Here is a 55006-nt window from a genome sequence, read left to right on the forward strand (position 1 = left end):
GCTCTTCAATAATTAGCGCAATATATATGTCGTTAATGATCGATTTGTCATGATCGTCAAAATGTAAAATGCGTTTAGAAAGTACACCATAAAACCATTGAGGTTATGTTATGTTACTGTACCACCAGCTGTGCGCTATCCAGCGCTGTTGAGGCTGCATTCGGAAATATCACCTGGGTACCCCCGTGTATCATCTTATCCTTGTTTAACATTAGGTGAACAACAAGGATACAATGATACACGGAGGCATTCGGGTGATATTTCCGAATGCAACCCGACTGTGCCAAGTCGGACCAAGTATCTGTAATGCCGTAAATAAACCGATAGACCTGCTTTATCAATGTTTTGAAAAATGTTTTATTGTTGAATCTTTTAACCGTTTCTGTGTTTTAAATGTAATATTACTATTAAATCTCTTAAATAATATGTCATGTCTTAAAAATGTTAGATATGTAAAAAAATAATTTTTTTAAATTAAAATTATTTAATAATTAAATGAATAAAACATGTAAAATATATTTTATTAATTGCTGCGACATTAATGTCATTTAAATGTTTTTTAATATTTTAAATGTATAAATCTTTTCTTGTATAAAAAATCTTTTTCCAAAGTTATATTGGCATCTTAAGACATTATTTAAAACAATTTTTAAAATATAAATATCAATCTTATTTTATATTTAAAATTTAAGACATAAATAAGGAGTCAAAAATGATTTTTAAAATTGCTGACGCGCTTTCTCTTTCAAGTATATCAGTTTTGATCTGTTTTAATCTTAGCGTTACAAATACAATAACTTATGCGAAATGATTACAAGAGCTTGAAAATGTATGATTTCATTATTGAAAGTATAATAAAATGAAATATGCAGAGAATACGATTAAAAACTTTATTTTGGTTTGCTTTGTAATTGGGAAAAATATATATATATTTATACATATACATATATATGTTGTATGTACCTGTAGGAACTTTGGGCTACAGATTATGTCAGGGACAGTCATCGTATGGGGTAACATATTAATTTAAAAAAATGTAAAACATGCGAATATGTTACCAATGGAATAAAAAAACATCTTACTGCTATACTAAATCTAACGTTTTTTTTGTTAAATTTACATGTACATATGCATTGGTAACAAATATAAAATGTTGCATGTGTGATACATTCGTCTCAATATACGCAGGCCTGAATTGTGTTCACGCAGTCTGCATTTTTCTGCGTGAAACTCATGTAAGATCACGAAGGTTAAGAAAATAACTGGACAGAGCTTACAGTAAATTTTTGAAAACAATGGATTTTAAAGGAACTGAAGTTATATAAAGAAAGAAAGAGAGAATGAGAAAAAAGAGAATATAAAAGTATATATTCCCATACAGTATAAAAGTTACAGCAACAATGCTGCAACATTGCAGCGATATTGCAGCGTTATTGCAACGATATTGCTGTACGTTCTGTGCTGTATGAGTTATTAAAAAAAGAGAATATTTTATTTTTATGTTTTATCTCGAATAGAGAATCGAATTGATAATGCATATATTTCTTTATGTAACAATATATCTCAACAAACTCTAAATTACAAATAACATACTTGTTAGTTGTAATTTCCCACTAAACAATATAACTGTAATATAATATTGTTATATTAGTTATATTGTTGAGTGGTACACATTACAACACGTAAGTTACATGGTGTTAACTTGGTGTTTGCTAGGATAACATTTATATATGTATATATAACAAAATGAAAGGATTTATATTATATAAACAACCTATATATAATCAAAATGTTGCTATATGATATATATATATATATATATACATATACATATACATATATTCAAATATATGTACTAAATATTTAACATGGAGTACTTAATATTCGTGTCTTGTTTGTTGATTAAATACTCCGTCCAGCAATTTCTTATGCCTACAATGTCTACATGTAAACGAAGAAAAAAACAGAATATAATCCATATCACACTACATGTAAAAAAATGCTCAAGTTATTTCTCTGACTTGAGCGTCCATGTCAAGGTCAATTATGGAAAATGAATCTTACATATAGGGGCGGATTGAATAAGCGGAAAAAAACTACCTATGTGGATATATATTTTGAAATAATTAATCATTTGCGGACAATGTCTAGCAATATAAAAGTCATAGTAAGTCATCGCAAGTCAATTTTATCGGAAATTTGTTATAATAACAACAATCAGAAATTTGTTATAATAACAAAAGTAAACATGTTTTTATAACAAATTTAATCCGTTTATTATAACAAATATTAATTTTACATTGTTCAATTAAATTTATGATTTCTACAATTTTTCTGAAAAATAATTTCTAATAAAAAGTAAACAGAAAGTATCTCTCGATATCTTTCAGAGAGCTGACGGCCAATCCGCCCCCGATCTTACACATGGCACGCGATTAATCGACGTTCTAAAATCGACGCTGAATAACTCTCTTAAATTGTATAAAATTATATACAGCATCGCGTTACATAGTATTGTGCTCCACTCCCACAAAGCGCCACGAAATTATTTATTCTTTCCCGCTCATTTTTCGAGCATTCAAAAATTTTCGACTAGTGTATGTAGTAAAATCTAAAAGAAAAAGAATTATACATAACACACGAGGCTCGTTAACCAATGGCATCGATTATCGCGTCATCGAAATTTTCGTCATCGAAAGAAGACAATTTTCTTCATCTAAAGCTCGAGCAAAGTGCAAGAAAATTCACGAATTCGTTCTGCAAAGAACAGAACGTGATAGCGTGAAACCTCCTTTCAAGATGGGAGATCAGTAAATGCTTGTGATAAATAGGACGACATCATCCATTCACTTCGACAAGGATCTTTCCAATATTACATCAATACGATACACACACGATCCCTTTTCGATTCTCTTCGCATCTCATTTGTCTCTTAATATGAATTATATCCTTGAACCTCCTTCCTTGACTAGATTCGTACTCAGTTATGTTGATATCTCTCGCCTGATGCCATTGTATGCACCAGACATGCAGGGATCTCGGGAGTTAAACGTTGGTCTTTGTTTTGCTATTCTCGGGCTCCGGCGGACAGTGATCAGAGTGTGTTGCCCATGCAGCAAGCTATCGATATTAAAAAAAAAAAAATACAATTCGTTATTATTGATGGTCATTAACGTAAATCGTAAATATGTAAAAATGATACATCATACGTAACTGTGCACTTGACATGACATGTACCTGACATGAACGACTACAATACCACTGATTTCCACAACCGGCGCAAACAAACTGTGCGGGTCGAATTATGCATCCCTGACATTTTGGTGGAGCATTTGGTGAAGGTGGATTGTCCTTCACTATTTGTTTACCATCTCTTCCAATCACTGAGTTCCCTTTCCTATCATCAATTACCGATGTTTCGTCCTCTACATCCTCCTAAAAGTTCAATGAAATAGTTAAATATGCACAAGAGAACGTGTTATTAACAAATTAAAAAAGAAATTTACCACTTGAATTAAATCGTTGGAGTGAGATTGCGCGGGAGTGTTAACAACGGGGGTTATAGTTATCTCTGTGCGAGCCTGGAAAAAATATCTTACATTACCAAAAAAAGATAAATTTACTTCTCGCCTAACTACTTACTTTACCCGAGTTTTTCAAGCTTTTATCTCCTAAAAACTTGTATTATTTATTTTTATAAATTATTTACATTATTTATATGCTCTTATTGCTATTTATTTATATAAATTATATAAAATCAATTACGCTGCTAGATATTCAAATGGTGTAATAATCATATCGTTTAAGAGAAATTGCATTTTATGCTAACGTAAATTATGAAAAAAAGAATAATTAGAAAAAATAAAAAAAAACAAAGAACCTTGGAAGAAGACAGGAGATCATTTATAGAAACCATATTAGAGCCTTGGTATGTCTGCAAAAGGTGTTGAGTCGTGGCGCTTGGCTGCGACATAGACGCTGACGTCGCTGCCGCCACCGCTGCCGCTGCCGCAGCCGCCGGAGAACTCCTTTCTCTTTCAGGCGCAGTGAGTAATCTTGCTAAAGTAGGTGAAAAAGTCGAGGATCTTGGCGTTTGAGCTTTTGTTAGAATTCCGTGGAGCAACGAGCCGGTTGGCTGAGACGTATTCTGGGTAGACGAAGGTGTCACAGGATGAAGCGTCACATCTGGATAATTCTGCGGTACCTTGACGGGTTCACCTAAAAATATAATGTTAGAGCATAGTTATAGTTTGGTGATTATCAAAATCGAATAATTACAAATTGCCTCTCTTTAGCAACAAAAAATATAAATTTAATCAATTAAAAAATTTCAGAAACATATTACCTTGCTGACTCAGTTTAGCAAATTGTACTAGCATGTCTTTATAGTTCATGGGATCGTTCGTGCTTGGATTGCTCTTGCACGATTCTGTGCTAGACGGTCTTGAATCAGCATTATGTCCAGTTTCAACCATGGCGCCGCCAGCACTGAGATTGATATTCACGTTTGAATTTCTTAATCGTCGACCTCTACAAATGAAAATGAGTATTGAAAAAATAAAGTTGTTTTTATAAAAGCACAGATATTTTAATGTTATTTAAGTTAGTATAATCAAATATTGCATATTATTAATGTAGCCTTAATCATTGTAGCATTAATCAGAATGAGAATCTCATTTCCTTATCTAAAATTATATTTGCTATAAAAATATGTTTCAATCGTTTAAAAAAAAGGATTGCGAATAATATTGCAGAATCGATTTTAGTATAAGAAATTATAGTAAGAAATTTGGAAAATGTATAATTTTTCGCATCTTTTATGCATAGCAAATAGAATTAAGGATAGTATACAGAATTGAACGAGCATAAATTAAAATGACAAAAGTTAAATTTATTGTTTATAATGTAATAATATTCATGGAATGTTCAGACTTTACTTAATCTTCCTCACCCATAAAAAGTTACACCCCATAAAATTAGTAAGAGTTAGTAAGAGATAAACAACATGGAAATTAATAACGCAAATGCAATTAATATAAGGATCATCTCATCTTCACTTACAGTAATGTTGATTATGTAACGCAATGACGATTGCGTCATATTGTCATATTTCATAGTAATGAAATAACAGAGGTTCTATAATGCCATAAACAATTATGTCATATTGATAAAACGAAGCTATATTAGTGTCCATATCTTAAATCAATTCTTCGGTTGACAGCGAGAAAAAGTGGAGTCTCAATATGAATTAAAATAAATAATCTCAGTCGATGATGAGATGATTATTAATTGAACGTCCACTAGTTTTTTTAAAAAAAGTGCGTATGCTACAAATAAAGTTAGTAAGTTGAAACGAGTTTATGTAAATTAAACATTATTAAAAGATATAAATAAATTAATAAAATAGATGTTACACTTACAGAGAATTGTGAAGGTAAGATGCAACAATATATATATAACTGTGCAAATATAATGTGCAGAAAAGAAAAGACGGTAATTTGTAAATGTAAGTCGTCATTCAAATGTGGTGCAGATTTTGATTTTGCTCGTTTTTTAAATTGAACATTATTACATTATAAACAATAAATTTAACTTTTGTCATCTTAATTCATGCTCGTCCAATTTTGATCTAGTATGCCATCCTTGATTCTATTTGCTGTGCATAAGAAATTATGTTCAAATTATATTTCTCGGATATTATCGAAAATTATATTGCACCCATATCGCGCTAATGTGACGTAAATTTATTTTTCAAACATTTATGAAAATTATTTTGTTGTGAGTCGTTATTTATATAAATTTTGTGATAAGTAAAACCATATTTTTTCCTTCTCCCATTCTGTCATTTATAATTAATTTACCTCCTTGGTACGGTTTCTGGATGCTTAAGCCTGTGGTCGGCAATAATGGATCTGACATCCACTATTGCACCTTGACGGCCTTCTCCGATCTGTCGACTTTCCGGACTCGACACCTCATTTTGTTTACGATTGCTCTCGCCATTGGTTTTCGGAGGAGTCGCTCGTTGTTGCGAGCTAGCTTTCGGGGTTTTCTCTTTCTTCGAACCCGATGAATCCGAAGATCTCTCGCCTAGATCCTCCTTAGGTTCGAAAGATCTCTCCTTCGATACGGAATTGCTGCCGTTGTTCTCCCATTCGGTCGAACTCACAGATGATCGTGGCGGTAAAGTTTCCGACAACTGACCGTCATTTTCCATGTAGGCTGTCGTTTGTATCTTCCTTTCGAGCCTCAGGTATGCCTCCTCTTTGAGTTTCCTCTTCCTCAAGATCTCATTCCATTCCATTTCTTTGGCATGTGCTAAATTTTCAAGTGTCTGCAGATAAAAATTAATGAAAATGCTTTAAAAAAGAGTGGTTTTACTCTTCATGAGAGATCACAGCTCCAATACTCACCAAAATATCGGCTCGCAATCGATCGGCTTTTGCCACAAGGTCTTCGATAGTTTCGTTGTTGTCGCCCACAATACTCGAAATGTATTCTTCTCGTGTGTAGTTGTCGCGAAATTTCTTCTTGGGAGGATTTCCTGCGTGAGGTGAGACTTGCAGAGTAGACTTCCGTTTTCTAATCTCAATCGGTTCAGACCCTGCTTTAACATGACGCGGCTGCACGGCATCACTCGGAGTCGTTTCACTTTGTCGTGACGTACTCGCAAGCAGCTGTCTACCCTTAGTGTTCGGAGTCTCAGTGTCGCAGCGCGATTCGTCCTTCTTCTTGCGTGGGCGACCCACCGATGCCGAACGGCGACGATCTGGATGTCTTGTCGTCCTCTGCGGTATCCACCTTTCGCTTACTCTCGGTCGTACCCTCCATCGCATGCATCTTGTTTAAACTATATAAACATACAATGATACTTTTATTTAGAATTCTTTATTTAAATCTACTTCAGAATTTTATATCGAAATTCAAGATAGAATTTTAATTATAATTTCAAGTATCGTATAGTATAATATAAAAAATATTTATATATACATCAACGAAAAATCAAAAATACATATATACACACACATATGTGATGTAAGATATATTAAAATATGCGATATACAATATTATGAATAGAAATCTACCCCAAAATTTAACGTAAATTACAGATCCTCTAAAGCGGATTCAATATGTATTTTATGCGTTTAGTACCTATATGTGCATTTTGTATTGCAAATGCTCTTTGTATGACGATCGCACATGAAATTATAAATAGAACTCTTGTCACAAATTTTAAATGCCCAAAGTGGACATCAAGAAGATTAGAAAATTGGAAATCTTGAAATATCAAGATCAAATCGATTGTATCAGGTGATTATTCTTGACAAAATATAACTTGGATCTCGCACCGAGTTTATTATAAATATAGCAATAGAATGAAACGTGACATAGAAATAATATTAGAAACATTATGAGAGGTTTCTTTTTATAAAATGTCTCTGGTCGAGAAGATCAAGTATGCAATATATAATCATTTAGGAAACTGCTTTCTCTAATTTTTTTAACATAAAGTTTATTGAGGACGCAATTTATAATGATATAGAATAGATTAAACGATACTTTTGGTAAATATTTTCTCGCAAATACAAGAAAATGAAATATTTCGCTTTTGTTTACGGTGTTAACACGTTGTCTGGTTAGCGTTTGTTATATGCCTTATCATATACGACACAGTAGAATTTTAATGAGCATAAACGTATAATGATAAAATAATGTATATGATTAAATAGGACTTTTCTCTTTTCTTTATTCTCACAGGTATTGAATAATAGACTTCTTACTTTATATTTAACGATTTACGTCATTCGAAATATAACCAATAACTTATTTTTTTACAAGTATTTAAAAATTTTTAATAGGACTACGGTTTCCAATAATCATCAGGGCGTCACTGAAAAGTTAAGTACCGATAACCACCATAGCAGTTAACAGACCAAACTGTGCAGGAACAAATATTGCGAAAACATCGCGCATTATCTTAGTTATCAATAAATTCGAATGCATTGAGTAATAATCATTGTGATTGTTATATATTTTTCAATTAAATCTACTCGTGTTTTTTCCGAAGAACTCGATTATTTGTTTCCTCTTCTTCCTTTTTTTCTCGACGCGTGGCATATGTTAGTTCATTATTAAAAGATTGTCCCACCTGGACTTTCCAAACCAAAGTGTTCTCCTTGTTCCCATCTTATTCGAAAGAAATTGTGCACCACACACGAATATACGAGCGAACTTCTAAGATCCTCTAGCTAGAAGGCCGAATCCTGCAAAACAACCGTCCGCGAGAAACGATGACATTGATAAACCGATAAACATACACCGCAATAGAAGCGTCGGTCGGTCGACCTTGCCTAGAAAATAGTCGTTCACCGGGGGCCTCAAGGACGACGGCGCGACGTGGTGGTAAAACGCCACGCGCGCGCTATCGTTCCCTCGTAATATCGACGCTTATTAACGCGGTGCGATATACATGTTCTCACACATATATCACGGCGTAAATAAAATCTTCATATCACGACCTGATTAGCCAGCCGCTATAATTAGACGTCGCGCAGCTTAATCGGCACACCGTCAGCGTCCCGATTAATTAACGCGCGTAAGCGTCTTCACCAACTTTGCCATGGATAAGGGACGGGGGTGGGAGTAATCAAAGTGGTCCCCCTACTTCGATGCAATCGACAATTCTACGGAAATTCAGCGAAAGGACACCGAACTTGATGGGAAATAAATCTGGCGTGTCACGCTCATTTATTTATTTATAATCAGGAAAATTTATTTAAAAATTTATGGAAAATTCTTTAAAATATCCTCTTTTTCTCTTGTTTGGGCCAATGACCGCGAGATTTCCAATAAGATTCATATATTATAATTAATTAATCAAGTTGTCTTATTTCAACTTAATTTAATTATTGATAAAATTAAACAAAATTGATTTGTGCAGTAAAATTTAATTGAATTTTACGATTACTTACAAGCGCATGTTCATAACGTATAAAATATTCAATAAACAACGACAATAAATAAATAAGAGAAACAAATATATTTTTCCTGTTTGGAAAGATTGATAACGTTGAGGTGGAAAGAAAGTCTGTTTCTCTTGACGCGATCACTTTCAAAATATTTTTCACAGATATTTATAGCATGCTTTCTTAAAGTAGATATGACCATGATCCATTTGTAACATTGTTCCGGTTCAGTAGAAAGAATAAATTATAGATAGCAAGTCACATAACACACATGTTGCATTAACGATTCTTTCAACATAATTGAATTTTAATTACAAATAAATTTTAATTACATAAAACCGTGTCTTACACATATAAAAAATTACCCTCATTTCTTGATTTATTTTTACTAATTCATCTCATATTATGGTATTTAACGAAGCAATAAAGACACATTAGCGATCTTTCTTTGTTTCCTTTGAAATTATTCAATAAATAAATTTAATTTGCAAGTCTCATCTTAATCTTTCACACATGTATATAAACACATAGTGTGGTATTCATAAACCAATTTTATTTTAAAAAATCCTTCTAAATGTAGTCTTAAAGTTCTATTCAGTGACACGACTAGATCGTACTCAAGACGATCTTAAATGCAAGGTTGCACTACGAATCCCCTAATTATTTATATGAGATTAGATCTTGGCTAATGGGTGCGTTCCGTTTTACGCATGATATGAGCGGTGTATCTCATCCTTGTTATTCCGAATGTTAATACTAGAACCCCAAGGATGCCCCGAGCTCTGTCAATCATTTTAATTTTTTTCTTTTAAAAATATATAGTATAAAATATAGAAAATATGTGAATATAATACAAATAATTCTAATGATAAATAATATAAAAATCAATCTTCATTAAGCGAAAACAAGGAAATTATTAAATTGACACTTTTGACAATTCCAGCAAAATATAGTGTCGGTGGTTCTATAATAGCGTTAAACAAAAAATAAAATAATTATGTGCATCATGCGTAAAACGAACCCATGTCATCACAATATTTGACAACACGCGTCTAACGGATCATTGTATAGTCAGAATGCAGGTACACAGAATGCATTCTTGCTTCCATCCCTCTCTCCTCTCACAATCATTTTCTCGAAGGGAATTGCCGATTCGTCTTCCGTGCCGTGGAACAGACGTCGTTGTTCGCGGGTACAAATTTACGAAGAGCTCGTCGTACAGATTTGTTAAATAAATAAAATAATGGTTATCTCACATTGTGTGACTGTGATATTATCAGACGCGTTTAACATTCCTGATATACATCGGCCGAATACTCAGCACGATGACTCGTCATGCCACGTTGACGTTATCGCAAATATATACCTCGATGTTGAATACGACATCGGCGAGACTACGATGTACACGTCGCATTGTCGTGTCGACGTCACAAGTAAAAAATCACAATATGAATCAATGAATTAGTTTATTAATATGACATTTAAACTCGGTATTAATATCGAATGAAGATGTATAAATAATATATCAATAAATAGTTTTACACTACTCACAAATCCGGAGTGATATCGACAGTGTTACTTTCAAAATAGTCTCCTTTCGAAACAATGACTTTCTTCCAGCGGTCCACCCATTTTCGGAAGCAGTCCTGGAAATCATTTTTTGGGATAGCCAACAGCGTCCTCGTCACATTTAGTTTTAAGTCTTCAACATCTTTAAATCGTTTGCGCTTCAGCTGATTTTTCAACTTAGAAAATAACCAGAAGTCACATGGGGCCACATCTGGACTGTATGGGGGTTGACGAAGTTGGACAATGCCATGTTTAATAAAAAAATCTTGAATTAGATCAGATGAATAAGATGTGTCATCATGGTGTAGCAGCCAATTTCCACTTTTCCACAAATGCGGTCGTTTCTTCTTCATTGCTTCACGCAATCGTTTAAAAACGTTCAAATAATGCTGTGTATTTATTGTGTGATCTTGTGGAGCATATTCGTGGTGTACAATACCTTGATGATCAAAGAAAACAGTGAGTATTGTCTTCATGTTGCTTCGATTCGCTTTCTTGGATCGAGACTCTTCTCTCGTCATCGATTGTGCTTTTTGAGCGACGCCATAAATCCATATTTCATCGCCAGTAATAACTCTTTCGATCAACTCAGGATCTTTTCTGATGAATTCTAGGATTTCTTTGACAACTTCAACTCGAAAATCTTTTTGATTTTGATTGAGCACTCGTGAAACGAGTTTTGCACACACGCGACTCATTTCCAGATCTTCAGTCAAAATTCGAGAAACACTATCACATGTGATTCCAAGGTCGTCTTTTAATTCTTGCACAGTCAAACGACTATTTTCATTGATTGCGACTTGCACACGTTCTATGTTTTTCGCTGTTCTCGACGTTCTGCTGAAAAGTCTGCTGGAAGGAAGATCAGTGTTCACTGAGACACGGCCATCTTCGAACCGTTTAAACCACCGTCTTATTTGTCCGTTACTCATAGAATCATTACCATTAGCTTTATGAATCATGTCGACTGTTTGGGAAAATGTGTAGCCAAGTTTTTGGCAAAATTTAATGCAAATTCTCTGCTCGACTCGCTCGGTCATTATAAATTGCTCGAAATTTTTGACGTTCACACAACTGTGTACTGTTGACAACTAACATTTATTGAGTCATGCTGCTTGGTGGATCTGAAAGCCCCCCCTAAATACCGAATATCTGTTTTCCATAATAGAGAATACCCAAGGACAAAGATATACACAGATCTGTTTCAAAAAAATATCCGACCTCTGCGTATATCTTTTTCCTTTGGCATCCTTCCTCTATTGTGGAAAACGCATTCGATATTTAGGGAGGACTTTGAAGACTCTCATCAAGCGGCATCACCCGACAGGCACAGCTGCTCAGTCGATAACGGTACGCAGTTATGAGTGTCGAAAACTCCAAGTCGCATTTCACAATGATCATACCTGCTCATTCATCTCACCTGATTCAAGATTTTTTGACTAAACACAGCATTGTCCAACTTCACCAATCTCCATACAGTCCAGATGTAGCCTCGTGTAACTTCTAGTTATTTTCTTTTGAAGGGCAAAAGATTTGACGATGTTGAAGAAATAAAACTAAATGCGACGAGGGAGCTGTTGGCTATCACAAAAAATGACTTCCAGGATTGCTTCCGAAAGGGGCTGGAAGATCATCGCTTCGAAAGGAGACTACTTTGAAGGTGACATTGTCCATATCACTCCGGAGTAGCTCTTTCTCATGATAGGCAGAGGTGAGATACTATTGAGATAGACCTCGTACACTCTAAATTTTTGGGAATGAAATTTCATTCCAAGAGAAGTGATAGTTGTGCCAGTCCCGCAGGAGTAAATTTCACTTCTTCAAGAAGTGAATTTCCTAACCTAACAATGGTCAACTTTAATAGTAATTAATATCTCGCTTCGCGAGACAGAGCGATGCTTTTTTCTACCAGATTTGTTCGTTTTGTGCAAAAACTCGTCGAATGAATCTAATTTCATCAAGACTGGATATAGGGAGGATAAACTTTTATCAGAGTCATGGTGGTCAGCGATCCAACATTTTCAAATTCAAGGTTTTTTCTCGGTTTTTCAGATTTCTAAAAGTAGCGACCTTTAAGTTCTTAATATTAAAAAATTATACATACAAAATCTGATTATTCTCGTAAAGTGAAACTCCATCACTTAAATTGTAGCAAAAAATAATGAAACACGAGTACTTTAATGTATTTTTTATTGATAAATAAAATATAAAGTACAAACATTACACGACTAGACACAAAATACTTGGAGTAATTATTTATTTATAAATTATCACATCAATATTAAACTTTAAAGTCTTTTTCTTCGACGAGTTAACACAACTATCGCACGTTAGACAAAATTCCCGGTTTTTTCCCGGTTTTCAACGATTCAAGGTTCGCTGGCCATTCTGAGAATGAAATCTCAGTCTCCTTTCGGAGAATGAAATTATTTACTATTGAATGAAATTATTTACTCCGCACTAGATTGAAAATTGACTCTCGCTTGGAGTAATTCTTCACTCTCTAAGAATGAAAAAGTTCACTCCTGCTAGACCGGTGCAACTACCGTTTTTTTGGAACTTTTAGGAGTGAAATTTCACTCCCAAAGAGTCCATTAATAATTTTCTGATCTAATTTTTTTTTCCCCGATATCAATGTCTTCAACACGAGCGACAAACGGCACGCGAAAAATGGGCCTTAACTCGCACGCAAGAGACCAGATCGAGCTTGATACGAGTCGTAAAGAGAGAGACAGTGAGAAAAGAGATTGGGAGAAGGGATAGATGATGACAGTCGATGGAGAAGGGGTGCTGAAAAGAGAGGGAGAACCGGAGGAAGAGAGAGAGGGAGAGGGAGAGATACGGAGTAGAGTTCGTTGCACCCGCTCGCGTTCACTGCGCTTTATAGATGCGGATATATAGGTTTCGCGGTACCAATTCTGAAAAGAGCGCGAGACTCTTCCTTCGCGTTGGAGAACGCTGTCTTATTAGCGATTAGATAACAACGTCCATTTCTAGGGTAAACCCTTCCACACACACACACATCATTAACTGTTATCTTTCAACTGTGTTCTATTTCAGTTGTAATAATTGTTACAGAGTAAACGCAAAATATATTGCTGGATTAAACATTAAATATAGTTAAAAATGAATATAATTATTTAAAGTAATTATAAAAAACTTGTGTGCGAGAAGCAGCACTAAAAAAAGCTTAACATTTTTACCAAAAGTAATTTTTACCATTAGTCATTAACGATTGAGATGAATTTCACGTCGTTGAAGCCAATTATTCTCGCTAGAGGTAACATAGAGGCAAAGAACAATGCAAAAACCAATCGGGTGTCAAAAGGTTCAGAATTAGTTATCAAGCTGCAACTGTCAACCCAAAAGAACTTCCCTTTCGTTACGCGGTAATCTCTTTTTCTTTTACAATACCCGCTAACAGGTGGTCAGCGCAAACTCGCTTTTACGCACGATGTAATTAATTCACGGATGTCTGCATAATCAGAAGCCGTTTATTCGGGTAACGCGTTTAATGTTTCATAAAATATACCGCGATACATAAACTGCCTCATAGAGGCGCAGGGAAGTGAAATGATGTCAAAGTACAACGATACCGATATCTTCGTGCGAAGCGATGTTAACACTTCGAAGAAGGAGAGAGGGAAAGAAAGTGCGGTAGGAAAAAGAAAGGAAGAAATAAAATGATGCACTGTGAAGAGCCGTGGCGAAAGAATGCCCGCATATTTTTCTTCCTTGGATTATTTTTTGGACAGGTAAATTCACTTTAAGGAGATTTTCAAAGACCCTCTTAAAGCGAACTTATCTGACCAAAAAAAATCTCGAGGAAGATGAAACTCCCTCGTTGTTCGGAAATATAAGATACCCTTCAAGTGCACCCGCAGAAACTTGATAATATCTCAAACGTTCCCACCGTTGGACAAAGCATCATCAGTTTTTCAAAGATCAAATATTCATAAATTCGCAAAAATAGGATCTCCTTATTTCGTAAAATAAATTCCTTATCGTTTGAAAAATTTCAGATAAAGGGCATCTCGTTTTACATCGAGAGAGAGAGAACATCGATTTATTGAAAAGGTCCTTTGTGAAATGCGTTAAGCCTCGAACCGGTCCATTTAATTATCCATTTCTGTCGATATAGATTAACTTTAATCTCGGTTTAATTTACACTTTATTTTTTTTAATTTTTAGAACTAAAGAAAGGTAAAAAATGAATAAAACCAAGAATTAAAGTTGGTAAAAAGACATAAGGCTCGATCGATGCGACAATCGCGAATATCAGTCGTGACCAGCGCGCACACGCGCATCATAAGACGCATTGTACGTGCATGTGCAATGTGCGCGCAAATTGTCGCCTCTATCGTCGCGCGAAGAAACGTTTCGCGTACCGGCCGCGAGTCGCGGTTAACGACCCCGTCCGTTTAAAACAATACCTGTATTTTCGCCGTCGTGCTCTACCTTTCACAACCGGTCGTCTCTCGTACGCGAATATTAACTTTCCTACCTTTCCGTGGTATATAGCGATAGCGAAAGCGAGGGGAGAAAGCGCGACCGTCCGGTGGGCAGCACTTTCTTAGAGTCCTGCGAAAGCACGCAAAACAGGAAAAATGATATTCTGTGAACGGCGAACGGTGAGAAGATCTTCGTTGTAATATTGCATCTTCGATCGCTGCAGATTCTTGTGACTGTGGCGAATTTTTTGACAATGATTCGGGTAGAGCGAAAAGGAAGATGTTAAAAAAGGACTGATTTTTGTCCAAAAGGGGATTAAATAAAGACAATGTTTTTTTAATAGATTTTGACATTCTTATAAATATGCTAATATTAATAAAAAGGGCAGATAAGGAACACTTCGAAAAATTAAGCACAAGGATCCAAATTTCTATGTTTCTGCTCAATTTTCGAAGTGCTCTCCAAACGCCTTTCTTTTACTTATATTTTTTAAGCAAATATCGTCCTTTTTTAACACTCTCCAAAAAAGGACAAATTTTTAGAGTAAGTAGAAAGGTCAAAATCTAAAAAAATATTATACCTTTTAAGTGAAAATCGACCGATAAAATTAAACATACATAATTGAAAAGTGCTATATTTGGTCAAGACGGTTTTTCGGCTTAATAATATTTCTTGTGAATTTACAATTTCCAGTTCAAAATTGATTCAAAATATTATTAGGTACGAAAAACCGCCTCGACCGATTATGGCATTTTTCATTAATGTGTAACTATTTCTTTTACTTATATCTTATTAGCAGAAATCGGCCATTGGCCTTTTTAACATCCTACTTTAAACGAAATGTGAAAGATTCCTTCGAAGAGTTCCCACTCCTCTGGTTTTTGGCCGGAGATTCCAGCTTTTTGAACGAATCTCCGGCTTTCCAGCAACACGGACGAACTTTGGTCAACCGTCCTAAACCCTTTTTTCTTTTAAAAGGGAGTGTTCTGTAGGTATACTCCCATAACGTCGGTCTTTTACATGTACTTCTCCATTTTCCTCCGGTTTTGAAAAGAAATATCCCTAGCGTGACGAGAGGGAAAACCTTTTTTTAAGAAGATCACTACGAGACATTAATTTCCGGTAGAATGATCAGATCTCTGGCAAGAGTATCATCGATTTTTAATGGAACAATAATCGAAAAATAGCAACTACACTCCGGACATAAGCGGACTTAAAAGGGACTAAGTAAATTTATGTTATTTTCTAACTCACGTTCAGCGATCCAATGATAGGCTTCGCAGGCTGAAAATTCAATGAAAAAATATGTTCCACAGCACCGCACAATTTCTTGAAAGTCCAACAAATCGACAGCTCTAACGCACATGGACAAATAAATATATCGAACGTTGCACCGGCGAATTGTGATGCCGGAATAGTCGATTAAAAAACAGTTTCGATTGTTTGTAATTTGCAAACCTATTTGCACGACGTTGATACTTCAGTCACTTTGCGGCCTCCAATTTCTTTGCAAAACAATTTGTTCGACGTGTACACATGTGCGCATTGTACGTACATACATTGGCGTAATTTATATCTTCATTAAAACGTTCCCATGACGTTTCGGGGGCATCGTTCTCGCGTCGCGACCGTGCACCATTATTATTAGACCGTCGTCGATGAAACTGCACCGCACTGTGAGCGGGAAGCGTAAAGTTAACTTGCAGCAGTTATAAGTAGGCCGAAACGATCCGTCGCAACAACCGTTTACGCACAACTGTTCACGCGATCCATCGACAAATATGAGCACAACGAGCGGCGCCTGGCATCGGCGTCTCTCTCGCACACATCAGATCGCGCATTCCCGTAATCTGCAATGAGCACGGAACGCCCGCGCGTCGCGAGATAGAACGGACGGAAGATCCGCGACGAAGAATGCAAGAAAGAACGCACGCACGCACGCACGCACGCACGCACGCAGGCGATCGCTCTCGTCAGTAACACCACGGCCACTTGCACTTTTCACCGAGCGTCTTTCCTCCACCGGCTACGTTCCTTTCCTGCCCTCTCCTTCCGCCCACACTCTACGGCGGATGCAGACTGATCCGGCGATCGGTCGGTCGGTCTCTCGGGAGGGCTCCCTCCAACACCGTTCTCGCAGGTAGCCGGCGAGGGAGGTCACGAAAGGTCGCGCCGCGACGTTACACAACGTCGTTCCATGCTCCGATCTTCGCCGGCGAGACGATTCCCTTGGAAGAAATGGAAGATGTCTCGATTTCCAGTAGGTCTATGAAGGGATGCGACGTTCATGCCGTTCTATTCGATCGACGTCCTCGCGGTGCGCTCGAGCGGCTTACCAGAGTCCGATAACGAAGAGGAAGACGCCACGGAACGCGACGTGCATCGACCACGGCGCGGTATCGGGGTCGAGAGTTCCACGACCGAGCGCAATGGGCCACCTACCTACCTCCTCTCCTTGGCCACGACGACGGCGGTGGCGGCATGCCGCTCTCACTCTCTTCTATTCGCACCGTTCACCTACTACGAGAACGGAGTTCTCGCGCGTTCGCGATTGGCCGGCGTACTGCCGCGTCACGACGAGCGCGTCGCCGAACGTCACCTCGCCGCCAAGCCGGCCGTCTCGGAGTTGCTACTCCTCCCTCGGTGCTTGCAACCTAGCACGAGCGACGAAGCCGACGTAGCCTCGCCTCCTCGATTAGCTTCCAGCTTCGCTTCTTAGCTTCGCGCGCGCCTCGAAATTTCTTAGCTCGACGTCTCCGAGAGATGAATATTGGGGCTCTTTCACTAGACGGACGTCTAGCTTTACGAGGTGTATTTACAGTTTCCCTTCGTAAAAGATCGTCATTTATTTACGTGACTTTCAAATTGTTAATATTACGTATATCATCGGAAATAAACTTAATAAATCTTAAAATGCTGTAAGCTTTCTATCTTCGCTTCTTAGCTTCGTGCGTCTCGAATTCCGTGGATATCTTAAAAATGTATAACGGCGCATAATGCATGATTTTAAAATATTTAGATTAATGCTTTTAAACGTAGTTTCTGCATTTTCCCGATAAATCAAAATATCCTGAGAAATCAACGCATACTTTTCGTGGCCTTGCAATTTTTTTTACCTTTATTAACCTTTATTATTTTTTGTTTCCGTAATTAAGTCTCAAATTAGAATTCTCTCAAAGTATATTTTACTTGTACTTACTACTACTATTAAAGTTGATGAATATTGCCTATGAATATCTAACATCTGACATGTAATAAAACGCCTAATAAAACGCCATTAATAGCATATTATCCTTTAATTACGTTGCAAGCTAAGTCATTAGAATAATGATACTTTTGCAACATTATAAGATCGTAGCAAAACGTTCAAAATTCCTTAAGTTACAAAAATATTCAAGTTTTTTTACTTTTAAAAAATTGATAAATTTTAGAATTTTTTAAAAATTCAAAATGTTTTTGTAGACATAGAAAAAGAAGAAAGAGAGACGTTTAAAGTTTTATGAGTTGTACAGCAGGAAAACAAGTCTACTTAATCGTTTAAAATTTTTCAACTTCATTAATTTATTTCAATATCTATGTATATTTAAATTAATTTTCCCTACCTGGTTTTTTTTACAGATTTATTCATGTATGATGGAAGTTATAAAAGTTTAAAAGCTGCACAAGGACTTTATAAATTACTTTGCATACTAGAAAAGTTTTCTACGGTAATTGTTACCCCACATTACAGTCGTGTTTACTTTTTTATTTCAACGTAATAATTTATTTAACTTGAAACTAATGCTTGGTCTACTTGTGAATTTAATACTAATATATAAACGAGATAAAAATATTTAACGTAGAGTTCAAAAGCTACATGAATAAAAAGACGACATCGGAACATTAAACTCCGCTGTCGTAACGCAAGCGGGATCGTGAAACGCGTTAAACACCATAGTGACCGTAGGTGTTACGTTACGTGGCGATTATTGTGGCGAATTATGCGTGTCCGCGCGTATCAGTGGTTGGAATTACGTTTGTCGCGCCTCCGCTGTTCAAACGCGAGGACAAACGGCGGAAAGTAAAACGCGAGATATAAACGCGAGGAAAAGCGAGGAGAGAGTGTCAGGGACGAGAGAACGATTCTCAGGAAAGAAACAGACTTTCGAGCAGCGTTGGCCCTCGAAGAGAGAGAGAAGGTCGGCGTATTAAACAGTCAGGAATGCATATCCTCGCGAGGAGGCGCACGCGCGATATATGTAAAATATGTGTTTCGCCTTCATCATTGCACAATGCCTATTATGCATGATGGTGACGCACATCTTGGACGCCTTTAATAAGGAACAACGGAAGGGATAGGCATAGGGAATGAATGCGTTTGAAGGCGATTTCCGATATTCCTATCGTATATTAAGTTTCTATTAAGTCGCGCTGATCTCGTCCGGACTTGAAATTCAGAGTTGTTAGCAAAACCGAAAAAAATTCTTCTAACTTTTTCCGATTATTTTTTTAGAAAAATTTCCTGATTAAAATAAAATAAACCTAAAAATAAAAGTTTTTTATTGATTATAATAAAAAATAAATAGAAAATGATATAAAACTATTACAATATTTTTTTAAATGTTTTTTAAAATGAAAAATTTCAATTTTGTGCTTCTGAAAGGAAAGCACTTATCTTTTCATCTATTTTTTGTTCGATATCTTGACTTCTGTCAGATATAATTTTTAATTTATTCATCTTTAATTCATTAAATAGCATTTTTTCAAGTTTCTGTTTTTCTTTATTCATATTGAGTTTTTTTTGCTCTTTTAAAAACAGAGCTGTTAACAAAACAAGCAAAAATTTCTTGATGTTTTCCGATTTTCCCTGACCATTAACAACATCGAAATTGACAAATTTTATTAAAATAATAACCTTTGTAAACGGAAAAGAAGTTTGCTGGAAATAGGAAAATGCTATAAAGCAATTATTAAAGATTGTCGTTCTTTTATTCAGTGCAGTATTTACTTTTCGCATCCCCCTATCTTTAAATTTTGTATTCGTTTATTATTCATTTGATTTATTTATTCGTAGATATTTAACAATAATATACATGTTTATTCGTTGAAAATTAATTGTATGTTTTCCTCCAAAGTAGATAAACTGAAAAAATTTTTTATATTTATGATCATAATTACATGTTATCATAATTATTATCGCTGTAATGTCAGTAATAACTTTATGTATAATTCTATCCACAAATATGTATAGTTGGCATCCGAAAATAACTATAATTATAGTTATTATTATCATAAAAATGGTTGCAAAAATAGTTGATTATTATAATTCAACTATAATTTATAGTCGTTTTTCAGGATAACCATTTAAATATGATTGGCAAAACACACAAAAAATATATTTGATCTTTTTAAAATGGAATTTGCGTTATATAGAAATTAGAATTTTTGCGCATTCAGCGGTGTATCGGGTACGAGATTCAAGGTCATTCGAAAAATTCGATGAAAAAAAGAATTCCCTGCTGAGATTTCGACTTTACTAATTTGGCAGTCAGGGGTGTGTTCTAAAATTTAACTTTGACAACCTTCAAGTATCTTTTATCCTTCAACATTCGATGAACAACAAAGATGAAATGATATTCGGACTGACAGAGTCGAATTTTGGAAAGTAGCCTCAAAGATATTCATGGTATATTCAAATAGACTTCATGGCAGATATTAGGCACAGTTTGCATAAATTAAAATAAAGCGCTTACTCGTAACCCGGAAGATTCTCAATAGTATATGCCTTTCAGAATCATAAATCGAAAATGATTTGCACAAAATCCAAGATGTTCTTCAATCAACATCTCGAAGACGATTACGATATTCCTCGCACATCGTACATCCTATGTTATAACCACGTGTTTGCCTATCTTGCCAACTTTTATTCGCGAAAAACTCAATCCCAAGCGATAAAAGCAAACCATAACATCGACATGCTGTATTTCGCAACAAGGCATTATACGTGAAGAAGAAAAAAGAATTATGTCACACTTGTCGACGTGTTATCTCTGTCGGAGACGGCGCGGAACGTAAAGAGGGAAACCTCGGAGCGCGATCGAAGTCACGCTATTATTATGGACGTTGAATCGGTTACGAGAGAGCCCGAGTCTCGTTGTCGTCGTCGTCGTCGTCGTCGTCTCGACCTAATTCGCAGACACTCGCGCGGAGGAGCGGTCCCGCACGCCCGAGGTGTCCCTGAGCGTCAAGGACGCGTTCTCAAGCGCGTTGGTGAACCACGAGTGCGCTTCGCCACGTCTAGGTTACGCTAGGTTGCAACCCGACTGCCAGTTTAGATCGAGACGTAGATTCAAGTACGAAGATCCCCGCCATGTTACTCAACGACAAAAGACTTATTTATTTTTCCCTCAGCAAATGTACTTCGAATCGCTCAACCAAACTTTGAAGAATCTTCATGAACTAGTTTCAAGTCACGAGGACAAATCCGTAGACACTTTCTGTAAATTTAGCAAATCGTTTTCATAATTTTCATTTAATTTATAGAATCCTGGCTCTTTTCCATAATCTTGGAGATCTTAATACGTTTCAAAAGAAGCCCTGGTGTTTAAATATATAAAAATAGAAATATGAGATTGCAAAAGATATGGGATATCAATTTTTTATTTACATTCAGGTTTTTTTATGAGAAAATTGTTCATAACGGTTTGTATCAATATCAAATTGGATCTTAATTTCCGAGAAAAGTTTAGCGTTCTCTAGAATTGTTTAAAAAATATTCGATTTCCAAAAACTTTTTTATCTTTAAAAACTTTGTTCTTTTTATCTTCATTCTTAAAGAAGTTAAAAAATTCTAATTGAAGTAATTGCCAAATTTTGTTTTTCTTTTTTTTTTTTTCATAAGATCTTGAATTTTCATTAAACTTTGGAACTCAAGTAAATTTTGATCGAAATTAACAAATTATAAATTTTGGTATAAAGAAATTAAAATCTTCATATATATAATTGTTGTAATTGTCTAAACATTATCGAAAAAGTAACTAATAATGGTGTGCCAAGTTATTGCGCCAACCATCAACAGGTCTTTGCAGAAATGCAACTTAAGTTGGCAGAGACTTTTTTGACCTTCGTCATTGACCTTCTCATGATGCAGCGAGTTTCTAAAAAGGTATAACAATAGGGATATTTGATTCGAGGTATCTTAGATGCAGTTTCTCGCGCGTGTTACAATATTATTTCTAAAAGCATCACGATTTCTGTGAAGTTAGAATATTTTATATATATTTTCCAAATTTTAATATTAATTATAATTTTTCAAAATTTTTAACAGAATTTCTAAAATTTTTATACAAAAAAATTTTAGCGATTAAATATATATAGAAATATATTTTTATAAAAATGAAGATGCCTGAAACCAAATATTCCTACTAAGATCTTTTTAGAAACTCACTGCATCACGAGAAGGTCGAATTACGAAGATCAAAAAAGCCTGTCAATTTAAGTTGCATTTCTGCAAAGACCTGTTGATAGTTGGCGCAATTAGGTACTCATTTTCGATAATCTTTACAATATTTTTCAGACAATTAAATTATGACTAAATAAAGATGAACAATATCTTTACGAGTGTAAGTGACATAAAGGTAAAAGAATATAATTGTGATTTCGTTAAATAAACCAAGAGAGCAAAAGTGTGTTGCAGAAACACATGTCGCAATCCTCCACAAGTTATGTGGCTGTTCAACTTTGTGCCCGATCGATCGTTAGGTCGGTCGCGTCAAAGTCCATGGTACGATCATACAAGTCGACATAATCGTAACCCCTCCGGGTCTAACGTGAATACAATGAGATAGCAGCTTATTCAGAAATGCAAACATTCGTAAAATAACTGCATTATGCTTTCTCCTATTTTTAGCAGACTCTTTAAACGTTTAGAAAGATCATAGTGAATAGAGCCGAAATTTAAGTATGAATAATGAGGGGAAAGTTTGAAGACGGTCTATCTATTTTTATATACGATATGGTAACTTAAAATAAATCATCAAAAAATATCAATCCAATAGACAAAAATGTTTTATACAAAAGTTTTATTTAAAGAGAGACAAATAATATAGTAAAACTTATTTTTAAAAAATTCAATTTTTCACGACCATATAAAGGTCATGGTCATTTTTTAAATGAAAATGTATGATTTTTTTTTACATATATTATTCCTCTAAATATTTTGCATACGAAAGTATTAAAGTAGAGATATAAAAAAATCAGTAATTTTACGAGATACTTCATACTTTATTCTGGCATACTTTAACAAGAAAAAAAAATTAAATATCTCGTAACTAAACTATTCAATTTTTTATAACTATACCTTAATATTTTTAGACAGTTTATAATGAGATGAATCAATTGAATGTGTAAAAAAAATACAAGAAAAAAAATTGTGTAACTTCTTATATTGAAAATTTATGTATCAATAGTAATACTGCATCTCAATAGCGATAGCGTTCTAAAGTTAAGATATCGTAAAATTTATTATAACAATCGATCTGTATCAACTTTAAATTCCCAAAACCATTCATCAACTGCCATGAGACCATGAGCTAAATGATTCTTCAAGACCTTGAATGCTCAAGGACGTGCAGAATCTTCAAGAAACTCTCCTTCCTTCCTTCTCTCACTTTGACTCTCTCTTTCTTTCTTTTTCTTATCTCGTCTTGTCTTATCCGTACAATAAACACAGTTTGTTTCTACAAGAAACACCGATATCACGAGAAATAGAATGACGAAAGGAAGATTTTTTTATATGATCGTGACGATTGCGATTCATGATCTGAGGTTATGCATAAATAAAAATGTCGATAGAATCTTTGGTAGCGGTACATGCAATAAATACGAGCATTCTTTTTGACCACGTGACAATTTACTGTAAGTATATTTGAAATTTTTTGACCAGTTAGAAGGCTTCCCACATTTGGGGAACACAATTTATTTACTATTGATTACTATGTTACTCGTTACGATGATCAGGATGTGAACTTAGAGTACGGTGCTCATTTTTAATCTCTTTAATCTCATTTTATGTATTAACCATGGATAATAAATTCACCTTTCGTTGTATTTTAATAATAAAGACTGATTTTAAGACTTTTTTAAAGACTGATCTCGTTTTTCATCTCGTAATTTTTTTAGTAAGGTACTTTCAAAATATTCACATTTTGAAGATTGGCGAACTTTAAATTTTTCTTGACCACATGTTCGATATCGCCGTCTATGTAACTCTTTGTATAAGATTGTATTTGCATATGTCATTATTTTAGAATATAAGACAAGCGATAATGTTTTCTTCGATTTCGATAACGCGCACCAACATAATGATCTTGGATTTGAGACTAATTGTAAGACTATCGCACAATTTATGTGCAACAAATTATAGTAACATGAATCAACTGCATTAATCAAAGTGCATTTCAAAATGCTATTGAAAAGATGCCAAGTTTAAGCATTACTGCTTTATTATTGTGCATCATTAAGCAAATGCGGAGAACACCATTAAGCGGAGAACATTATATTCAAATAAGAAAATAATTAAAATTTATTATATTAATGCTAGGATTACTTTTTGTATTTTTGTATACGTGAACTATAAGTATATTTTGGATTTATCAAATTTCGCCGGATATTTTTATACATAATTTTTTTCAGCAAAAATTTTTCAACAGATATTTTTCTACAAATTTTTTATTCAAAAGAATTTTTTTCAAATCATAAACAAAAACTAAAAAATCCAAATTTAAGACAACAGGCCGATTTCTAAAATATAAACAATTGAATGTTTCTTCTTTAGCTCAATTTTACACTTTTTGACGCGTTTATGTAATGTTGCTTTTGATTCATAGAATAAATTTCCTTCATTTTTTAATTAAAATTAAAACTTTGTATTAAGAAGTATGGGTACAATTATCCAATTTTGGTAAAAATAAATCCAGTAGTTTATTTTACCCACCCTCCTTTATAGGATAGAAGAAAAAGTCGTATTTTAAACATTATAAATAAGACTTTTCGGAACTGTAGAAATGCAACAATGTTAGGTCTGTTCTTTATAACTGAACCAGTATACATTTGTTGTACTTAAAATGAAATAGATATATATTTGAAGTTCTGCGACAGCGAGATAAAAAGTGCAATCCAATCGTCCAGTGCAGCAACAAAGAACAGATCTATTAAAAAAGATTTCTTTCGAATTTTCTTGAATCTTTCTAAGCAGAATAAATGAAAATAATAAAAATATACATTTAAAAAATTAATTTCACATCGCTGGATGGTCAGAATCAATTTTCAGAAATTCACCACGTGCATGTTATTTGTAATCTTGTTCTCCACGCATGTTTGAAACACGTTACCCCCGTGTATTCCGTGAATCGACGTTTTACATAAATAACAAGGAACATCACGGATTATTGTAGCGTCTTCTGTGACGCTTAAATCTTTTCATCACCATAACGATTGCAAATCTTGCACTAATTATATATGGAAAATTGGATTTAGGTGAAATAAGTTAATTTTCACATATAATGTAGCTTATAATGTGGTAAACAAAAGATGCTACAGATAGATAATGGATAGTTTTAAGCTACGATGTATCAAAGATGTCTTATGAGAAACAAGTTTTACATATTTGATGCATTTAGAAAAAACTATAGAAATCATTACTAAGCCTTTTTTTGTATAAGCTTTATTTTTCTAATATTTTTTTCTAAATTCAAAATAGAAAATTGATGAGTAGATTAAAAAAAAGAAAACATTTATAAATATTTAAAAAAAGATGAAACATTGTCATTCAAATATTTATATGGATGAAAAAAGAAAAAGCACCACTAAGGTCATACTGGGTATATTTTCATGTTCAGACATTTTCTCTTTTTAACCTAAAGCGACACACGATGCTTGTTTATCTGCTGGATTAGAATTCTGTCACTGTATTGGTTGCGGTACTGTCAGTGGTAAGATTCTAATCCAGTCAGCAATCCAGCAAAAAAACAAGAATCGTGTGCCGTTGGCTTAACCATCAATTTTCAAGTTTGAATTCAGAAACAGACATTAGAAAAAATCGCGAAATTCATATAGGGTCCTAGGTTAGACTTGTTCTTTTTCCTAGTCCAAAACTTTTTGTATTGTATTCATCTTTCTTCTTTTTCTTTTCACATTGGAAAGAAAAAGACAAAAGACGAACAATGTAAAAAATTCAGTCTTGAGTAAAAGTTCTGTGAAAAAGAACAGGTTTAACCAGACCCTATTATGGTACTTATGAAATTATTCGGATTTCGATCGGGATTATTTTGGTTTCTCTAGAAAACATACTAGAAATCTAGAAAATAATTGAACAATTCCGACTGGAATCCATTCCAAATAATTAATACCTGCCCAGACCTCTTATATTTCACTGTGTACAAGATGTACTTTCCACGTTATTACCATTTTTGCATCGTCCTCGACGATGTTCTGCACGACTTAACACGATAGACCTTCATACGGAATGTAACGAAAAGCGAGTGCAAGTCTACAGCGAAAAGCCCGCTGTTTCCCCGAAGGACAATGATATTTTCATTCAAAGGATTTCTATTAAGCAAAAGATTTGCGTTTTATTTGCGATTTCTACAACTTCTCATATACAATACACGCAATTTTAAAAAATGTCAATTTTTAAAAATTTCACTGATAGAAACAGTAATTAAAAAGAAAAAGAAAATCAAACTATAACCGGATAAATAAACCGTGGCGAAAGACGTAGGTCTTTTGGAGAACGGAAGTTTAAAGAATAAGAATAACACAAGAATAAAGGACTCTTTTCGACACGTACGTTAGTTTGGCTTCGTATTCCAAGGTCGCGCTTTCGCAGGACAAACATGACATTTCCCTCGTGCGCGTGAACGCCTCTAGGTGAATATGCCGAGAAAATTATCGTATGGATGAACAAATTCGGATGCTTCGCCGGACGCACAGAGGCTTAATATCTTATCTTCTTCCGCGTGTATAATTCTCAGCGTGAGAATTGTATGCGCTCATCTCACGAGAGCGATAATAAGAATGAAAAAAATAGAACAATGGCAATAACATAAACTATAACTTGCAGAGGACGGAGAAAAATAAGTCTTTTATTTTATTTTTGAGATATTACTGATTTTAAAATTATGAGTCTAAAGGGCACGAGTTAGAAGACTACGATATATTCCAAAGATATGAAGTTGCTTATACTTGTTATCTCGGATACAAGCATGCAAACATGTGTTACAAAACTTGAATAAATAAATTTATTAAAATTGTTCATGTTTCGTATCGATTTTGTAATATAATTTGTAAAAATGTAACACAAATACATAATTACATTTTCATTCGTTACTTTACTCCGATTCGATAAAAAACCATAAAAGTATTGTATCATACATTTGAAAGTGTGCATATGCATTTTAATATTTTTGTGAATTTATAAGACGAATTTCAAATATAAAAATAGTATGTACGTGGTGTGTGTGTGTGTATGTGTAAGATATTATGTAATAAGATTAACGTATCACAAAACGTAATAAGATTAATTAAAATTAAATAAAATTTAATGTAAAACTTGTGTTGATTAAAAGTAACGCCCTATATAATGCTTTCGATTAAACAAGTAGTGATTCTTTGTTATGATATTTAGAGAATTATCATATTAAGATTTTCAAAATTAGAATTTACAGCCAAAGCTCCGGGCATTTCTCTTGCAACCCCGGACGTATATAAAAATTGTGTGCGTGTAGATTAGTAAAATTGGTCGAAACAGTCAATGAATAATTATTTCACATCTAATTGTTCATTAGTAGTACTAATTTAATGTAAGAAATTGACCAATCATAGTCGATCATTCTTCTCATATTTAACTGCAATTGTTTCTTATACGATTGCTACACTTATTTATTGTATAGAATACGGAATAGCGTGGGAGGAGTCAAAGAAAAAATGTAAAAGACTGCCTACAACCTCGAACGCTCATAACTATACCCAGATGCTTTTGGAAAATCCTCTTGAACGGCCCAGAATACCCTAAGAAAAAGAAAATGGTTCCGGGGAAAAGAGAAAGGACAGCAACTCTATTGTGATTGGCGATTGAGTGGATATCGTTTGATTATTGTGACTGGCACTCACAGCAAGAGCCTCCAAGCATCATTTTATCTTTATTATTCACCGAATGTTAAATAAGGATAAATTGATACCTGGAAGCAAGCTCGGTGTGTATTCTCGAACGCAGAGCCTAGGAAAAACTCTAGGTCGGTCAGATATGACGCTTCCCTTTATTTGTGTTGAACGCAACAAATATAAAAAAATTCTTATTAAAAGAATCAGATATTTTATTAATTAAGATACTATATAAAATGAGTAACAAATAAGTAATTGTTGAAAAAATTATATATATCATTTTAGAACAATATATATAAGATAACTTTTATACTACAAAAATATGATAAAAATCGTTAGAACTTAAAATTATTAGAACGCGTTAAAATTACTTAAAATGGCGAGATATTTTATTAACCGATTAAAATAATTTAAATATTGTCATATATATAAAGCAGCGTAGGGTTTTCATTCAAAAAAGAAGTATTTAATTTTATGATATTAAAATATTTTATTCTTACCATATCTTCGTTTTTTAAACACTTAAAGATGTTTTAGATGAAAAAGTTTTAGATGAAAAAATTTAAATTAAAACATCTTTAAGTGTTTAAAAAATGGAGACAAGAATAAAGCATTTTAATATTTTAAAATCAAACACTTCTTTTTTCAGTGTTCTTGCATTAAATTTCTTTATTTTAATATCATTTTCTTAAAACTATTTTTTTGCTATGTTATAAATGTATATAATATTACGGATATTTTGTGCTTTATTATAATATATATATATATATATAACGGAAATAAAAAGCCATAAGCTTATGGCGGCCGAGCGTTTAAAATGACTCACCATACATTGCTGACGTGTACAAGACCGATCGCCATTAGAAAACATTCTTGTCGGTCCAACTTCGGACGTTTCTTCTGATTCCGTTCAGCACGTTCTTTGATAACAGGTGAAATCGTCTTAGCTTCACTGCTACCTTCGTCTTCTTCGCCAACTTCTTCGTCTTCATGGGTCCTTTTATAGGGTTGCCGAGTATCCGGTCGATCAGAAACCGCCATGATGTTCGAAATTTTAACACGTGTTGCGGACCGTTTCTTGTCTGTCTCACGAAGCAATTTAAAACAAGGCTCTACTAATACTGGCACATCTATGGTAGGTACCGCGCCCAAGCGCAGTCGGTTCCTCTTCTGATTGCCTTGCATGATTTGTTCCCTGCTTTCATCCTCGTAGAATTCCTCCAGGAAATGCCGGGAACAGATTCGCGCCGTCTTGATGTTGAATGGTGGTTCTCCATTCGCCAAAGGTGCACGGCCACATGCACGTACCCATAACTCGCGCAATTCGGTATTGTGCGGGAAGCGGTGGTATCGCACCGACTGCTTGCGGGTCCGGCGATGGCTGTTGCGGCACGTGGCCACCGCGCACTGCGGCATCCTGAACGGCGCGGTCTCCCTCTTATCGTCGTCGAGAACGGCCTATCAAGAGGCGCAGGAGGACAAAGCGACGACTGAGTCCGACGCGGTAACACATGCGCGCGCGCGCACATAAACGCACAATCGCGAGCGCGGAGAACGGAAGAACGTGATGGCGAACGGCGGTGGACGAGAGACGATCCCCCCGAAATTCACGCGAGACTAATTGATGACGAACGGTGAATGATAAGCGATCGCCGCCGACTCGTCTGTCCTCGGATGCGATTCCTCTTCTGGTAGCTTTGGAAATGTGTCTCTGATGAGTACTCTGGTCCGACTGATTGTGAATCGAGAGTCCGTCTGGGTGAGATTGATCATCGAGGGAAGCGTGATGGTAACACTCGAGCCAATCATGGTCTAAATAAGTCGTACTAAGCGTTCGGCCCTTTAGGTAGCCTGTACATGAAAAAGACGTAGTGGGGGGGGGGGAATTGTTAATCCGCTTTTTCTGACCTGACAAAGAGAGACGAGAAAAGGAATAGTCAGGTATAAAAAGAACAATTGAAGAACAATGTCAAAAAGACCCTACTCAAACTTTCGAACTTTTAAATTGATGAAGTCGAAAACTGATGTAGGGGTAGCAAAACGATAATGGAAAAACGAGAGACTGAGAGAGAGGAACATGTGTGTTAGAGAGATAACGACAGGCGAAGGAACAGGAGAAGATCGAGTGCGTAACGTCCGCGAGAGGTGTCGCCTCGGTGAACGTCGTGGCACGTCGTGGCTACGACAATCGGCTGCTATTCCCATTTACCAACAAGATGGCGTTATTGAAGCCGGCAGCGCAACCGGCCGGCATCACAGAGGTGCACGACACCCGGCAAGAAACACCGTGTGGACTGTGGAGAACGCTAGGAGAACCGAGAGGAGGATCCATTAAGCAGATGGAAAGAGCAAGAGAGAAAGAGCGCGCGTGATACTCACCTCTCGCGACGGATGTTGGCACCGGAAGTGAGCGCGTATGTATTAGGAAGACGAGGATAAAGGAAGCAAGGGGTAGTTGGAACCATGTGAAGATGTAACGGAGAATGTAGCGCGACGCGATGCAGCGATGACGATGAAGACGGCGATGATAAGAATGACAACGATGATAAATGACGACGTTTGCCAACGATAATGACGGCGGCGACGGCGAATTTACCCGCGCTCGCGGCACCACTCCGAACACTGGCCTCTTGCTCTGATCGGTCCGCAGCGCAAGAGGTGGCGGGCACACTGGCACAGCAGCTGCGTGTACCTCTTCGTGCCTGCGTGAACCTGTGAACCAATGATCGTGCGCCGCCGTTGCCGTCGCGGCAGGGATGACGAGGACGTCGTGGAGAGGGGGGCGCACAACCTGGGGTTGCAAGGAAGACTGCCGCGCGCGCGAAGGCCGTCGGCGGGAGGGGGGAGGACGCGGGGGAGAGACGGCGGGAGGTCACCGCTACCATGTACCGAGGGTCCTTTAGGGGGTTCGCCACCCCTTGTGGCGCGCACGCCGTCGCACGGTCTTCCGCGTTTATCCGCCGCGATCAACCGCCGACCTGGCTTTCACTCTCTGCCGATATTCTTAGATATCACTTATAATTTTCACTTTACACTATATTTCTTCTTGTAATCTCTTCGCTAACAATCATCTTCTTGTGCTTGCTTACATTTTCTTGGAACATTTGCGTACTTCATTTTTAGCACTCGTCAAAACGTGGAGAATGGAATTTCCAATAATAAATGGTATCGTAATTATGGTATCGATATTATTAATAATTAAATATCGCTACTGTGTTTAATCTCTTTTGATTTCCCAAAAACTCCGTAGTCTTTATTTTTATTATTTCTATTATTATCTTTGATAATTGATTTCTTTGTCTTTTTGATGTTATCGCTTCGTGATGAAATGACAATAAATATTTATTTTATAAAGGTTCGAAAAATATAAAGGTCAAACTGAGATTTTCGCTTTTAAACGTACGCTTTTATTCAACAAGTATTGTTAAATAAATGGTTTTTTTTCTTTCTTTTCATGTTGTACTTCTTTTATTTTGTCTATGAAAGTATGTAACAGAATACTATTCTATATCCAAAAATATCTATTATTAAAATTTGACCATCTCGTCAACTAAATGATTTATATATGCTGTTATATATGCTTTTTCTACCGTTATAGTTAGAATTCGTTGTCATTGAGATTTAAACTTTGTCATCAGTTATTTAAATTTGAAATATATAAATATCAATTTTCTTCACATAATTAATTTGTAATAAATATATATATATATATATATACATGATATCTCTAAATTCCCGCATGCAAGACGTGATGCTAAAACAACTTTTTCCCTTAACAAAATTGCGCCCGATAAATAATTTTTGCGTTTACTTGTTAACTTCAACCTACTCTCCTATAAAACTACTTTTCGGATGCAATTTTGCTAAAGGAAACAATTGTTTTAACATAAAGTATCACGTCTTGTATTCCGTATGCGAGAATTTAGAGACACTGTATATATAGTTGATAAAATCTCTTTTACTCATTACTTTAAATATTTATTTTTGTAATATGACTGTATATGTGTATATGACTGTATTCTCTATTAGGGATATACCAGATGTCCAGAAAATATCCGGTATCCGGCACTTTTTTACTATTCGGCCGAATAGCCGAATATATCATTAGTATTAAGTAATATATATCCAGTTAAAATTATATATTGATAATTTGCATCATTAATGCAGAATTTTATTCTTTTCAGCTAATTTCTTGTACAGTTCATTTCTTCTTCCTCTTTCTTTTCACGTTGGGGGAAGATAAAGAAAATTATTGTCACTATTTTTTCCTTGTTGCCCTTCTTTTTCAGATATCTGGTAGGATATCCAGGGAAATATCCGATATTCAGCCGGATAATTGCTCTATTGGATATCCGAACACAATGTGACTCCGGATATCCGATATCCGGTAATTTTACGTTCCGATGCATTCCTATTCTCTATAACTATTTTTCTACATATATACTGAAAAAAGTTTTACTAAAATATTAAAAAATTTAAATAAACATAGATGTGAAAATAATTTTATTGGACCATTAAAATAATTATATAAAACGCTTAAACGTTGATAATAATTAAGGTGATAATTCTTGAACAGCCAATTTCGGATTATCAACCTTAAAATATCAGGACATAATAAAAAAATTCGAGACTTCTTCATTGTTATATGTTGAATTACAAAAACACTTTGTAATATTAACTACAATAAATAAATTAGATATATAGGGTGACCAATTTCAAACATAATGAGTTGAATATCTCGGAAAATATGAAAGATATGAAAAAATGATTCAGATAAAAGTTGTATAGTCTGAAGGAAGAAATAAATGCAAATATTGATAAAATTAATTTTCAAAAAAATCAATTTTTTAAGGTTACATAAACGGTATCATCATTTTTTGAATGGAATTATATGATTTCTCTCATTATTCCGCATATAAAAGTTAAGGTAAAATTACCAAAAAATCAATAGTTTATGAGATACATGTCTTACATTCTATACTGGCACATTTTAACATAAAATGTTAAATATCTCGTAAAGACGTAAACTATCAATTTTTTGATAATTGTATCTTAATACTTTTCTGAACAGAGTTATGAGATAAATCAATTAATGTAAAGAAAACACACATAGTTACTTCAAAAAGAAATACGTAGACAAATGGATACTTTTTAAAATAAGCAATTATGCCCGCGTTATTTATAAATATATTAACGAACTTTATTAATTTATATTATATGATAAATCGGAACAAATGAAAATTTTTAACATTCCTGCAAAGGTTTCAGTCTACATAATTATTTTGATGATTCAAATAAAATTATTTTCAGATCTACAGTTAGATAAACTTTTAGATATTTCAGCAAAATCATTCTTTCCGTATATTAGTTGCTCTCGAGATGCTCTTGGAGATGCAATTTCAGAGCGTCTTTCAATAAAGCGTCTATCCTTTTTTTCTCTTCGCAGCACAACATTTTCTTGTTCACGCAATGCTCCATTCGTCTGAGTGACCTCAAGTCCTCCCCCTCGCGGGGCGTGTTGGGTTACGCGTCGTTCCTCTAGTTGCGCACTCTCGACGATTATTCGTAATACGAGTACGATGGTACCGACAGAGATGAAAAAGTCCTTGTCGACATAGTAACCGCTGTGTCAACGACCAGCGATTTAATCATTGCGCACTCAATAAGTTACGCATAGGGATTCCGTGTTTTGTGTAGCAAAGAAAATGGTCTTTCGATTCAATTAGAACATCGACAATTATTTATCATTCTGGTTTCCAAAAGATAACAATATGAACGTTTATTTTAATTGTATTAAATCTTTGAGTAGATCAAATTGGTTACACATTACGTTATCACATGGAAAATTTTTGATGAAATAAAAATATTTAAAAATTTAGTTCGATCTGACAATGATTTTATTAGACCATTAACAAAATTACATATGTAGGACGCTCAAGCATAACAAGCAATGCTGCAAAATTTTTAACATTCTAGCAATCAGCTTTAGCGTCCTACATACTTATTGGTCTAATAAAATTATTTTCAGCTCTATATCCGGCTACTTTTTAAATACTTTAGCAAAACCGTTTTTTCCATGTATAAATATGTAAATTTCGCGTTCAAGTCATCACATATAGGTATCTTATAACGACGACTTCTTTAATATCGAAAATCTCAACATAATTAAAAATCTATAATAAAAAAAGGTTAATGATTAAAGATTTGATAAAATAATTCTTAAGAAAATATAATAATAAAAATTTGATTTTTTATCACATATTTAATTCAGTATTTTCGTATCCTGTAATAACGAAAATTGGAGTTTAATAATTCAGGAGATATATATCGAAGAACGACCTTCTGAATCTATTTCGATAGCATTAAAATCTCTCGCCACCAGAGTGACCCGCCGAATTAGGTTGATTTTCACAATTTGCATGGAATCCATAAACCGCAAATCATTCTATTGTCATTGATTATGATATCTATAATCTATAATATTTTTCGCAGCACAAAAAAAGAAAAACAAAAATTTGATTATACCCAAAAAGCTTATCGACGATCCGATATACCGGATAATTACGATAATACAGAATCTGTTTCATTAAGCAAATTATTAATCTCGTGAAATTGATGATGATTTTTTAATTGAATAACGTTCCAGTTTTTATCCGTATTTTCTTCTCTTTACGCGATTTATTTCTTTTTTACTTTTAAAGCAAATTAACGTATTAAATGGCGTTATATCGAATCCTTTATTTTTACGACTTGCACAAAAAATAAAATTGCGACCTGTTTAAATTTTGCTAACAAAGAGTTATATATGAATATGTCAAATAAAAATGGTTTAGATATTTTTGATTTAAAAAATTATAAAATTAGATCACAGTATGTAGATTACTTATTTAATAAAAAAAATTTATCAATTTTTTTCGTAGTTCATCTCCTCGAAAAGATAAATAGCACAACAAATTCACCTTTCCTCCTCCTTGAAACGAGTATACTATATCCGCTATTATCTTAAGGCTATATTCTTGGTTGAGCAACGAATTATTGGTGCTATTGCTTTCTCGTATAGTTAATCAAGAAATCGATCATAAGTGGAACGTCCATGTGGAGCTAATTATGTAGACGTAAAACGAGGAGAGCCTCAAGAACGGAAACTTAAAAGGGGAGTCTTTAAATTTCATTATTAATTTCTTACTAACTTATTGCTCGAACTATTTCACTAAAAATAGTAATTTTAATTATTATAGAGCTTAATTACTATAACAAAAATTTTATCATTTTTATCGTTTAAATCACGATAAAAACATTAAACGATTATTCTTAAAAAATATCCACTTAATTATAATATTTCTCTAAAAATATCTATAATATATAATCATAATTGAGATTGTTTATCGATTAGCGAATATATGTCTAACGCGCAATTAATGTCTGTTCAAATTTTATGTTTCCAGAAACATTGCACTGATATTACGATTTTTCTCGTGCAACTTCGAGTAGAGAATAATTTGGAGAAGTCTTCGTGGAGGCTCCGTCAAGAGTGTTTTTGCAACTCATTGTTAGCCTTCTTCTTCTCCTTCTCTTCCTACTCTTAGACTCGCTTGCGTGGGTCTCCCGATCAAGAATTGAGAACGAAGAAAAGTCGTCGAAAGAAGCGGAGAAGCCTGAACAGCAGAAAAGACCTGCTTGGCAGTTCACTTAAACAAGGACAGACTGATTTCCGGCACTTTTACTCTCTCGCCTACTCTCGCACGTGAACCTCTCCATGATTCGCGTGGGTCTCGACATGAGCTTCTGCAATTTCTGTCAAGTTTTTTCAAAGAGTACTTCAATCGTAATATTTCTCTCGGACATTAATCCGTATTACGCTCATGAATTATTTACTCATAACTGCTCCAAGAATTTAAGCTTTTTCAAGGAAAATTATTCTTCCTTCGAGAAATACTTTCGAGAAGTTGATTTAAAAGAACTGGATTAACATCATTGCAACCTATAATGAAAACAAACATATTTTTCTAATTTATACTTTACTGATCATCGAAATCTCATGGTTTAACTTTGCAGCAATCGACAGATCTTCAAACATCTAAGATGGCTACGAACCTAGATAAGATCCGAAGCTTTCCTCGTATCTATAGTCATGCGAATGGTACCCGAAACGTTATCCGAATAATTTGAGTCATTTGCTTGCTGGGAATACCAATAGACCAAATCAGCGCCGTTAGAGTTCCTTCGGATACCTGGTTCCGCAAATATCCAGAGGCCTGCGCCTTGTTCCCATCATCGACTCCTCACGGCCTTTCCCTCTGCGGGGTATGCAGTCAGAGAGAAACAGAAAGGGAGAGAGAAGGCAGCGCTCTCTCTCTCTCTCTCTCTCTCTCTCTCTCTCTCTCTCTCGCTCTTATTTGCTTCTCTCTCATAGCCGACACCCCGGACACTATCCTTCCGTGGCTGCTCTCGGCTCGACTCGGCTCGCCGTCGCTGCCACCGTCGCCACCGCCACCGCCGCGGTGCACAGCTGGCGCAGGAGAGAATCGGCGTCGTCGGCTCTGTGGCCACCAGACGCGCGCCTGGAGAACGACGAAGGATGATGCGCAGCTGCGACGGATGAGGACAAAGTGGGGAAGGTCGAAGAAGAGTTTCAACCTCCGCGGAAAACAGAGGAGAGGTGATATTCTTGCACAGCAGGGGCAGGCGGACAAGCAGGCAGGCAGTCAGGCAGATAAACAAGGCATTGCCATATTTCAACCTCAAGGAATTTTTTCCCTAACGCGCATCATTTTCTTCGTATAACTTTTTATCTACACAAATAAATATTTCGCTTTTCGAAACGAACTCCTACGATGATAGCGAAGCGAGACACGATTACAAGCAGATGAGATCGGATTTAATAATTTAAATTGAAATTGATTTTATTTAATTTGTACCAGTCTATCTTTGCAAGTAATCAAGAAGAGGGCATGATCTAATGTCTCTACGTCATATTTCCAATAAATTGCGAGATTATAAATTTAATTATTTTTGCAAATGCGAGTTTATTGAGATAAGAAAAAAAGAGTATCGTACGTTTCTCAGATATCCACGTTTGTTGACGCCCGGATAGCAACGAGAAAGGCGAAGCAGAAAGACGAGACACGCTCTCTCGAGGGGGAATAAAGGATCGACCGTGGGTCGAAGCGTCGACCAACGCAATGCATCCTCCTCTCATCCTTTCTGCGATGCTCGCATGATAGTTTCACGTGTTAAGATGATTAACTATAACGATTATGCAGAAATTAAAATATTTCGCGCTACGACACACTCGTCTACGGTTCCGTCATAATTTCCGTCGATTTGAATTTAACTTGAACGCGCGCGTGATGTCGTGTTTTTATCACGTAACTGAGAAATTATTCTTGTAGTTAATGCCGTATCTACTTTGACGACAATTCGTGCACCTGCGGTGAAAATATGCAGCTGCGACTGCATCATTGCACCATACGAGCAAGTTTTACAAGGACAATTATTTGACTATGGTAGACATTCTTTCTTTTCGTTTTACGAGCGCAAAATGCATTTTGTGAAAAGTATCACTTCTTTTAAGAAATAAAATTAATGTGCTCTCTCTCAAGTTTTTCTTTTTCAACCTTTTTTCTGACTTTTTCTTTTTTTTCCGCTTTCTTTTTGTATAAGATTTATTGCCCTAAAAATTAGAAAAGATGAAAAAGAAATTGTAAGGAAACTGAAGGAAACAAAGTAGTACTTGCTGATATTCATTTTACTCGTATAATAAATAACAGTATTGAATCGGTAAAACGGGGAGTCAGAGTTCGGTTTTCACCTTATTTGCCAAAATTCCTTTACTTTTCTTGTTTTTTTTTTCTTTCAAAGTTCTTTTCTTTTATTATATATAGAGATATCCTATAATCTCGATCCGGCGCAAATCGCCGGTTCGCGTAAAGGAGCCACGACAGTGTCTCACGCCATGTTTCATTATTAGCGCCGAGACTACCATGTCTCCAGATGAAAGGAAGAAAAGAAAGAAAAGAACTTTGAAAGAAAAAAAAACAAGAAAAATCTGAGAATTTTGGAATAATAAGATAAAAACTGACAGAATAACTGTTTTATCGATTTAATAGGATTATACAATTTACGTATCATCGATACATCCATTATCACATCAATATCCTATGCACACATATACATAAATCGTAAAATGATATCGTACACAATTAGATGTCTAAGTATAATTCCGTAAATTGGATGTTCTTTTTTCGTGTATCTAATAGTCTGTAGCGATCAATTTCGTAAGTACAGGTTGTTTTTATATCAAGCAAATATTGTCTTGATAGCTCTAGACGTCATACTGGACTAAAAATGATAGATCTCAATTTAAAAAATTTTTGTCGTCCTCGGCATAAATTCTATGCTTCAGAGTAGTATTAATGCATATACTTCAATTTTCTAGAGAAGGATTTCTAAATTTGTAAAAATAATATATGAGATATTACTCTATATAAAGGAATTAAAAATGAATAAATTAAAAATTATATCGGACAGAATTTAAGATATCGAAGAGATAAGTGAAAAGATAAATGCTCTCCTATCAAAAATACAAAATTGAACTTTTCATCTTAAAAATGTTTTTAAAAATATTATAAGTTTTATTTATTATATTTATTATATTTTATTTATTATATTGTTATTTTTTTATTTATTTTTATTGCAAATAATAAAACATTTTAATATTTTTATTTTTGTTTTTATTTAATGCTCTTTTTTGGCTTTAATTAGAAAAATTTTCCAAAAAGTGACCGGGAAAAGTCAGAGAATTTTTGTTTCGGTAACATTATAAAAAAAAGTTTTTATTCACTATATATTATTTAAACATAACTATTTTATCCTTGTTAATTATCTGAAGTGTTAATGCTTATACAATTACAATTCACGCAGATATATCCATGTATTTTCTCTAACATATACTCGTATATACTAATATGTAACCAATATACAAATACTTATATTACCAAGAATTTGCAAATAAATAACTTCGTTTTACATTACATAGTAACTTGAATTTGTAAAAATTACATTCAAGAGCACTAAATAAATTATATTTTATTCTTTCTCTCTTTTTCTGTAAAAAACTTTCCTTTTTTAAAAAGCCGTCTGTCTCTTGATGGCTTTATTTTCAAACAAACTGTTTACAGACAAAGCAAAATAGCTAAATATCTTTATTTATTCAAAGAAACCATGTGAGCCTCTTTCTCGATTTAACGAATAGTAGAAGCATCCAAATAATTATAAGACCTTTCATTAAGTACTAACTATCACCAATTTTGCGAATCAAAATATATAAACTATTCGGTCAATAAAAAGTACATATAATATTTATATATAATAAATGACAAAATAAATCTTATATGCATTTGTAAATCTGGAAAATTTCAGACTTATTTAGATAATATAGAAAACAAAGAAAGACTTTTTAAAATGTTCTAAAGGAAACATTTTTAATTATTTATTATATAATCTATTTCAAGAATTAAACAATTATCAAAAGTATAATTTAGATTTAAGACGTTTATTTTATTTAATAATTTAATACGCTTCATTATTTACACCCGAAAGAGAAAAAAATTAAATCAATTTAACATAAATGTAGCATTTGCTACATATCAGATAATCAGTATAAAAACGGACTACACACGAACACAAAAAAATTCCTTTTCTAAGAAAATTGTATTTTCATCAGAAAGTAGAGATGATTCACAAACGTGATAGGTAATCAGACAATAAAAAATAATTTCAAATAAAAACATTTGTAAATCAAGTAGTAAATTAAAAAAAATATTTAGAAAAAGTTTAGTCTTTTCTTTCAAAAAACTAAAGTACTTTTTGCTTCCCTATAATATAGGTCTGTATTCGTAGATCTCTTCCATAGAGGTTCCAATGCTTTTTCGAAGGCTTTATTGGGCTGCTCATTACGAACAGAAGGATGATATCTTTGGTACACACGGATGCGTTAGGTGGTTCACCCCTTTCTCTCTCTTTCTCTCTCTCTCTCTTTATCTTTCTTTCTCTTGAGAGACAAGTATACCACTCACGTGGTTCCTCTGCTCCCTACCTCCCTTTCTCTTCTCGCCTGCTCTTCCTCTCATCGTCATTGGCGAAAGGGCACGAAAGAGAGAAATAGATGAAGAGAGAGACAAACTGCGCGGTCGAGAGAAGAGAGGGGAGACACCCTTCTTGAGGTGGGGTCTCGGCTACCCCGCTGCTACCGCTTCGCCGGGATCAATACCCACCATCCCGACCAAAGTCCAAGCCACCCTCTCCCTTTGCCTGCGCGCCCGCTCTGTCTGCCTGCCAAACCTGCCAAGTCGCGCGCTCGAGTCTCCAGAGAAGATTTCTACGATCGCCGGCTCCTTTAGGCTTGCGCTTCTGCGATCTGGTCAATATATATCTGTAAGGATCGCTCATTCACGATTCAGGTCAAATAAGTCAATCCGTTCAGTCCTTTTAAACTGGTTCCGAACTAAACACTTTCCGCCCATAGCCGACACGACGTGGCATCGACGTTAACCTCGACCTGTTGCTCGTATGATGGAAAAAAAATTCACTTATTGTTAGCGACTTAAGTTTAGTCGAACAATAGTGAGAATACATCCTTTTTGTAAGTAGTTCGTACCAACCAATGTGTGCTCTCGAAAGCCTAGTTTTACTCCGGATTATTTACACGGTGATACGGGATAGAACACGTGATGGTCTCTAAGATCCTTAATATTGGCGACAAATAGAGACTCGTGCTATAGTTTTACTTTGTATTACTGTATCATAATAAAATGTGCACTATATGTACACACAGAAAAAATATCATTCTATTACTAAGAAAAGTGATTGCTCAATTTATTTTCTTTCTTATAAGTTACGGTTTAACGGTTATCTTTAACAAAAGACCTATTCTTTTTGGCTGGACTTTTGCACCAGTTCATCTTTCTTCTTCTTCTTTCCTCCCGATGAGAAAAGGAAGAAAGACGAACTGATGTAAAAGTTCAGCTAAAAAGAACAGGCCTAATGAATATTTTTTTTAATTATAATTTTAAAATACATTTATTACAAATTTTAGAAAAAACTCATTATTATGTACGGAAAACAAGAATTTATCTTCTTTTAAACAATATTATAAAATTGATCGAAGAAGCTACTTTATATTATAAGTAAATGGAATTTATTTTAATTTAACGATATTGATTTGTTTTAATTTAATATTATATATAATATTGAAATATTAAACTTACTATAGAATGCAGAATAAATTTGACGCTCATGATGAACTTATAATAGATTTGTGGATATGAGAACTTCTAAAATACTTGAAACAAGTAAGTATAATTGTTTACGTTGTACAATATGCATTTTTCTGTGTGTAAGCTCAAAGGCATCTCCAATCATACAATTAATAAAACGAAATATTCGACACCAATATTTCCGTTAGGGCACAAAATTAAAATTTAATTTTAATTGTAATTCATATAATATTCGTATCATTTAAAATGCATAATGAATGGAGATTCAAAATTTCGATTTGAATGCGCGGAGAAGAAACGAAATGTAATATTCTGATAAAGCACCAATTATATTGCATTTACGTATTTACCCACCGGCATTGAATGAATTTACGATTCTTCTTTCTCTCTCTCTCTCTCTCTCTCCCCCCCCCCTCTCTCTCTCTTGGTCCCCACAATAAAACATCATTTGAAAAATCCGCGAACACTCCACTGAATTTCTAATGCAATCTATTTAGACTGAGCATCGTAAAAAAGGATCTGGTTTCACATTCGGGTTTGACGAGTAACAGACGAAGCTGTACCTTTCTGTTTCGTGAACGCATGAAATGCAGAAGTGAACGCATGAAATGTACCAAACTCTAATACAGGAAATTGTGCAAACAATATTGATATAAATCCTCCAATTTGAAGAACGCTCGATTTCGCCGCGATTATAAACTTTTTAAAGTGCGTTTAATTTTACTGATAAAAGTCAAATAAAGAGTTTCAATAACAAGCGAAACATCGTAATATTCGTTATTAATTTTCTTGGATAAACACAATAATGACCCTTCTTTTTATTTTTATCTTAAAGAGAGATAATAAATTACAAAATTATACTTGTTAAAGCATAAGCAACAAATGTCTAAACAATGTGTCACAGATCGCATTCACGATGTCGACATAATACTGGGTGCGTCGATAAACGAAGAACTCGAAGATCTCGAGGTAGCATTTTGTACGCGTTCGCCATGATCTCGCTTGGCTTCGGGGGAACCTGCTCTATCCAGCTCTCGTTATAGCGACAGCCTCGGCGGCTGCGGCGGCGCAAGAGGGGTCAGAGTCCGTTCGGAGGGCGACGAAATTGCGAAGGGGATTGCCGGAGGGGGCGAACAAGAGAGAGATAGAAGAGGGACTGGAGGGTGGTTTGATACGAGGGTGGCGACGATGCTGGTCGTGACGGTGGGTGGCGGTGTTGGTGATAGTGGTGGTGATGGTGATGGTGGCTTTGGTAGTGCGCGATGGACGGTTACCGGCCGCTGGGCCTTTGGATCACACACGCCAAATGACGTCACTCTCCGGCGTTACCAGGATACCAGGGTTCGGAAGACGAAGAAGACGCTCCATTGCCGCGCAGCGGGCTTCGGATCTCTCCGCGATTAATCGTGATTGGAGCTTACGACGTTTCGTAACTTGACAATGATAATACGAAGCATCCTAAATCAAACAAATGCCTAAAATCTGACAAAAGTAAATAGGAAAATTCTTGTAACACAAGTCTAGTGTCTTTGTTCTGAGAAACAATTTCTTGAGTTTAATAGCCGATAGGATTTGTTCGATCGATCAATAGTGTTATAAAATAAGTGAAAGTAAAATTATCATTTTTAATAATGTACAAGATTGTACGAAATAATAGTTAGTTAGTTTTATATATATCTTCTCCTAGAGATTTTTGAAGTCCACGCCTATGGCCCCAAACGCTCATTGGAAACGTTACAAATAGGTACCATAAAATCTTGATAGAATGAAGAAGAAGGAAAATTGAAAATAACTTTTAACTATTTTCCATTTTCGATTCTTACAGATAAATTCAATGCTTTACAAAAGCAAGACAGGTTCTATTTTATACTTTAAAATCATATATTATTTCTTTCAATTTTGCATACATAGGTAATATTTCTATACTCAAAAGTGAAGTTTCTATTTCGGAAAATTCAACAAAATATTCTACCTATAAATTTTGTAATAATAAAAGTGAAATAAAAATGTCAAATTCGACACTGAAACTCTTATTAATTTAAATAATACTAAAAAGAATTCCTACTAATTTCAAACAATAAATATAACAATAAAAAAAAGTTAGGAATCGGTACGGTAAATGGAGCGCTTTTTTTTTCTTATATCCATGCGTTTAATTTATAAATATTGAGAAAAGTAAAAATAAAAAGTTAAACTTCGTTCAACAAATACTTTATAATATAATCTTTCAATGTTCAAATCCTCACGCAGACAATATTTCGTAAACAATGGTACACAATTTTTAACATTCGGATAAATACATTTCTTAAATTTGTTTTATGCGGAGTCGATTTTTGGTTAGTTTCATACAAAGCGATTCGAGTCTGCGGGCAAACTGCCACGATCGAAAAATGCAAGGTCAAATGACCTTGAAAGTGTTAGAAACACTTTTCTCGTAGTAGGAGAAAAGAGTCCGAGGCAGAAGTCTACCTCCCCGAATTCCGCCATAGTGGTACCATTACGCACACCCTTGTAAACGTTCACACACAAAGAGAAGCATACGGCTGTGCGTGCGTTCATGTGAAAGGGTGACGCACGCTATACGAAAACACACAGTCATCATTCCCATCACCGACATGTGGCTGTGGTTCCTTGTCGAAGAACTTGTGAACAAAGACTTTTCCTTTTTCTTCAAGGTCTTTGGATGGTCGACCGGCCGCCGCAAGTTCCGTCAAATATGGATTTGAGCGAGAAACGCAGCCAAAGTAAGAACATTGTTGAGTCGTTGGATTCGTTGTGGATTCCATTCTTCTCTTATATACCATAATGTCCACAGGCAAAATACTTTTTTTAACATAATAAATATCAAGAAATAGAAATATCAATAATTTTATTTTCGCCTACGTAATATTTATATCGATATTAACAAAAAACAACTATTAGCTTTTACTTTTAGCGCTTTGCGTTGTGCCTGAACGCGCAAGTTTTAGATGGTACAATTTTTTAGCTTTAAACGATTATAATTCAAAAACTATTATAGCCTCGACATTTTTGTATCAGAATTTTAGTCTCAAAATAACTTGAGGAATCTGCCATTAACAGGTGATAGGTCTGAAACACCCTGTAGTAGATGTGCATTTTTAATCTGTCATTAAACTAAGATCTCTCAAGCTCAAGTTAACTTAGTGAAATACTTTACTCATCAATGAAGCGTGTGATGCTGCTGTTGAGAAACGTTCATGAGACAAAATTAAATATCGACGAATGCAGAAATAGAAAGACGTGCATAGGGAATAGGACCGTGAAATCGAAGGGCTGGATAGATCGAGCCCTTCGAATCGGTACCGGAGTGGTTGGTCTCCGGCACGCGGTGACTGCACGTAACGACCCTAGCGGTACCGTTTCTATGGTACCGTTCGTGGGGATTAACGCCCCTCTTGCGTCGTCGCAGCAGCTCCACTTTCATCTGGCGGCGGCGGCGACTGCTGTTGCTATTGCTGCTGCTCCCGTCGCCGCCGCCACTGCGGGGTGAGACTGTAAGACCAGCCTTGGCTTGGGACCATGGAAACTGGATAGCCTTCTCCGTGAAACACGCGCGCGCACATACATATTGGTCGATCGCGTATTATAATTATCTCAAGTCTCGGCTGCGTGGCACTCCGAGAGGCACTCGGAAAAACGCTTGTCGATTCATCGATCAAAAAATAAATCGCGTATGGTGACTCTTCTAGAAACTACCTTGGATAACAGTACTCAGTTACCCATAAAGCTAATACAAAATTATCAATATAAAAATTTTATACGTTTTTAATATGATAAGAAAGAGAAGCAAGAAGAAGATAGCAAGCATATTAAAAAAAACCAGTTTTTATATCAGAAGAATGCGTTTTATATATAAATATAGAAATGTGTACTTTAGATAAAACGATCCTTTCTAAGTAACTTCATAAACCTTTCGAAATTCCAATCAATGAATCACTGCGAAATAGTAAAGTAAAATGTTTACAAAACAATAAAAGACAACGTAAAATTTTATCGATAGTAACGACACAATATGTACATATCTAGATACCGAAGAAAAGCCACTTTATTTAATTTCAAATATATATTTAGGAAACAGTCAATAGATAATAATTCTAATAAATCCTAATAAACAATATTTGTATGTTTATGAAAAAAAAAACTGTCTAGTCAGCAGTAATAATGAAAAATAACAAAACCGCATAAAGACGTAAAAGAAAAAATCCTATTGAAAGTAACGCATCATGGTGTCATGAATTGTTGTCTTCTATATTGATATATAAGAAAATGACTCCGCTAAACTAAATTATAAGACAGCCCCTCGGACAACCCAGTGTCAATTGGCATAATCATGAACCAAGCATGTGATACACAGTCATAAAATAATCGGAATGTTTTATCGCTTTTGTACTATTGCTTTAGCAGATTCAAATTGTTTTGTGGAAACTTAAATCCGAATTCTTCGCATAAAACAAGAGATTCGGCATATTCATCTGAATGTTAAACTGTGCGCCATTGATTACGAAATATTGCTTGCGAGAGGATTTGAACATTGAAAGACATGATAAAGTATTTGTTGAACGAAGGGGATTTTACTTTTTTCAAACTTTCTAAAATAATGTATACTAAGAAAAAGAACAAAATTTATAGGTAGAGAACTCCGTTGAGTTTTCCTCGAAGTAGAAATTACACAACTGATCTATAAAATGTCTATGTGAAAAAGATACAATATATGACACTTTAGAGCATGAAGTAGAATCTTACTTTTATAAAGAGATGCTTTTGTAAAACATTAAATTTATAACTTTAAGAATCGAAAATAGACACTAATAAAAATCTAAAATTATTTTCAATTTTTATTTTCATTCATTCTATCAAGTTTCTGGTATGATAGAAATGTTTAATTTCTACTTATTATTGTGGATACATGTATGTAATAACAAAAGTGTATAATTATAGAAGAGACCAGATAAATTTAATCCAGGAAATCGTTTATTGCGTACGCACGAGCTTTTAATTGACTCAGGCGCGATGCTATATTTTTTGTCAATGTATCGATGCGTAAACGCAAACATCGAGGTAACGTTTTGATAGTGATAACATCTTCATAGATGCAGTACTGCTCAACTGCGAGGTTACGCCTGGCGTCATCAACAGCATATTGTCGTTTAACCTTCGTGTCATCGAAGCATTGATAACGTGACTAACGGTAACTGACAAAATTATTTATTTTCCTGTCTTCGAATGATATCTTCTGTAGGCACTAAGTATATATTTTTTTAGGAGAAAAACACATTTCACGATTTGTGTTCAAAAATAGATGTTCTCCAACAGATAACTCAACGGTACTAATAAAAAGTATTATTTACAGCAGAATTATCATTCTTTTGTTTCAAGAGAATGATTGTAATTTTCTTTTTAAAATTTGCTTTTTATTAATTATAAGTCATAATAAAATAGCGGAAAAACAAAAAAAATACAAAATGGATGATATCTTTTTGAAGTATATTATTATTAAGTAAAATAGTAAAAAAAATAATTGTACTAATGATTGTAAAAAATATGATTGTAACTAAAAACGCAATTATAATACTTTTATTAGTGTTGTCGAAAATTTCTTGGTAAGAGATTTTTTCAACAACATTCGTTTATCACATATAAATACAGATGATAGAAAGTTTTTCTTCGAAAGATAGAGTGATTTTCCACAAATTTATAATATAATTTCCGATATAATTAAATTTTTCAAATTATAATACACAATTTTAAATTTAAAACACAATGAAAGATAAGACAGAAACAGTTCCATTAAAATAAGAGGCGTAACATGATTTTAAAGACGCTTGTACTTCCAAATAATCTTCAAAACTTTCAAAAGAAAATGAATGAACCTTATTCGTCACGAAAAACGTATAGTATATATTTAACTGATCAATTTCCTTTTAATGTGGTTTAGATGATAAATAGAAGACACACAAGAACGTGGAAAAAGGTGAGATATTTGTGACAGAAATACGGAAAATGGATATACCACGCACGCACACTATCTTATAGATAAACGGAGGTTGAAGGAGAGGACGCGTTGCAGAAATAGTCATCCCGTTATCGACACCACCGTTTGCTTATCGTTCCACGGTCAATATTTCGCTCCCTCCGGCTTCTTTTTTTCTGCAGCGTCTTCACCTCACCTCTCTTTCTCTACCCCGATTCTCGACGTAGTTAGCGTGCGTTTGCGCGTCCGTTAGTAGGCTCGCCACTTATCCCGGCTTTATCAGCCGATAATGCTAATATCTCGGCCACCATCAAACAGTGATTACAAGGGAAAAAAGTATCATTCGCTATATTGCAGAAATATCTTCTGATGTACAGAATTATTGCGCAGCTGATTATTAATGTGATCCCGATGGTATCAAAATTGCGTGGAATTCTCATTATGTTTCGAAAAGAAGAAATCGACATCAAGACATAAATTTAAAAAATCGTTTATAATCGAATTCTTCTGAATTTTTAGGAGTTCTATCATGCAGATAATATTAAGAAAATATATATATATGTATATGATACCTCTTTATAGTGTTGCGATTTTATTAAGAAACGTACTTTTTTACGAGAGATTTAGAACAATTATTTAACTTTTATTTAGCTTGAGAGATAAGGACGATTGGAAGTACAATAATTATTTAGATGATATGTTTTAATAGAGAAATATTTCGTTACCTTCTACTCTCTCATTCTCGATTTTGGCTAACGCGGTTAGTAATCAGTAATTAATTAAACATATGGTACTCACCATTTAATACTCTTCTTTATAATGTTGCTAACTATCTTCAACGATTTTTTGGCCGATATGAAAGGTGGAGTGACACTAGTCATCTTTCGTTTCTCTGCCTCGTACGTCGTGTTCTCTTCGTATATCTTAAATTTAGTTTTTTCGAGAATGTTATCCTCTTTGTTGGCGTTTACTACCGAGTTTTTGACCCATTCTACTATGTGGTCCGCGCGATCAGTCGATAATGCAGAATCGCTAGCAAGCTGTTCTTCAATAAGTTCGCCAAACGCGGTCGGAGAATGAACAATTCCAATGTTTGATTTCTCTTCCGTTTTGTTCAAGGACTCTCTTGAGTCATTTTTGTCCTCTGCGGCCGGGGAAGTAGGACATTCCTTCACACTGTCAGCCGTATCATCTTTCGAAACGTCATCTTCCTTCCTTACCGTTTGTTGATCTTTTTCATTATTCTCTTCGTCATTGTCTTCCGTAGTATCGTTAGCGCATCGGAGTATCTCCATCGCCAAATCTCCATGAACAACTTTTATGATCTCATTTAGGCTACTCTGTAGGGTGGTAGCATAAATGGTGTCGTCCATCTTTGCTTCTGCAGAACTAGGTTCATTGCTCTCTTTGGTCTCAGATTTGTTAGTCTCAGAAGGTTTATTAATCTCAGATTTGGTAGTCTCGGATTCGATCTTCTCGAGATTAGTTTCCTCCTTCAAATCCCCATTACAATCGGTTTTAGAAGTATTTGGTTGCTGTTCGGAACTATGTAAATCCATATCTTCGATTTTCTCCTTTTCAACAGTAGCGTCTAAGGCTTCTTTAGAAGTAGATGGTTCGTTGATGTTCATTTGTTCATGATTTTCCTTATCAGAGGAAACTATTCTGTCGTCTGCTGCGGAAATTTCCGACATGCTGTTTTCCGCTGATTTATTAGTATTTTCATCTATATTTTCTGCCATTGTTATTAAATATCTCAAAAATCAATTTCTCTCAGAATCCAACATTTTAATTTCAATGATGAACGGTGACCTTTTAATATTTTGGAAGATACATTGTTACCATCCGAGTCTTCTTGGCCATCTCTCTCTTTCTCTTTCTCTCTTGCGCGGAAAATATCTTTTTATATTCTTCACAACTTCCTCTTCCTCTTTTTTGTTCCTCTTCCTCCGATTTGTTCCTAGAATAACAAAACAAAATAAATATTTTAAAATTATTATTTACAAAATATACATACTTAAAATGAGATTAAAATATTTTTGTTCTTACACATATCTAATTATCACATATATTGGTATTATTATTATATATTTATATTATTATAGTACATATTTTTAATGTATATACATTATTATTAGAATATTATTATACAATATCGCTCATTTACCATAATATAACATAAAAATTATTAGTAATTCCTTATAAAAAAGGAACACAAACATAAAAAAAAGAACAAAACATTTTAAAAGTATTATACATACTTCTATTCTCTTAAACGATCGTTCAGTTCTTACATCAAAATTAATATTACAAAATTTTAATTCAAAATATCAATCAAACTTATTTTTGGGAAACGTTTTTTTTTTAATTGTTCTTGTAATAAATAAGCGATATATAATAATTCCGAGGGTAATTCTCGTCGACAAGAAGAATTCCTACATCATCGACCGAGCGTTGTGAGGTTAGGAAACGCCGTGTATTATGCAAGACATAATTTACCGCTTAATTTCATGTAAATGCAAATGTTATTTCTCATTTTCGCATGAAGTTAGCCGTATATGGATTCTTTGCCCTTCTTCCCAGCTCCGCCTCCGTGCAATTGCGAACAATTGCGAATGCAATAATTATCGCGCAACGACATTCCAACATCAAATAACTACGCATGACCCTTTAATGACCATCCATAACATGTTTCAATAGACTATTGTAAAGAATTCTTGCGTCAATTCCATCGAGATCCTCAAACACATATGTTTCCGCGCAAATGATGTCCCAGACAGGTTGTCACCATTTCCGCGATGAAGGACAATAGCTTTCTTTTGTTCCGTATTTACTCAAAAATACATGTAAATTCCAAGGATTTACTTGTAAGGCTGCCAATGAATTATACATTCTTCTGTCACTATTTTGCGGGTTAAGGATATCCTTGGAGTCGAACTCTAATGCGATTTCTTTCCTACCTGAAGCCTACAGAAAAAGTCTACAGCGAGGTCTTAAGAGTTAATCTCCCACGGAGCTTGTCCCATCGGGCGGTAATGAGACACAGAGACACTGACCTGACTTGATTCTCCTTTCTCAAATCGGAGTAACACTTGCGGTGTCGAGGTCGATCTCGGATTAACGTCGCGACGCGCCACGGACGTTTATTAATCCCGCTGGGCGAATTTCATCTCGCGAACTGAAGTAACATATCGCAATCGCAGCCATCGCGGAGAGCAGATGCGCGCGCGAACGCCTAACCTCCGAGGTAACCGGCGTCGACGGGACGAGACGCGCTGCTGCGCGAAGACGCGAGGGGGGAAGTTGCGGCAAGATAAGATCCTACGTACATACCTCGCACTACCGCTCGAGAAGGAGTCGGTTCTTCGGAGCTGCGGAACGAACTTGTGCGCGAACGTATCAGCGGCTGACGTCGGCCGACTGCGTCCCCGCGTTCGTGATGATCCGTGGGAAACGGATGATGACGACAGCTCGGATTCGCGTCGGAAATGGCAGCGGAGCGAGCGAACTATCGCCGACTGTTCGCGATGGATCGACGTGGCGAGAAAGAGAGAGAGAGAGACAGAGAAAGAGGGAGAAAAATGAGAGAGCGAGCGCGATCTCTTCACGAAAAAAAGCTCTTGGAGAAACGCAAGAGCACGTAGAAACACAAACCCGCGTACCGGCGAGAGGCTGGTGACCTTACTGAACTCTATCCAATCTAGAACCGCGCGGCGCTCACTGGCGCTTGCGAAACGTCACCCGAGAGAGACAACTTGGAGCGGTTGTCGTTCCTTCTCTCTCTCTCTCTCTCTCTCGGGCGGTACAGTCCTTTGAGAAAATTCACGTCGTGTTTGATGAAATATAATCGGGATCGCGAAAATTGATTAAACTTTGACGGGGATTGTACAAAGCTTTCAATGCGCATGCTGTTCTCTCTCCCTCGCTCTCTTTCCACTGCCTTCTCTCTCTCTCTCTCTCTCTCCTCCTCCCCCGCTGATTTTTCTGTTTGAAAATAATACATTCCATGGAGTACATTCCAGCATGAATAGGATTCATTGGGTGACTTATCAACTGCTGCTAACTGGAGCGAAATTGATCTTGTTACTTGAAATTTACGCAAATTCCACAACAGTTGGAATGAGATTGTTTTGATCGTTTTGAAAATTCTCGAATGAAATTTTTATCTTTATTTTATATTGATTAATGTTTTTAATGTTTAATATATATTTTTTATATTCAAATTCTTAAATATGTATAATTTAATTCATTATATAGATTTATACTCGACGAAATTATAAAGGAACAATCGATAGGCATATGTTCGATTCGATTTCCGATCTCTATTTATTCTGAAGTGTGCAGTTTTTATCAAGAATTCCTTCGAACTGAATGTAAGCGTTCTTGAACTGAATTTAATATTAATATGTAGGATTACAAGAATACGATAGATCTGAAACTTTTACAGACATCTAATTATTGATCAATTTAATAGTAAGAAAACGGTAATTATAATTATTTACATATTAAAAGTTATTAAAAGTATATTAAAAGCACTGTTGTTCAACGCTTTTAGTACTTCAAAATAGTAATTAATTACTATCTTTCAACGTAATAAATTGGCCTGTATTAAATTTCTGTAAGGGAAGAAAGAGACTTACCGAAAATAGAACAGCAAGAGCGTCTTTTTGATAAAGTTCATTTTCTGTAAAATCCGATACTAACGAAGTTTATTGAGTGAAATTATCAATAAAATTACCGTATAGTTAAGTTTATTTTCCTACAGAGTTTAGTTGCCACTGTGCAGTAGTTTTCGTTGTAGCGTTCGCGATAATATCTATGAATTAATTGCACAATTTCGTGAAATATTTCATAAAATATCGTCCGCATTCGATGTCTCGCTTTCGCTTGATTGATGATTCACCGACATAACGATTGTCTTATTGTCATAATAGTTTTTCATTCGAATTCGAACCCGCTCCGATTCCAAGTAAACTCTGGCGAAAATAAAAATCGGAATGTAAGTCGAATGTAAGAGGAGAGTGACAAAAGCGTAAAAAAAGCTTCTAGGAGACAAAAATAGAGACAAATGAAATGCAAAAGAGCTGTTTACGCTTCTTTTACATTTCAATGTCTTTATTTTCGCCTCCTAGAAGTTTCATTTATCCTTCTTTTATTCTTCGTATACTCTCGACTTACGCTCTGATTTTTATTGTTGCCAGGGAAATCATCAATGCATGGAACGATCGCGTAGTGTGAATTAAATTCTCCGTTGCTGTGAATTTTTGTGAATTTATGCAGATCTGTGTGGATGTCGCTACTATATAATAGTGTTTGCTTTCGAGATCGATGAAACTATTTGTGACACGAATTCACGCGAGTTTATATAAAATATCGTCCATGTTCCATTTCGCGTTTGAGATCGTCGGTTCGATAATAATATGACGGAATGAAAAACTGGTTGTTCTTATGAAACTTTTACTGCATTTCGTAAATTTGACGGTAAATCGAAACTCGCTTAGATAGAACACAAAATTATAATAACATCAAGATTACATCTCTCTCTCTCTCTCTCTCTCTCTCTCTCTCTCTCTCTCTCTCTCTCTCAAGTAAGAATAATTTTTTTTGCACTTCAATAGGAAGATTACTATTATTTTAGGAAAAATCACAATGACATCAATTATACTTTTCTTATAGAAATTTAATATTAATACTAATCCATTAATCACTTACTTTGAGTATTACAAGTATCGTTCATAATATTTTTAATATTCAAAATAAGTGATTAATTGACCAGATAGTATTAAATTTCTATTAATCTTGATTTTATTATAATTTTATGTTTTATTTAGGTGAAATCGAATATAAAACTTTAATAGAATTATGATGAAATCGAGATTTTCTTACAGAACGACTGGATTTAAAGAAACTTGCGCATCAAATATCCATATTTCGAATTAAAAGAATGATATATAATAACTGAAGACATCGGACGTGTATTATCTTTGCGATTATCAGGAAAAACGTGGAAAATAGCGATAAATTAAGGTAAGTGGTAGCGATAATCAGTCTAATTATCGTCGTTTCTGATTGGTATAGTGATACTCAACAAAAGATGCGTTCGCAAAAATCTATTTGGAAAAACCTCGGGATGGGAAGAGACAACTCTCGAGATAATTTTATAGGAGAAACACGACATTGCGGTGTTCTCGTATATTTACACATTATTCGTAATTCATAATCAATAGTAATCATATATCTATATATATAATATGTATATATCAACAAAATAATATTTTAGTCATTTTTACGTCGCTAATAAATCTAAAGGCTAAACAGTCACAGGGTCTCGATCATCTAAAGTTGGTGACGTCTAGCCGCGGAACTTCCATCACGTCCGCTCTCTCTACCTAACAATAAATAAACAAACAAATACAAAATTTATACATTCCGCGCACATTACCGCGCTAGTGAGGGTAATAATGATTAATATCGTATGCCACAGTCGCAGTTAACGAGATGATCTCATGATCCTTTCCCACATGCTCTGTAAATAAAAAATTAATTACGTAGCAGGTTATAATGTGTCATTAGCACCGTCTGGATCAGATATGGAAAAACTAATGAAGCGTAAATTGATATTAGAATGTCTAAAGAGAATTTTCTCCCGCTACTGACATTCGCGTATAATCCCTAAATCCTCATAAATTTTCCGAACGCTAAGCTTGAGGCACAATTGAAAGCACTGGCAACAGGAACAGGGAATAACAAATTGCGACTCATCAGAAACCGTGTACTCCCGTATACACGATTTTTGGTAGACCGAAGTCTGTTACTTCCTATTTCTATTACTTGTGTTTTTCAATTGTGTCTCAGGTTTAAAAGATATTATTTTTGCTAAAATCGTTAGGAACGCTCGAAGAGAGGTGAAGAAGAAACATTGTTTTTATATTATAACGCATAAAAATCTCGCGCTGCCGTACGTCGGTTATGAGTTAATATAATTGGATTTTATATTAAATCAACCTTGACCCCAGGCTTCCGCAATTAAAACTTCCATTCTAATTGGGAACGAGGTAAGGGAGTAACTGCAGCTAACTGCGTTCGAAGCAATTTTTTTTTTTTTACTACCACCGAGTCTTGTTCTCGCTGATAGTCCTCTACATGGCAGCGCGGTATCGCCTTACCGATGGCGAAACGGGGACAGAACAGTCGTTGTCTTTGCTTTTAACCGCGGTGTAATATACCACGCAGTCTGTTGTCGTCGGCCGGTTGTAGGTGTATTAAAATTGCGGCTTCTTAACGGGGTCACGCCGCGGACACGCTAATAACCACGTGCATTTCCGTTGGAATTAGAACGACCGATGCACCGCTGGATGATCGCCTCTGCGTTATCTGCGACCGTAGACGTAAATTGGACACAAAATTGCATCGTTTCTCTACCTCGCACAAACGGCTGCTGTTAGCAATATTTCAGCTCCGATTAAACCGTGATGGTTAATACGTCTCTTTCTCTACATCGCAGTCGCGGTTGTCGGCTTTATAAATATACAAAGGAAGGTTTCTCTCTCTTTCTCTACCTGTGTGGGTGTGGGTGTGGGTGTGGGTGTGGGTGTGTGTGTGGGTGGGTG

The 55006-nt window shown here is 35.1% G+C and overlaps 2 protein-coding genes across 2 annotated transcripts in view; both read right to left on the reverse strand.

Annotated features, from left to right (window-relative positions):
- LOC108720830 (3-oxoacyl-[acyl-carrier-protein] synthase, mitochondrial) overlaps positions 1-262 on the reverse strand; it is a 2336-nt gene extending 2074 nt beyond the window's left edge. Inside the window, exon 1 of the mRNA XM_018445055.1 lies at positions 1-262. This exon is cut by the window's left edge and continues 225 nt beyond it. The gene's annotated coding sequence lies outside the window, so the exon portion shown is untranslated.
- Positions 263-2373: 2111 nt separating this feature from the next.
- On the reverse strand, positions 2374-51145 carry LOC108720813 (altered inheritance of mitochondria protein 21). Its single transcript, XM_018445021.1, is given in 10 exon segments — positions 2374-3120; positions 3238-3435; positions 3507-3581; positions 3881-4218; positions 4346-4530; positions 5862-6334; positions 6414-6762; positions 6764-6850; positions 48195-49356; positions 50730-51145. Coding segments are annotated over 9 exon segments (2724 nt in total). The 5' UTR covers positions 49139-49356; positions 50730-51145; the 3' UTR covers positions 2374-3045.
- Positions 51146-55006: the final 3861 nt, after the last annotated feature.

This window comes from Mycetomoellerius zeteki, unplaced genomic scaffold (genome assembly GCF_001594055.1).
Source record: "Mycetomoellerius zeteki isolate Tzet28-1 unplaced genomic scaffold, Tzet1.0 scaffold155, whole genome shotgun sequence".
Lineage (NCBI taxonomy): Eukaryota > Metazoa > Arthropoda > Insecta > Hymenoptera > Formicidae > Mycetomoellerius > Mycetomoellerius zeteki.